Raw genomic sequence first — 72,089 nt, 5'->3', positions numbered from 1 at the left:
CCAATATATTTTCCGAAAATAAAACTGTCGTGAATAAAGGAGATGCAACTAATTTTTAAATATATTTCTGATTAATGAATTGCACACAGAATACACACAAATATAATTTAGGTTTATTAAAAATAATAGAAACAGCATTGTTATCATGAGTTTTTTCTCTATTGTAGATACCTAAATGACAACGACTAAGTCTTTTACGTATAAGTTGTTACGAAATTAATTTGTAAACTTCTTATGAAATACGTGGTAACGTTAAGTACCCAATATAATCTCCAATTTTATGTCCTGTCCTTTAAAAATACATTTATCGAAAGAACTAAGAAAGCAACTAATAAGTTATTTATTCCTCAAATTCTTATCAATCTCTGTAAACGACTAATTTTTCCAACTCTCAAATTTCAAGAGGCCGAATTTCAAGAGGTCGAATTTCAAGATTCCAACTCTCAATTTTCAAATTTCATTCGTTAACCCTTACTTCATTGTGCATTGCTCGTTGGTTTAAAATTTGAATGAGAGAAAAAGCTACTGGAACGGTCTTTTACCTAGTTTTGTTAATAATTAATTCAGTATTTTCAAATAAAATGCGGACTATTTGTGGAATTGAAATTATTCTGCATGAACCCATTCGACTCACAGAGACAGAGTCTACAGAAAGATCAATGTTTTTTGTCAACCACAACAGTGTTCATGAAGGTGAGAAACTAATAGTGAAGTGGTAGGTATTCAACATAATATACGAGCTAAAAAGCTAATGGAACGTGAAAAGTGATGTGTGTATCGATTATTACATTTGAGATACGGGTTCGTTCCATGATATTTCACAAGTGTTGCGTACTTCTGTCTCATTTATATCTTTCTAAAAACAGGAAAAGAAATGGTCCTACATAAAGAGTTCCGAATAGACCTTAAAACAATTGTAAAACTTATTAATTTATTTTTTAAAAAATCATTAAATGAATATTTCCAAAAGGGGAACTTCTGTCTATCGTCTAACTAAATAAATACTTTTCCTAATTCTTATCGAGCTAAATTTCAACATGATATGGATTGGCTCACAAAACGAAACTGTTATTCGAAATTTTAATCAACTAATTACGTTGTTTAACGAGGTACGGTTCAATCAAAGCAAGTAAATCATCCATAGAAAGAAGCACTGTCGAAGCCTTCCTAAATCAGAAAACTGCCGAAATGAGAAAATTTCAGCATAAAAATAATTTTCGTCAATTTAGGCTGTAAAAGATAAATTATTAAAAACTTTATTTTCAGTGTAGAAGGCAGTTTTCTTTTTATCCCTTCCTGGTATAAATTAAATTAAGTTTGGGCGTCAGAGAAAAAATTAAAGGAAAAAGAATTATTTCTTAGATCGCTAAAGGATGCTTGATGATAAACATAATTTTGCGTTGGATGATAAAAATTTTGCAGTTAATCACATCCTATATAAAAAAATGTGGAATATGTTCAAAATATCCATTAAAATTCTTCTTGCGAACGGCTCAAAATCGCCTTAACACTACGTTACAGGCAAACAAAGAAAAAGAGTCTGTCTTGGCAACAAACTCGGAAAAACATTAGCTCCCAAAGGTTCAAAGGACATGTCAAGAATGGCGAATGGCAAATTATGAAAGAAATCCCGGATAAGTGAGGAATTATCAGGATTTTAGAAACTCAAAACAATATTCACAACGTAAGGATTTGCCATGATCAGGCGTGATAGATAATTGCATAGACTGCGGCGAGAAAATTGAAGGAATATTAAAAAAAGACCCCTTGTAACGTAACTTAGTTTGTATAAATAACACACCTCGAAACCACCCCAAATAAGACCACAAAAATATACATATGATACTATCCATTTTTAGATTAATTACATTATATGTTAATTTGTATTAATAAAAAAGGAAAAACGAATAAGCAAAGGACTTAAGCATTTAATACACAGTATGTACTTCGAGAATACTTATTTATAAATGGCTTTGATAAAATAAATCAAACACATCTGTTTTAGAAAAACACTTCTGGTTTGTTTATCCTTCGGTACCAAACAATATTGGAGTGTGGAGTATATCTGCAACACCTGAACGCTTTAAGATAATCCTGCTGCTGGAAATCTGTCAGGTTCCGGTCTAGGTAAACAGAACAGAGATGAATTCGCGGATGTTACCAAAACAGCTATTATTTGTCTGTCTGGTGGGATTACCGCATCCATAAAAATCAGAAAACTAGAATTGACCCTTGTTTCGCCTTTCCTCCTCCAGTTTATAAATCGAACTCGGTGAAGCAGGTGTGCAACCAAAATTGAAAGACTGAGGCATTAAAAAGAACCAAATGTGATATGATCTCTTTCCAAAATGTTCCAGCAGGGTGCTTTTTACTTTAGCACCAAAATAAAGTGGCACGTGGGGAAGGGGAGACGAAGAATTGATGTCTCGTGTAGGAAGCTGCATTGGAAAATGCTGAAAAATCATATAGAAGTATTTGGTATGTGGCAGTTGGTGTGCTTGTTATTTCTTTTGCAAGTTCTTTCAACGAATATATCCATCAACAGCATCACTTAGATCACGCAGAAGTGGTTTATTTTTTATCAGAAAAATATAACACCATTCCTTTAATTTACGTTTTTATGCAGGAAACCAAGCAAGGCAAACATCGACGTTTCAAAAGCAGTTGCGAGGGCATTAGCTGTCAACTTCATCCTGCTAGACAATGACCCAGGGTCAAGTTTCCTGTGCTGCTTCTTTCCTCAAATATTTAATTAAATATTTTCTTACACAAAAATATTTCGAAAGTATTATGAAAACTTTGGTAATCCCACGGTTGTTTGTGATGTTTATAATCCATAGTATTAATTTCATTATCAGCCTGCATAACGTCACCATACCTATTTTTTTCTGAAGTTAGGGGTTTACCATAGTCGAAAATGTGATTGCCAAACAGTATGTTGAGAGACTATAAAATTCATTTCGATGGCAATCTCCCTTTAGGCTAATAAAGTGTCTTTTGATACAAAGCGTCAATCTAATGACAAAAGTTAGAGAACTATTTCACTACAGAAAGAGGGGAAGAAAAGGCAGTGTCAGGACATCTATCCAGAAATGTTACTGCTCTGTACACCACTCAACCTCATCGAAATATATTATTGATCTCTGTATCACATTTCTTTTCTCCTATAGGTTTACTACAGTAAGGTCTGTGACCGCTAGATCTACTCTATCTTATCCTTAAACTTAAAACATTTTCGACACCTACATCCTCCCTATGATCGAAGTGTATCTACGTAGTATATCAATAATAATTCCTTGCTTCAATACATTATCGAGGTTTTATTTTCTTTTTTCGTACCTTTAAAAATTGAAGAGTATTGCATAATCATTAAATTCGATCACGTTGTTTTCAAATTGCTATTAGTTTAAAAATTACTCTAATAAGGCCAAAAATATCGGAACAGGAATAAGCGTTTATTTCTACAGCCTTCTATATGACATCCAAGCGGTGCTACGATAAATCATCCTCCCGTATCTCGAGGGAACAACGCAGTCTACGACCTCACATCTGCAATTGCTTGTAGCGTCTTTCCTTTTGATGTGATCATCAAGAATATCAAGTTGAGTTACCCATGCGATTGCCCTGACTCTGTCATTGCAGAAGAATCTAAATTTATCTAAAAAATGACCCATCCGGATATATATTTCTTTTGATAAAGTCACCTCTGGCATATCTTTTTTTTTCCGGGTTTCTTTCAGTGAATAGAAAATAGATACGGCGATACAATGCGACAAGTACCCATAGTTTAAATTTACTACCATTGCAAGTTTGTATTTACATAATCTGTGTCATCCCAAAGGAGCTAAATTTATTCCAACTTTTGCTACTCTCATTAAAGAAAGTTCTTATTCTCAACTACGTATACATTGCAGACTAAAAGCAGGTATTCAAATTTCATGGAATGATATAGTTCTTGGTGGAAATGTCTCTAGTACCAGATACCAACTTAAATAAAATATTGCGCTTCCTGTGAAAACTTGGTAGATATTTGAACAGAATTCTAAGCAAAAATTTCCCTCAGGAATTGTTTCTATGATCGCCTGACCTCAACTTTTTACCTATTCGCTGTGGGGCTACCTAGAGGAACGTGCACGAACGTAGATATTTTCGCAACGATCGACTTCGTGAAACAGAGAAGGGAATGTAGCAGAATAGTACGTGGTGATTGTTGGAAGATTTTGTTGCTATGAAACTGGTGTGGAGGAAGAATAATCTTATTTTCTTTAGCGGCTTTCAGTTATGGCATCTTAAAGAGATTTGTAGTTTTCTGGGGTTTTTTATGTAGTATTTTACACGTTTCAATGTAGTATTTTACACGTTTCAAGTGCTTCCACGAAGCACTTAAGTTTTTACATTTAAACTTCTGGAATGTCATATCGCTTCGTACAACGTTACATAATTTGGCAATAAAATGTATGTATTATTTTGTTGAAAGTTATTTATTTATTTAAATGCAAAAAAAAAAAGATATTCACCATCTTTTTTCTTCTTCGGATGTTTTTATGTTGTACGCGGCGCTCTTCGGAATCGAGCTTTGTCTTTTACACTTTTCATGGTACAGTGGTTGGCCAACTAAGCCGCTACACCTGGCTCCAGGAGTGTCTAATCCTCTTTTCCGATACGACTTTTAGAAAGTTTAAACATTTTTACAGATAAAAACGTATTTATAAATGTTCACAAACTGAACCGATTGTTTCAGCTTACAAGGAAGTTTACTTCAAATAATGCACGTTGTAGAACTGACTGCGTATTTTATAGTTTTTCACAAATATTTCAGATGAATTATATTTCAGAAATAGGGGTTGATGGCAGAATTATTATTATTGTGGATTAATGTCGCTAAGAAACGTGAAAAAAATACTGAACAACAAAAGTAAGTAAGGAAATACACTGAAAGGACAGAATTCATGGGATACCTGGTTCCTGGGTAACGCGACGTTGTCACCCCTCCGCTAGTGGACGAACCCACCGCTTGGCAGGTATATAGGTACACTGCATTCACGTAGACGGAAATTTGATGTCAGTATGGATAAACGTTTTGAGTTAACCGACTTGGAAAGATGGATGTTAGTGGGTGCCCGACGCATGGGTCACTCTATTGCGGAGGTGATACAGAAATTGCACTATCTCCGTTCGAGAGTATCAAGAGTGTATCGGGAAACACCATTTCCGGAATAACATCTAATCGTGGACACTGCTGTGGGCGGAGAAAGATGGTGGATGAACGTGGCCGTCGACGTCTGTCTCGCATTGTTTCAGCCAACCGGAGAGCGACAGTGGCACAAATCACTGACAACTTCAACGAGGGTTGTGCCAGAAACGCCTCCGCCAAGACCATCAGGCGACCATTAGTAGCAATAGTTATGGAAGACCTACTAGAGTCCCATTGCTAACACCACGACACAGGACTCTATGCCTTAACTGGGTTAAAGAACATCGGCACTGGACCTTGGATGATTGCGATGGGTCTCTTGGTCCTATGAGCCCCGTTTACAGTTATTTCGAGCGGCGGACGTACGGGAGGGTGTGTACCTGGCGGAAACCGCACGAAGCTATGTACCCGCCAAATCATTCAGGCAGATGGACGGTCGGTAATGGTCTAGGACGTGTTCAAGTCGCACACGTTGGGACCTCTGGTACATCTAAACGCATCTCTGATGGACTCTTCCTGCAGGACAAGGCGCATCCGCACAGGGTAATGTACTCTTACTGCAGTACAAAGGGCATCCATACAGAGCCGTGGTGACTAGAACATGGTTCAAAGAGCATTCCCTAGATTTTACCACCATGGAATGGTCTCCCCGTTATTTTATTCAGAATTTTCATTAATTCTCGTAAACCACGATGTCGATCGGTGTCATTTTTGCACGGCCATTTCATACTTCTCCTCACCTTAACTATATATGCGCATATGCGCTTAGTCATACCTTAAGATGGTGCCTGTAGAAGAACGTGGAGCAGTGATGTGTAATAAAATTTTTAATGAAAAAAACGTTTGAAATTGGATATTACGTAGATCTGCAGACAATCGTAATAATAGTTATGGTTGACTTTCGTGGCAACGTAATCGACATGATACATCGCTGTCTGTCACTCGTTTAGAGAGATCTAGTTCGATTCCCTTCGACGACTGGAGGAATTTCTAAAAGTGCAGTTCCATCGATGGAGGTTGTAGTCAGCTGTATCAGGCGGTGGAAGGAGGGTTATTCTGGAGAGAAAGAGCAGATTAATCCAGATTTTTCACTCCGAAAAATATGCAAATGGCCCTATGAATATGCAAATTTAAACAGATAAAAAGAAATCACTAATATGAGGGACAGTCTTCGGTGGCGTTAAAAAATAATAATTTTAGAAGAAAATATTAGCACAATCCAAATGATTGGTGTACTGCATTCAATAACTATTGTAGAACAGTGAGAAATATCCCTCCATCCTGCACGTGAACATTCAAAAAAGCTGAATTTATTCTGGAAAATCGCCGTACTTCCATGGATGAAATCTTACAAGAAACGGACACTACTACTGGTAATAATAGGGCTGAGGAAACTCGTCGAAAATATAAATTAAAAACATCAACGCTCGGCCCCATACAACTGCCACTAAGACAATCCGGCATTCGGCACTCTGGATTAGAAGATCCTGGACCAGCCCCCTTACAATTCAGTCATGCCTCTTGAAGGTTTCTGGCTCTTCAGTCTATTGATGAGTGCTATATAGCACGTATATTGACGCTCGAACCCACTCTCTCTCTTTACAAGAGTCCATGAGTATATTGAATATATTGAGATGATTACATGATTAATCCCAATCTGACGTACAGTCAGATTTTTGCCCTTGAATTCAAACCAATATTTTTTTTCCTTCAGGCTGGGCAGCAGTTTTTATCAGTATAAACTATGACATTGAACCCTCCTACACTGAACTAGTTAAACAGTTCAAGGAAATTCTTAATACATACGCAGTAAGCCTGAGAAAAACGAGACACAGTAAACTGAACAATATATACTAACAGAGAGCTACTCTGCCAAAGATAAACTCAAAAAATTGGATTCGTAAAAACACATACGATTCGATAAACGCAAATTCGATTCGTAAACACTGCACATCTCTAGATCAAAATCAAATAAATTATCGCAGACACTGACTTATATCACTTAAATATTTATCAGCGAAGCAGTGGAAGGGATACTCAAATTGTTAAATTAAATATTCAGTTTAAACAGATGAATCAAATTGAGATTTCTCTAAATAAATGTGTAAATAGATTCTGCCGGCGACTTTGGTATTCTGAAAATAAAACTGACAATTGTATTGAATGCCTTACATTTCGCATTACTTGCGACACCAATGAATCGATTTCAGTAGGTTCTTTTGATGTAGCACTCAATGCAATCGGTGTTTACTCTGGATGAATTATTCCAACCTGTCCTGTAGAATTGACAACTCCTAAAATGCACGACGGATAATCACTCGTGTTTCAGTATTTCCTAATCACACTACTCTCCGCCTGTTTAGGGAAAGAAAGTTTTGAAACTATCAAAAACGTGTTGGAGTGACATTAAGGATTTGTAACCTTAGAGAATCTCAGGAGATAACAATGAAATTGTCCTTGGTGGAGAACAGTTTTCACAGAAAGTTTTCTTAGATGACTTTCGGAGTTCGAGATTAACAAGGTATAAAACACGCTACAGTTATTCGATAAAATATTCATAACATGGACGGAAAACCTGTCGAGGCCTCACTTCAACGATTGCTTCCAAACAACATAAGATTAATTTTGCCGTGTGGTAATTGTAGCAGCAATCTACAGTTCTTGTTAAAAATATTAAAACACCCCTGGCAAGTCAAGAATATTCTTAACTCCGTAGGGAATGTTTTTCATTACAATTACATAAATCGTGGTATGCGATAGAAATTTCTTTTGGATTATTTTACAGCTTTTTCCCCTTGATATCTCTTCCCTACTGTCGATGTCCGTATCTGAATGAGCAACTTTTAAATATCACCCATTTTCTAAAAACTGATTTCAAATGAATGTTATATGTAGCTTTCTGTGAATTTTCATTCAGGAAAATAAAGTTTCTAAAATAGTAATCAAAGAAAAACACCTCGAAATTCCTCGAGAGGGTGTTAAAGCTAAAGTTTAAACACTCGGACAAATTCAGAGAATTACAAAACTGAAAGTGGGCCTAGCTTTAGTATTCCGAGAAAAGTAATTCAATACATATGAAATCAATGTCTTATCTCTCTCTCTCTCTCTCTCTCTCTCTGTATATTTTTTCTCCTTAATGAGTAAATATCATAATAAATAATTACATCAATATTAATATTATATTAACACGAAATTAATATTATATTATATTAATATTATTATAATAAACAGTGATATTATAATAACTATCAGCCTATGTGTGTGATTGTGCTTAAAACAGCATATACGCATCAAGTAGAAAATACATTATATTAATAAAATTGGTTCTTAAGTAATTATAATTAATACTATTTCTGATATTTAGTATTTTCATATGACGTCATATAGAAGCTATGAAAAAGTTTTTAAGCAAAAATTTAAGACTAATTTTGTCGGTCCACAATATGAAAAAGACTGAACGGTATGTGATACTGTTCGTTCTATTCATAATGAATAGAAAGAATGGTTACGAACGAATTACTTAGAAATTCCCCTTAAGATGTGAGCATTTCAGCACACCTTTCATTATGAAACTAAAATTATTTTTTGAAATAAATTAACTTTACTAATTTAATAAAAAAAACTATTAAAAATTAAATCAATGAAAAAATTCCTAACAAACAGACTGTAGTAATCGAAAATGAAATGAGATGAGAGGTAGATTGTCTGATTCGTTTGTTTTTGTGCCAAATTAAGTAATGAGGTGGTTTTTCTATCTTGTTGGATGAAAAATTCGAATTTCTGGAGGGGGAGAAATAGTGTAGCCCTCTCTCTTTCCAGATCGGCAAAATCAGCGTGGAGAAAAGCCCATAAAAATTCTTCCTGTCTTTGACTACACTCAAAACCGAACAGCGATCGTTACTACTACTTCAAGTTTAAAATTTTTAAAAATTATATTCTCAAATAAACAAAATGACAATTTCGACTATTTAACCATCATATCACGCTGGGTTGTCAAAGTGATATTAGCGAGGTTACTAATTTGGTGGATTAAAATTAACTCGTGTGCGTGTAGCATGCTATTTCTTAGCATTTTGTATTGATTCTTTTACAAACTGGGATGAGGCTTCACTGCAGCCCGCTGAAGTAGCATAGTAAAGCTACTGTACTATTTAACATATAAACGAAAACCGCAGATGTCACTTCACTACAATTCACTGAAGTAGCATACTTTATTATTTAACATTTAAACAAAACCGGAGATGACGCTTCACCGCAATACAATCAAGTAGCACAGAAAAGCTACTGTTCTATTTAACATATAAACAAAGGATAATGAAATGAAGGAGGGACTCTAATTTCGGAATTGTGCGCTAATAAATATTAAAATAGTACTTCAGTCTCCACGTTCTCTGTTGCTCGCGAGTGTACTATCACATATGAAGCATAATTTCAGTCACCAGCCGCAGCCGCATGGCTGCTTGGGCAACTTTGCACTGATAGTCTCCATCTCTCGAAGCTTATGGACTCAAAGATCAAAGGCATTTCAATTGCAACTCTTACACGGAATCCTTATCTGAGAACTGTATTTGGCAAAACGGTGACCTTTCTTAGGTCTCTCCTAGTTGAGATACATAGCTGGCAATTTGTGTTTGACTCCAGCACGAACAATTGCTTGCAATTAGTGCATGATATTCCATACTTCTGCCTTAGGGAAGTCTAAAGCGTTCACGATTATTCGTATATATAATCTGCAATAAAGCATCCCATTATCCATTACCCTTAGAAATTATTGATCTCTACTGCCCATGATATCATAATTACAAATTGAGAAATCTGCCGAGATAGCTCTGTGCTCTATAGATGCCCCCACAATGACACTATCGGAATAGAGATGGTTAGTTTAATGCATCCGGAGAGGATCTTACAACACATTTTCTGACGTCATGTATAATACACTAGCCGTTTAATTGCCACTCATGTTATGATGTTCACAGAGAGTTTACATTTTAATTAATGGCATATCTGAAAGTCATATAATATGGGGACCCTATAAAACCACAGGTGTATCCATATATATCATCCTTTAAAGATCCTCTTCCGCAAGGATTATAGTAGAGTTTAAATAGCCATAAATTGATTTTAACAGCATAAAAGTGCTATTCAACTGGGGAAAAAGCTAACAAAGACATTTCTTTCAACCAAAAATAGTGTGGATCAGTAAAATCAGTGCAGATACATTCTTTGGACAACTGCTTCAAATAAGTATTCATAATCAATGGTTCATGAAGAATAATAATAAGAGGGGTTGATCAATAAATTTGTAAACTAAATAAGAAAAATATATTAATTTATGGCAAATTAATTAAAAGTTAAATTGTCATATGTGAATATTCGGCTATAGGAAGATCTTTTTAAATATTTTCCTGAAAAAGGTGAGCCAAGTGACTTGAGAAAGTGGAGAAGTTTACGCGTCGGGTAATCATTAAATATAATTCCGAAGGCAATCAATGGTAATGCGATTAAAACATAATTTTTAACAACACAACATAAAGTCTATTGCCTCCTACTCTTATATTTACTTAATTAATTCTCTACACTTTTCTTCTTTTGAAAATGTCTTCTTGAAAATACACGCAATTTAGAATAATTAAAGAAAAAGTTCTTTTTATTGTTCAAAACAGCGGCTCTATCTCACATTTCTTGAAAATAGCTTATAGAATAAGACGTACCACCGAATCTTAATAAATACCCAACAACACAAAAGATAAAATGAATTAACTTAAAACTTTCCTGAAAGTTTAAACCTATTCTCAGGAGAGATTAAAGCCTACTTTTTTACGAGGGAGCAGAGTTTTAAAAAAAAGCCCTGTATTCAACCAGAAGTAGTTCTGATAGAAAGATGACTTTTTTGTTTTATTTGATGCCTTGAAATCTCTACAGACATCGCATAAATTTTGGTTTCGATCTGACAATTTATTGTTTTTTTCGTTGCAGCGCAGCACTGAATGCTTTGAAGTGTCACAATGGATAAAGTGGAATACAGATCAGTGATTCAGTTCCTCTTTCTGCAAAGGAAAATGCCCAAAAACAATCCACGAAGAATTGGTCGCTGGAGAGGACTGCCCAGATTACAGTGTTTATTGCACATTGGTATAACCAATTCAAATGTAGAAGAACCTCAGTGCACGAAGAAGAAGAAATCTCAGGATGCCCAACTGCTGCACCAGAAGGCAGTTTTGCAAAAATCGAGGCATTAATCCTGAAAGATCGCTGTATTGGCGTCAAAGAACTAGCTGCATAGCTGAGCTCCTGTAGGGTCTGTGGAGTACATCATCCTTAAATATTTGCATATGAGTAAAGTTTCGGCTAGACTTCTGACCAATTATCATAAGAAGGAAAGGGCACAGTGTGCATACGAAATGTTGTCGATGTGCCAGGAAAAATCTCAAATATTGCCATATCCTGCTTATTCCCCGACCTTCAACCCACGGATTTTTTCCTCTTTCCTGCCCTTCATGGAAAAACTTTGCTGCTGATGACGAGGCGATTTTTAATGCCGAATCGCGGATTGTAGGACAGTCAGATCAATTTTATAAAATTGTCCTGCAGAAGTGTATTGAGGGGCGGTAAATTTGTCATTTTGTTGGATGACTATGTTGAAAAAGTGTAATACATGGTGTTTATTTAAATATGTTAACACAACTACTACTAGGTGAACACAAATCTTTTTTGAACCCCCTCGTAGAAGAAAAAAATATTGATATTCAATGGAGACATGGAATTGACTCCCAATTCTCTTGTTGCTGCAGTTACTGTAAATGAAATATAGCACCTATTAGGGACGACTGCATTGTCCACAGAGAAATTAATATTGATAATTAAAATATGAAATGGAATTAAGTTGACTTTTATGTTATGGTCAGAGTTCTATTAGCGAAGTTGTTAAAATTCAACAAATGATCGGATTATCTGGTATTCTATCAAATAATCAATTCGGTTAAATCACTGGAAATAGAAATTACTTCCCTAGTAGCATACCTATAAATACGTTGGAGAGTTTTTTAAAAAAATCTAATCCAGGATTTATTCACCTCCAAAGATTGATACATATTCAAAATAAGTTAATAATTACTTAATGCTCAAAATTTTATGACATTTTTTTCGCACAACGTTACATCGTCATGTAACGTTCGAGTTCAGTCGATGATTAGAGGCATTTTTAAAAGGCCTCTTTAACCCAGACATAGTTAACTGATCTCAGGAAAAGGGAAATAAGGTTTTTCTTTTTGAGATATTTGGGATTTTTCAGCACGCGCAACATGAAGAAGAAGAATGTCTTATGTTAGTGTATTGGTCCCCAACACACTAACATAAGACATAATACACACAATTGATCAAATATAGTCTAAGTTGATGCGCCTAAAAACAACACATGAGTTTTATCCATAGAACAAGCAAACCACCATAAAATACAGGAAATTTGAAGGCACAGTACCCAGATGCATAGCCTAATTGTCCCAGCGAAAATTCTAAACCAAACAAAATTAGTTTTTGGGGACAGGGAAAGTAACTCTCCCATCACAGATAATTAATTTAAATCTGTATTTCGTCCATCTCAGTTAAATTTGACGCTCTTTCTAGAGAAAGTCTTCATTACGATGGAATTTGTGGACAACTGGCATGAAAAGGACAGCACTGAAATCTGAATTTCGCATATATGAAATGTTTGAAGTTCTTTCGAATAAAACTTGGTCGATTAAGCCATTTATATTTTATGCGAAAATGAAATTGTTACAAAAGAAGATCCTGATTAGATGATTAAGATAAGCTCCTCTCTTCTTTCTCAAACAATAAACATTCAATAAAAACAATAAAAGTGTATTTAAAATTATATATTAAAACACGTCCTTCTAATTAAACTATTTACATTTTGAGTAGCGAGAACAGTACCGCAGAAATATAAAATTTTGTTATGTGCATTTTTATGCACCCAGAAATATGCAAAGTTCTGAATGGAAAAACACTGGGCGGATGGATTAACGCCCTGCTAAGCCGGTGACGGTTGCCAAATAGCAAATTCCGGAAAGTTAGATATATGATTTATACATCATATATAAGGAACGCAAAAGAACACCCACACACACACATACTTTAGTATTAATGGTCCCCAAGATTGAGCTCATAGCCATGAGTGTATTTTGTCTCGAAATTTATGTTTATGTGATATCGCAAGCGTATTTGCATGTTGTGCGGGATAAAAAAAAGTGGAATAGTTCACGTGGGAAACCCTACCGAGATCTCCTGATCTTCGAAATACAACGCCAAACGAAGAGGACTTTAGGAATTCTTTCCATCCGTCGATGAAATTGGAACCAGACCTCTACAAACGAGTGGCAGACGTTTAAAACAACAGAGTAACAAAAATAATTTCAAATAACTTTCTCTAAGAAACATGGTGAAAATTCTGAAACATTCAGATAACGTCTGGGATTCCTCGAAGTTTCCATACGAGGTTTTCTGGAGACTGGTCAATAAAATTCTGGAGCACTTAGCGAACGGACACACGTATCACTCAATCTTTTAATAGCCTATACCATAGGTCATCTTACCTGTTTGCTGAACGAAAAACCAGTGGATTCGTGATATAAAATCCATGCTGCTCTCGTCGTAAAGCACCTAACTCGCTATGCTGTGAAAAATGTCGATAATGGTTTCTCTTGTCGAAACGAGATGTAAACATAGACATTTTTATAAAATGGTTTAGAGAGTACTATTTGAATTCAATAAATATTAGATCAGCGGTAGTATTGGTGCTAATTGTATTAGTGATTTGAAATAAGATAATAATGAAAGAATTAATTATTATAAACTAATTTAATCATCAAGTAATAATCATTAAGTTTTATTGTCTACAATTTGGTCACACTAAATGTTGCAGGCAGAAGAACTCGGTTGCTCTTACAACAAACTCACAGGCTGAAAATCCTAGCCTTTCATCCCACCTTTCATACATCTAATAGAATTTAAGTTGTCGAGTTCTTTGAGCAGAATGAAGTTTCTTTCGGCTACAAACAAACAGCTGCCTTGACACCACAGAGGCTTAGACCATGCTGTGGGGATACAAATATGCCTCACCAGTGAGATTTCAAAATCCCTAGTATGGGAATTTACATATCACAGAAGGGCAGTCGAACCGCGTTTCTTCCACATACATTTTTTTTTTTTGTGGAACTCCCCAGGAACAAGTAAAGGAATTCTACTCCGGTGGGAAGAGGCGTCTCACTCGACTTTCTTTACGTTTGTTCACACCTGGGTAGTTTTTCTAGCAACCGGACACTGTTAATGTAATTCTTTTCTTCTGAGGAGTACACCAAGGTTTCAAAGGACCCACCAAGGTGAAGGTGTAAGCAGATTTGATTAGCTTGAACTGACCACTCTTACGAAACTATTCAAACAGAGTTTCATGCTCTTGCTTAACTTGAATATCGGCTGCACTGCACGATTCCAAGACTGTCTCTCCAAATGCATATCCGCAACTCCTGTTTTCTTCTTTTTATTCTTTCTACAGGGCTCTGTAATGTTTTATTAATAAGACTAGGCTGATTTTAGAATTCCTGAATTTTCTCTCAAAGTCCTTGTACTGCGCTGGTTCTGTATATTTAGCAATAAAAACAAAAACTAGGTTTCTGGTATTCTGGTTTCGAAAATGAAATATATTCCTTTGTATAAGCAATGTAGTTATATACTTTGTTCAGAAAAATATGTTCCTTGGGTCCTTAAAGCAACATTCCTTTAAAGCAGTAGTCTCTATCTTTTCTATTGATGGCCATATTGGCAATTACCCGAGGTTTGTCAGCTGCTTATTATTTTATCGTTTTTTTTTTTAAATACTTACTTGCATATTGTGACCTTTATTAGGAAGCTTGTACTTGTATTTGAACCTATTCACTAATATGAGGGAAACTGAGACAGCAAAAACAATTTGCATTTTAAATACTGATAACATGGCAAAACGTACTCGTATGGAAGCCAAGCGTACTAAATAATGACACAAATTTAAATACATGGTGTTTGTGAAGGGGGCTCCACCGGTGGTTCCCACAACTGCGCCATAGGTACTCTTGTGATGTATGTAGTACTCTATAAAAGCCAGGAATAATGTTTTGTGGTATGTGTATAGTATCATGTTGGTTGTGTTGTTGTATTCTGAATTTTGGCCGCAAAGCCCTGATGGAAGCCCACGTTTCTCGCGCACACCGCTAGGAGATAAGTTAGGCTTTCCATTATCTCTGACTGGTCTCCGCCAAGGTTGCCAGAGCTTACTGGACGAAGACCAAGTTAAAAAAAAAAAAAGGAGAGCGCGTGGTGTTCTCGAAGGGGGGATGAAAGAAAATGAGGGGATGTAGATGAAGCATTCCTCCTAGTTTTCAATGGAACATTGGCTCCACCAGATGATGGGGGAGAAGAGGATAACCCCAGGGAGAGAGAAGAAAAGCCACCTAAAGAGGGTTCTGGGTGTGGTCGCCTATTGGCATCGATAATAATAATAATTTATTTATCCATATTTTATGTTACACTTTTTTGAGAGATAACAGCAAAAAGGGAGGGAGAACACATAAGCCAATGGCTTTTTACGGGGTGCTCCCTTAAAAAATGATGAATATACAAATATACAATTGAAAAATGTACAGTTCTGAAATTGTACAGGTAATGTTCAACAGGAAAGACATAAATAAATTGGAGTTTTTTGTACATTTCTTTACAGAAGACTTCGAAAAGCATCACTACTTATAACATCATTGTGAACATTTTTACAATTAAATGAGTAGAGAAAAGAAAAATGATGAGATGAGATACATGCACAGAAATTTACAAAATGTTTGCCAACTGCTTCCTTTAACATTTGTGCATTATTTCCATGTTAGTGTTTTTAAAATCCAGGAGTTGAGTGGAAGGGAATTTGAATCAGACATCCCTGGTGATGTGTTCGATTAGTAGTTTCTTGAATTGATTTAGTGAAGTGACATTTTTGGTTTTTGCAGGAAGTTTGTTCCAGGTCTTAGCACCTCTGTATTTTATGCTTTTCTTTTAAGGCTTTCCTGAAAAGTGGAATCTTCAGGTTTGCTTCATTTCTTAGATTGTATGATATTTCTTCTTCATCTGTGGTTATGAAAAAGGATCTGAAGAGAGGGGGAAAGTCTGCTGTCTTCATAGCATTGTAAACAAGGATCGCCTCGGCTTTCTGCAATAGTTGGTAGATGCTTAGGAATCTCACTTCCTTGTATCTCGAACTAACCGATGCAATCCAGGGAAGGCCCAAAATTGAACGAACGCATCGATTAAGAATGGAGTTGATTCTCGCAAGGTTTTCTTGGCTGGTGGTATCCCATGAGATGAGATGGTTTCATATGTGAGGAGCGGCTGAATTGATGTAACCTTAAACCACTGAATCAACTTTAAATATAACAAAGGGTTGCAGCAAGTAGTGTGTCGCTTGAAGCTCACTCCCTGAGATTCACAGATGAAAATTAGCTGAATACGAGAAAAAATGGATTAGTTTTGAAACTTGCGGCCACCTCGCAAGTTCCAAAAAATAGAAAAAGTGTGGTCGACGAAGAAGTCGAACGCACGCTTTCATGTACTAGCACCTGTTGACATGAAATAAGTATATATTTTATATTGAACGTTGCCATTTATTTCAAGGCGTATCATTTTCCCAATCTTTCGAGAGCAAATAAAAGGACATCGCGAGCCTTGTGTGGCCTTCAGCACGTAGTTAGAAAAAATAAATATATTTGGAAACATTGCTGCGAATGGATAAGTGGTTTTCCCAATCTGTGTTACGAAACGTATGCACTTAGCAACAACTTTCGTTTTACTAGTATCAATATCTTTATCCCGGGAGACTTCCTTCAATACTGAATTAAATTATACTGTAATGCAGCAATTCCCGAATGGGGCACCCTCGTGAGTAGCTCAGATTCACGGAAACCCGAATGAGGTGCTGCGTATATAGCGCTTTAACCCCAACGGCACATCGAGTAACAAAACTTGGAGACCCGCTATTCGCTTTGTGTGTGATGTTGACAATGAAAATATTTTCGTTTTCATTTAATCTTGCAATCTGAGCACGTTTTAGGTCTACATGCAAGCGAAGAGGAGTTGCAAGAATTTCTTGATCGAAATCCAATTTTAAAACCACTCTAATGTACTGATTATCTCGCAGTTTACTGAGTAACATATTTAGGGAATTGCCCATAAAATTAATGGAAGAAGCAGTTCCCCATTTTGACATTTCATTTTCTCTGCTGTGCTGTTTTCATGCTAATCTCCTTTGGAATCACGTTGAAAAGATAACAACGGCAATATTCCAAGTAATTACTCCCTGTACAGAAACATCAATAAATGTAACTGTCTCTTCTATTTAGTTTAATGGCAACAACATTTAACCGCATAAATGCTGTCCATAATGAATATTTAAATACCACGAATAAATTGGATAAAAAATTCACACCTATTTAAAAATCTGATTAAATCGCCATACCTAATTTCAACAAAAACGAATTTCCAGCCAAACTATCAGAGAAAATCGATGAAATGAATTTATATGAAGTATCAGTAAGTCTGCAAATTCTATTTACTTTTGTTTCCTACATAATTTGGTGAGTAATTATATCAAGTAGCTACGTATTACCGTAATGTGACATGTTTCGGTTACTCACAGTAATAATATTAATTCGCTAAACTAGCAAAAATATTTTATTACTGATAAAGAAATAATAATTTCATTTCCAGTGGTTTCAAGCAAGTCCATCTCAATTCCAGGGGGGAGAGGGATTGGGGCAATGAATTTATGTTTTATTCGATTTATCACCTATATTCTCGCAATGTTGATTGAAGCCGAGATGAATATGAAGTATAACCCATAAATTCCCCGTATGTAGTAGTTATAGGGTTGCCTCGAATATATAAATCGGTTTCGGTTAGTTTTGTCTACATTGATGTAGTGATCTACGTTTTGTAGACTGGGCTCACTCTCAAAGAATTTGATTCTTGGACACGGTGTGCATTCTTTTCAAGATTTTTAAAAGCACGTGATGTATTTCAGAGGAACAGCTTTAATATTGTTGGGAAATTTCTATTGGAAGGAATCCATTCTCCTTGTGGTGCTCCAGTGGAGGTTATCTCCAACAGATTTGTTTTTGTGATGGACAAAGATTAACGCTTTTCTTCTTCTGGAACTATACTGTAGGTAGGTGATTGTTTCCCTGATCTTCAAATAGTCTTAAACCTGTGTTAATATTAAAATTGCCACATATTGCAAGGGTGTTGAAATATATTAGATTTCCTTCAGTTTGAAGAATTTTTTTTGAATGGTTAATCTGACATCATTGTAGCGGGAATTATTCGTATACCCGTGGTTTTCTTATAGTAATAATTAAATATTACATGAAATTGGCGCTATCTTTAGTAGGTTGCAGATACAGGGTCGCTGAAAGCCAGCATGCTTCTCAGTGACCCTGTATCTGCCGCACAGAGCCCGCCTTTTCTTTTTAATTCATCTCTTCTATAGCTTATGTTAGTGATCTAGATTCTCTGCATGATGTCTGAACCAAAGCAGCTGATCCACCTCCCTGCCCACGCCCCTTTGACTTCCCTGTTGAGATGCCGCCACTTTTCGTTGCTATGTCGTGAAATGAGGACGTGCGCCAACATTTCCTCCAGGATCTCGTTAAGGATCAAATTTATCAGAAAGTATTGCCAGAAATATGACACAAATTGAAAAACATAACTGGAGTTGTTACTAATTGGTAGTGCCTGACATGTGACAGCACGACCAGACATCAACTTTTTTTATGGTATATGCAAAAAGAATGGTGGTACGCATATTGTGTGTTATAGTCACTAATAAAAGCTTTAAATCTGTGGTTTCCATTCATTGCTTGGTATGTTCCAATACACAAAGTTATAAAAATTTGTAAATCTACTTTGGATTTACCTGTATTTAGAAATTTTACGATTGTTAGTATTGTAATAGTAATTATGCACTGTCCAGTCAAAACATTATGACCATCTACTAATAGTGAGTATGTCCTCTTTTTGCCGCTACCACACGACGAGGCATGAACTCTACAAGGCTTCTAAATGTTGCAAGAGATATATTAATAATAAATGTCACACTAGGAATTATTCGAAATATTAATCCGGATTATTAATTCAGCTACCCAAGTGTATTGTTTCGTGAATTGCGTGTGTGCTCTGGTCTATTTGCCTGTTTTTCTGGACAATAACCCGAGTTTCGGGGAGGAAAAATTTTGCTATCTACTTCTGAGACCGATTAACTTAGCCACGAAATGAAAACCGGGCATTTTCCACCCGGTGTGAGAAGCAACGCGACGATGCCACTGTACTACCGCAGGTATATTGTACAATTTCGACTGTATTAAGTTCGAAGCGATGGTCTGTGGCGAGTCCATGTTTGTATCCTTCGCTACGGACATCGCTATGGATCCTATAGATCACATGTGGAATTATGTGGATCGACAGATCCACATAATTCCAGATATATTCTATGGGATTCATATCCGGCGAATTCGGCAGCCAAGGTAACACATGGAAGTTGGAAGTCACTTTCATGTTCTGCAAACCACGCTCGAAGAATACGAGCAATGAGACAGGATGCATTCTCTTTCTGGAATACACCTGTGCCAACCGGGAAGGCGGTCACCGTGAACAGGTGTACCTAATTAGCCACAATGGATAGGTAGGTTTTTAGCATTCAGAATGTGGTCTAGGGGTTGAGGGCTCCCAGGAAACATCCCCATACCAAAATGGTACAGCCACCTGGCCGTTTCAGTCGGACTAGAACATTGGAGTTATTCACTCCGCAGTTTGTTGCTTATCTTCCATCTACTGTCTACACGACATAGCAGGAAATGTGATTCATTTGATATGCAACTTTTTTTCAGTCATGAATACTGCAATCATGCCATTGAGATGCAAGCTGTACGCGTTATAGCCTGAAAACAGGCTAGTTGCCCTCTGGGTTAAAGTCCATGGCCATTCTTTTAAACCGGTTTCCCTCTTTCGGCTCGCACAAGACGAAACAGCTTACTTTCACTAAGACCATCGATGAGGTGTAGAGGCCTGCTGTTGTCTACTCTTGTAACACCTTAACTACAGCACTCTACGAACAAGCAACATGGTTATCAGTTTCCTTATTACTCCCACCGTTTAACAGGTACCTGAAAATCATCCCTTTTTTGACGTCCATCGGATCATGTCCTCTGCCAATATCGATAAGTACTTCGTATAGACCGCATGACACGAACCTACAGTATCACATACACCGGTTCTTACCGCGACACTTGAGCCCATTCGAAGAGGAACGACCAATTGCTAAAACACGGAGTAGTCATAATGTTTTAACTGAATAGTGAAAGGTCTTAGAGTTAAAAACTTTTCACTGTTCAAACTTAAAACAAATGTAATTTTTAATTATTAAAAATTACATTTGTTGTTGTTATAATAACGTTTTAGGAGCATCAGCGACTAAGGCCATATTGCTCCGTGTATATTGTTTCTAAATTGGGTATTCTGGGGTCGATTTTCTTTTTGCTGGACGAAAAATCCGAGTTTCCAGGAGAACAAGCCATGCCACCCTCGCCTAAGATCGACTAACTCAACCACGTTGTGAAAAAGGCCTGTCATCGACAGGAATCAGGTCTTTTCCACCTATGTGAGCAGTGGGAAGAACGGCGATCCTACCAACTGTGCTAACCCCGAGGGCGGCATATCAAGGTGGTTTCTGTATTTAAAATAATAATCTAAGCATAAACTGTATATAATAATACAAAAATTTTATTTCATATTGAACTATACTGTATAATGTAACCTATTCACTCATAGCTGAACAAAGAAGTTTCTCTTCAGAAATACAATCGAATAATAATATCGTATTACAAGTACGAACCCCAGGCTGTATTAAAGACCAGAACCTGCAAGCTGTTCTGGGATCACGCTATAATAACGGACAAAACGATCCTGCCCAACAGACCAGACATAACCCTTGTGGAAAAAAAGAAAAAGTCTACCTATCTGATAGATATTGCGGTGCCAAATGCTGGCAACCTCCGGAAAACCTAGGAGATAAAGATTAGGAAGTACACAGACTTAAGGCAGGAAGTTAAAGAGATGTGGCTTTTGGAACAAGTACCGACCATCTCCATCACAGTAGCACAGTGCTAAAGAGCCTACACAAGACCCTGGCAGCAATCGGCCTTGCATGGAGCCCCTACAAGCAACTCCAGACAGTACCAATCCGCAATACCTGTAGAATATCCAGAGATATTCTACCAATAACAATAATAGCCGGATAAACGGATAATAACAACCACCCCATTCACTTAATACCCGTACCTGTCACGGGATGAGGAAAAGAAAACCACCAGGAGAAATAATACTTATAATAATATTCGATGCATAATGTCTATATAGTATAACATTTTACTGGAGATTTGGCATTTGTCAGAATTAAGCCTTTTTCTCTACTGCGGATCCGAGTAGTACAATCATGGAACTCTCTCTCTCTCTCTCTCTCTCTTCTGATTTCTTTTGATATCTGACTTTATTGAAACATACGGGTCCCGGTAGCCATGTTAACGTTGTTTCTCTGGTCATTTAGCCGCTGGGACCCTAATGGGACCCAACGAGTGTGGACAACGTTGGGTCCCATTAGAGGCCCAGCGGCTAAATGACCAGAGGAACAACGGTACACGACACTACACATCTAAGCAGATATATCAAGGGTTCTATACAATATCCACACATCTTTAAGCCTCCGCATTGACAGTGTTCTGTTTCACACCCACAATGTATACTACGCGGAGATGGGGGAAACGCCTGGTGCCGTTTGACACTAAACACACTCTACCCTCTAGCTATGTTAGCAATAGCGCAAAGCTGTACTGAGTGGCGTGTTCTGGGTTCGAGACCAGCTGTTGGTACTCGTGAATTTTCTCCTCAGTATTGAGGAGAAAATTCACGAGTACCAATTGAATTAGTCAGTCTCAAGGCTGAGTGCTATTAACAAGTCAAGTCCAAGGATCCTGACTAGAAATGCATTAGAAATAAATAAATTGAAACGAAACGCTGTAGTTTCTTCTTATAATGATGTATTAACCCATGTGTCAGAAGATATTACACTGGTGAATGAAAAGCGGCATTTTAAAAGTCATTAACTCTCAGAAATCATTATTAATGTGTTTTAGATATTTAAAGAATTACTGAATGTTTGTATGCTCAATTTAATAGAATCAAGTTGAAGAAAATAATATGAAAATAACAGCAAATTTTGAAACTGTAACATCTCAAACAGCTTAGAATACAGAAGTTTTATATGGGGATTAAATTAAGTTAGTATTCTGCATGCATGTTATTTTGATTGTCATCTCAACCATCTTATTTTACAGAGGGATGCCTACATTCTAGCCTGGCTGTTACTACTTCAAAGGCGCCTCCGTAGCCAGGTGGGAAGGAGCAGCAGTGTGTAGCACACGCTTCTTGATTAGACCCGGGTTCGAGCCCATCACCATCAAATAGGGAGGATGTGGAAAGGAGCAGCAGTGCGTAGCACACGCTTCTTGATTAGACCCGGGTTCGAGCCCATCACCATCAAATAGGGAGGATGTGGAAAGGTCAGGGAATGACCATTACACCGGAGCAATATGGCCTTAGTTGCTAATGCTCCTAAAAATCAAATAACAACAACAACTACTTCAAAACACGCCCTGTATATAAATATACACAAACAGTGCTATTATTTTATGCTGAAAATCGAAAAATGAAGACAATATCACAAAAGAAACTAATAAACAAAAGTTAATTTAATAATTATTCAAAGGATAAGTTAAGAGTGCATGGCCTACATATTTATTTCGAAAAACGACTTTGGTCCGTCTAAGCAGATATTTCAAGGGTTCTTAAGTCACGAAAGGACGCCACTGTTCTTTAAGTATCTCTAACAACAAATTAAGTATTTGAATCATCCAATTCTGAATACGAAATAAAGCGCTGCATACATTCTGCTCCGTTCTTCAAAGCGCCTCTAATTAATACTGCCTCTACAAGAGGGCACACGGCAGCTTTATGAATTAGCCTGGGACGGCCATCTTCATCCCGCTATTCACGCTCCATCATGTAGGTAACAACTCAGTCAGTCGACACAACCAGAGTTTTGAGGTGTTGGCGAAGCAATAAGCCAGTGGTGTTTGATAGCTGTAATTCATAAGCGTGTTTTGTTTAATGAAGCTGATTGAGAAATCGGAGTACTGTAATATCTCGAGCACGTGTCCACAATATACAGGAAGTGCGATATACTCCCTGTGGACACATCGCCCAAGTTGTTTCGACGTTGAAATGTACAGCGAGAGTCAGTTGTCGTGAAACTAATTTCCTCTCTTTTATCACTTAATATCCTTCCGCGTCTTTCCACGCATAATGCATTTCCTGCGCTCATTATTATAGGATAGCGATGTGGGAAGATTTACTGCTGTACCCACCAGGATGTAGACAACAGACAGAGAGGTCGTTTCCCAAGAAAACAAAGCTGTTTTCATGAACTACGATTTTTAAAACTGCACCGATACCAAAAATAAAAGGGTTCATATTTTAATACGCAGTACACACTGTATAATACAATAGGTAAGCTATATATAAGTATATATAAAAGAGAAGTGTTAGAAATGGCACGACCACACACCACTCGTATCTAAACCATCTTGCTGTTCAGCATATTGTCTAGGGAAGAAATATAAATGCCGCAATTTGGCAGCCCCAACTGGAAGCGCGCTTCATCGATCGTCGGAATGCTGATTCTTTTCGGGCGTAAACACTTACATTCGTCATTCCGGCGAGCATCTACTTTACTACAGAGATATTACAAAACAAGCGAGGCAATCATGAGGGCCGTGTCACTTGAAGTTTTAGATTTATGACGGTGCTATCGTAAAGGTATTACAAACAGCGCACTAGCAAAGAGTGCTGTCTGCAGGAGGTATTCGTTCTTTGCTCGGGGTCGTGGCTGCACGGTCTGAACCGAGGTCATGTTAAAATTAGCAAACGTGAACGAGAAATGCATTTAGTGCCTTCTGCCCATCTAATTGTGAACATTAACGCTACCAAAATCGATTCTTCGAATTGTGTGGGTATTCAAAGTAAAATAAGATATAGAAGACATTCTCAGGCTGGTTCGAGTCCGTATCAGGACAAAAATTAAGTAGCTATTACGTTGATAAGCTTGAAATGTGGGTCGTGACAAAACATGAAATTTTTTGTCGTGACCTGCACTTCAATATTACTGACGAGCAGACCGGTTGCGTTGTTTCGAATAACCTATGATGAGTTGTATTGTTTTAGGCGCATCAGCAACTTAGGTCATTTTGCGTCGTGTATATAATATGTCAGTAAATTGCGTGTGTTTTGCGTATGATTTTCTGTATGCTGGAATAAAAACCCAAAGTTTTCGGGAGGAAAAACCATGCTACCCTGGTGTGAGACTAACTAACTGAGCTACATTGCGAATAAAACTTATAAAAATTGTTCGCGTCATTGATTATAGAAACGGTGTTTATAGAAAGTCTGCTGCCCATCAGGGCTTTTGAATAATCTATGATAAGTGGTTTGTCATCGAGTTTCCAGTTAGGTGGAATAAAAATTGCTAAATTTGAGAGATCGAGTAAACCAGGAAATAATCGGAAAGCCCCTTTAGAAGTTCCTGTCGTCAAGGATGGGAAAGTATTTGCTCCGGTCTGGCAACTGGAAATTATGGGCAGTTAAGCTCATAAGTCGTCGGGGTATTATGTGTGAAAATAACGTGTACTCTGCGTTTTATTTGCCTATTAGCAGAAGCAGAACTCGATTTTCCAGTATGTGCAACCCTCGCCTGACTAACTCGGCCACGATGGATATAAAGCCCGCAAAGTTGGAAATTGAATTCAGGCCATTTTATTCCAGTGTGGATGAATAGCAGTCGCAGATGACACTTAAGCTAAACGAATGAGTTTGGAGAAACAATGAATTTTCATGCAATGTAAAACAGACCACTAATTAGGCACATGGTGTTCTATCTGTAACTTTTAGGACCTTTGCTAGTACGAAGAAGAACGATGATTATACCACATTTGGAATATTGTATTCAGGTCTATAAAAACTGCACTTGGAAAAAAAAATCAGAACTCCTAGAGAAAACCAGAACTTTGTTTTCCCTCGTAGGCGAGACAGAAACCAGAGGATGCAAATATGAAATTTCAGGAAATAACAGAAGACCGGATCTCATGAAGTTCACTTATGGTCAACGGATTAGCAACACTAGAATAAGTTGCTTCCCTACCTGGTAGAGGCAGTGAGACTGGCCCAATTCAAAGCAAGATTTTGATGGTTGCCTTCTGGGAATGGGAACAGTATAAAAATTATATTTATCTTATTTTGTAGCATTATTTTTTATTGTATTTTATTATTTTTTATTAGCTGATGCAAAAGTGTGATTGATTCAGTTGGCCTTACTATTTAGGCCACCCGAATAATTAAATTCATCTGCTGTGCTGTGTGTCCTATGTCTGTTAATTGCTTGTGTTCTATGGTCGATTTGTCTGTTTTGCTGGACGAAAAACCCCAGTTTCTGGGGGAAACCTTGCTATCTACGCCTGAGACCGACTAACTCAGCCACGGAGTGAAAAAAGTCCATTAAAGTTCCTCGCGTCAGTGACGGGATTCGAACTCGAGCCTTTTCCACCCTTTGTGGGGAGGACGGTGATGATACCACTGTGCTACCGCGCAGACATACTGCTTGCATAGTATCGAGACGGCATTACGTGGCACATTAAGTGCCACCTCCGCTTGCGCCTGCCCGGCTTCACGTCGTCCAACGGCCCGCCATCTCAAAGAATCATCTAAAGGACGATGACTTGCAATCCTGAGTACTGGAGATGTGGCTATTCCACTTAGGAAGCCTATAAACTTGAATCAAGTGATGTGGTCGCAACCCGTGTTTTTATAGGCATGAATAATTTGCATAATATGCAGCTCTGTAAGGTAGTAGATCCTGCTTTTTTTTTTCTTTCGATACTCGGAATTTGCATGCCAGGATGTCTATTATATCAAATATTCGCCTTCAGCGACACTGTTCACAATAAAATAATAATGAAAAACATTTTGTTCTGTTAATTTTGTCGAGCAGTGTAGAATATTTATAATTCGAACTGAGTACGACCTGTTTCGACAAAGAATGTTACGAAAACTGTTACGAAAGACTTGTACAATTACGTTTATGGAGGTGTAACGGAATACGTCTAAAATTATAAAAGTTAAAACTAAAACACGCACCAATGACTTTTTGTCAGAAAACAAAACCATGGCGCCCATGACAAGGGTGATTCAAAAATGAATGAGTAAAGATTTATTTTTTTAATATAAAACTATTTTGGCACAAACTATTAATAATACATACATTGTACTTTTAAATGTACTCTCCTTTTTTCGAAAAATCTTTGTGATTGTTATCGGAACTAGAATTTTCATCCCTCTGTTTCTGAATACTGTAATCCGTTAATAAAGAGATATTCATATTTGAACCACTATTGTAAGATGAAATTACAGTTTCCACACTTTACCCGATAACCTTGGCAAACAAAGAAATTCTTGCGAATAATGAAAAGTCCCCTTTATGAAAAATTAGATAATAAAATTAGAATTTATGGAAAAATTTAAAAATTTGTTTTTTATATACCATTATTTCCTGGCAGGGCAGCCTATTTCTTAGTAGGACGCACACATCCTTGGAGAAATATAAGCGAACTACTTCGTATTAATAAAACTATTCCGCTTCCCGGAAAACGAGGTTAAAGCGACTGCATGATGGTGTGTGATATTCTACGACCCGTATTTCATGCCCAAGAATGCGCATTTAAGAACATGAAGCTAAACATAACGATTCGCTTTTAATATAAGGACAGCTTCAAGCTCACTAAAGGTATCGATTCGTATGGAGTCTCTGGGGGATAAAACACGTGTTCTAACTAACTCAGTACCTCATTAAACTTTATGGCAGCTAATACCTAGTTGTGTATCCCTCCTTATTTAATTAATTTTGGCATCGCCACTACGGCTGGAACTCTGCTGTGTATTCCAGATGGCGGAAACTCGTTATCTACACATGCCAAGTATCGTATTTCTTGTCAGAAAATGCATTAATATTGAAACGGGACAAATGAAGATGTGTGAGCTCATTGATGAATACAATAAGAAGCCTATCTAATTACGTGTCATTCCTTTATTCTCAAAGTCTAGAACAAAGTTATTATATATTGTTCACAAGCCTTTTGATAAACGTTCCTTTAAGCTTTTTGTTTTAATATATGAGAAAATGCATTAATAATATGGCAATCAAAATAATAATTATTTGTTACTTTTTTTTCTGTACACTTCTCTGCACGAATTTTAATACGTAGAGAACCTTCTTGCGTCGTAGAATCATATAATGTTAAATGAGTAAAAAAATCTTCTCTATTTGAAACAACAACCTCCAACTGTTTTGCCAATGTAACGAAATCCTCACTGATGAGTCATCTAGTATAACGCTCCTTTTACTTGTTCTGCTTTATTCTTACTGGGCCAGCTCTTCAATGTTTTGGTGCCAAAACGGAAAGCACTTACACAGCTGGACTACGGGCAAGTTACGTGTTCCGATGAGTCCTCAGTTATATTTTTCACCACCAATGGACGGTGTCCTACGAAGGAGACATTGGAACTATCATGTGCTGTACAGACAGTAAAAACTACTGAAGGAAGTGTAATGGTACGAAACGAGAAAGAGTGCATACATTCGCCCTATAAATCCAATCCTTGATTCTCAATCCCATTGAATATCTGTGGGATGAACTTGAAAGACATGTTCGTGTGCACAATCCCCTACTCACGTCACTCTAGAATTTGAAGACAGTTTTCTTACGTGAATGGTCCATTTTCTTACTGACATATAATTTCAGATTTATGGAATTGCAGATTTCAAATTTATAACGTATAAATATAATTCCCAGCAGATCGCTTTAAATGTGATAGTGTAATGAAAACAGAAAAATGTACGAGGAACTTCTTTTTCTATCACAGAGCCGTGGCAGTTTTTTAAGTTTGTATAACGATGCATTTAGCCATTCATGAAATCTTCCATTCACTTATTTTCTTCCTAAATAAATATGATATTTTTGTTGCGTCTAATTAGCTTTATTTATTCTAAAACTAATTTCGAATGTTTTTGTTCTTCCGATATACACAATGCTGCTGGAAATGGGAGCCACTTTTGTTTTTACAGACAAGAACCACGTTGCAGGCGTTTCTCCTTGTGTGATTTATATGAAGTAATCAATTTACTGTAACATCTAATAAATCACCTGTGGCTGATCTTTTTAAAGAAGTCTAGAATATCCTCTATATAAATTGCCGCTATTTTTTGGTCCAGAAATGCGTTGGCGCCTATTATCTTTCATTGCGTCTATCTATCCACTCCTCTACCTATTATTCTAAGTAGAATAGAGTTTCTCTGAAATGTGGTCCTTGATAATATTCATCGATGATATTAAATTCTGGTGCTCATTAGAAAATTTGAAACAACAGCCTTTGCATACGCTAATGTAAGTTTGTTGCCTACACGTAACCACCTTAACAATCAAATGATTCATGTTTAACAAACACTAGACTGGAATGGCCAAAATGACCATGGAACTAAAAGCTGCATTCGAAAAAGATGCCAATAACCGCTCAGTGAGATTATCACATTGAACTGGTTTTAGGCTGCATGGTGCACTCTTTTATTTTTTTTTATTATAACTTGTCTAAAATGACAATACGTTTCAAATTAATGTTCGGGTATAGAAATGGATATGTACATATTTATGATGCATAGCGAATTTTATTAACTCATCTTCATTGGTCCTAGTTGCAGATCACTCTTAAACGTAGTCATCAGTCTGGAGAAGAGTGGAGAAGAGTAGAATCGGTGTCTTGGCAAAAGGCGTAATAGTCAGTTGCCTGTTTTTGACTAGGATGAGGGTATGAAATGTTTGGCCTTCCTGCAAGATAAAAAATCAGCTGGGTATGGCTTTCGAGACCATTTTAATAAGATGAGATATGAAAACAGTTCCTTAAGTGTTTTCACCAAACTGACAGACTTCTCTTCGGAAGCATAAAAACGTTACCTCAAATGTTATTCGCTGAATTTTAATACAGCCAACAGGTGTCAATTCGTTCGTCCTTGTCATATCAGCAGCAGTCATTCAAAATAGTGTCTACACTGAATATATTCGTGAAGTTCAGGATATTATTCGTGTGAGCTAAAGATTCATTTCTAACAAAAATTCATAAAGTACTTGTGCCTGAGTAGGGGTAGGGGTAGAATGTGGTGAATGTCAAACATTTGCAGAAATGGTATCGGCTCTTTCAAAATGGGCTATGAAATGCACGGTACACTCTGCAGGCCAAATCATGATCTTCGGATAAATAGAATTCGGAGGGTCTTACCAAGAGAGGGAATAGCAGTGTACAGCCTATGGGCTCTGAGACTTCCACCTGTTCAGCGGGTTAAAGAAACATCTTTGAGGCCAGCGGTTTCAATCCATTGAGGATGATCAAAAATCAATAAAAGCCTCGCTTCGGCAGGTAAGGAGTAACTTTCTATCGTAATGGTATTCTATACTCAGAAATCATGTCCAAGACTCTAAAGCTAAATATGAACTGGCTATTTTTATAGACTTCGAGGGCGCCTTTGACTCCCTCTGGTGGGAGACCGTTCTTGATAGTCTCCGCTGTGCCAACTGCTCATCCCAGCTATACTAAGTAGTTTGTGACTACTTCAGACATAGATATATACAGGTCCTAACAAAGAACCACAGCATCACCCGATCCATTTCAAGAGGGTGCCCCCAAAGCTCTGTACTGGGACCACTCTTCTGGAAAATCGTACTGAACTCCTGGCTGTCCAAAAAACTTGAGTATACGTATAGCATAGGCGGATTATTTGGTCCTCATATTTCCTGGGAACTCAAGATCCCAGTTTGAAGTAAGAGCTTCTTTAGTACTTGGAAACTTGATGGAATGGGCAACCAACGATAAGTTAAAAATATCAACTACCAAAACGAAAATGATGACCTTTAAGGGACAATTCGATCTACAGCGTTCCCCCACTCTTGAAAATTTACGGAAAATAAATTCCCTATGTCAGGAACACTAAATACCTGGGCCTGATGTTAGACGACAAGATGAACTTCATGCTCCACATAACCCACCTAAAAGAGAAAATTAAAAAGCTCACCATAGCCATCATTAGAATTACAAAAACTGACTGGGGACTAGGGCGACAAACCCTTATGCTCTACTATAAGGCAGTCTTTATCCCCACAGCAACCTTACGCTGCCTCAGTGTGGTACGACAGAACCAAAAATACTAAAATTCAATCGAAAATCCTCTCGCTTCAACGAATGAAGATCCTAACCGTGCTTATATCCTGTAGAACTGTCTCAACAGATGCCCTACAAGCCATCGCAGGCGTCATGCTTCTAGACCTCCATCTAGCATTCTGTGCTTTTTGCTATTCTATCAAGCATGCCAAACCCATGACTTTCAGGGGAATAACAATTAACACTCTTGCAGATATAAAATATGAGTCTGGACAGAATTGATGAAACAATGGCAAACACGCTGGAACTTATCAGCCAAAGGCAGAACGACTTTCAACTTCATCCCAGAAGTCTCTTTCTCTGTAAACCAAAGAACATTCTCCTGGTTCACTCCTAACATATACACGTCATTTCTCCTCACTGGCCATGGATCAATGAACTCAAAACTGTATCAGTTTAGATTAACTAACACTGATTCCTGCATATGCCAAAAAACAGAAGATTGGATCCACATCCTATACCACTGCCAGCTTTACATGGACATTAGAAACATCCTGAAGACACAAATTCCCAGCCTTTCTCCAGGGAACTAGACACTCTTAGTAGAACCCATCACCAATTGCAAAGCCTTCCAGCAGTTCTGAACTGAGCTATTTTCTAGAAGAAAACGACTTTTGGCAAACCAACCAGTCACAAATTCAAATCAAGATGCCTAGAATAACACAGACCCTTTTTTATCACTGTTTACTATGAAGAACCTAAATTATGGAAATTTAAGAATCTTCTGTCTTCAATTCCTAGGGGATATCATGTCTCTAAAACACGAGGATAATCAGTCTTCCATTTTCTCACCTCACTTTTCATATTTTTTCAAGCATATATATATATTTATTATTCTTCTTATTATTAATTATTTGTATTTATTTATTTATTTTTATTTTATTTATTTATTTGCTGGTACCCACAGCTGCACCCACTACCCCTCCAGTGGGTGCGGGACTTCGCCCTTCCTAGGGCAGACAAAGATTGCAATGATCAAACTCCATGGGACTAGGGATATACACAGTTGTGGCCCACCTCATAGTGTAGACGAGCACCGGGTAGGCTCTCCAGGAGATCCTGGCCTTCCCGGTGGCAAAGTGGTTAGAAACAACTAAACAACGTAACACACAGACTACACAAACACAACACTACACACGTTTCTTGCCATGTACGGAGTCTTGTATCTTCACAGAGCACAATGGCTGCTGTACAGAAGATGCATGTGCAACGAAAAGAAACTAATTAAAGTAGGAGATTACGTGGAAAAGTAATTGATACGTCTAATAATCTCTGCACATTGTATTTTGTTCGATATAACAATAATAATAATATAAAATAATATAAGTTTTCAGTAAAAGGTAGAGAACAGTTTCTATATATTACACCTTCGTATTTTTCTATTTAATGCATACGTTCTGGGAAAATATTCCTATTGGGAAAAAAAAAAAAAAAACATTAGCATTTCCAACAAAAATAAGAAAGAAGCCATGTTATTTAACTGGTGAATGTCATTATGATGTTTCTAGATTGATATTCTCGTATTAACTATAAACATTTTATTGTAATTACCTTTTTCTCTCCTTAAGATTTATAATTATAATAAAAAGCTATACGAATAAAATTCACTTTGTAAGCGCCCAAATCCTTGAACTAAGCTTCAGTATCAAAAACGGTGTTGTTATTTTGCTATTGGATTGCAATACAATGCTGTAATTTTTGTAATACAATGCTCTAATGTTCATAATACAATGTTATTAGCTTGTTCCACAATATTATAAGTTTTCAATGTTAATTTCTATGTCATCGAAGGAAGGCCAGTCACTTATTTTCGGAGAATTAGGTCAAACAATGAGGATTTCAGTAGCAAGATAAACCATCAAACAACGATGGGACTCCAAGTAAAATAAAATAGCTATTTTAACGGTATTCCAATGATATGACCACAAACATCGAAACAACACTGAAGGGACAGCATTTTTAATAAACAGTAATACATTTTGCACCATGGAAGTTCTACTTATATAGTACTGCAGCGATACATCAACCCAAAGGTTAACCATGACCTGAAGCTGAACCTTGCAGAATTTGCTCTTTTCATTCTGGCTGAAAATTCAGCTAAAATCGAGAAGAAAGCTACAAAAACTTCCTTTCTTTTACTGATTTTGAAAATCGTGGTAGTTCTCACTTCTATTAGCTAAATATGTTTTTATTGTGCAGGAATCACAGCTTATTTTAAAGCAAAATACAGAAACGATCAGTCCGAAATGCACCGCCATTAAAAATAAGCATGCCCAACAACCGCTGCTATGGATGAGCTAACTATTGCCACCGACACAGGTGTAGCTGCTCTGGAAGTGACGCGCCGCATCAATGCGAAGGCAATCGATTTTAAAGAACACAACTTTAAGATAAAGGATGTTTATCGGACCAAAACAAGAAACAGAGGCGAAGAGAAACCAATATCTGCGAAGCCCTACAGTAAAGAGGATCTATACAAGTAGAGACCGCGTGGTAAAGACAAGGGGGGACTGTAACAACAAAATAAAGTCCGATTAGTCAACCTTCGAATTATTCTATCAGCTCCATGAGGGAGAAAAGAAACAGAAGGAAAAACACTAATCAAACGATTCTAATAACGAACTAGTTCTGAACATACTTCGTTCAAAATAACGCGTAATTTTTGTAAACTTGAACATAGAAGAAGATTCAAACAGAAATGATTTTTAAATACAGATTATAGAGTAATTATCTTTGCGAAACCAAATTAGCTTTACAACACGCATTTTCAACAATAAAAACCACATAATATGAATTTATAAATAACCTTACAAACAAAAATCAGAACTTATTTTATTTGGAATACAAAAATTTTTACTTTTTCAATAAAGGAAGACAGAGGTTATTTACACTGAAAAAAATAAACATTACCTCGTTAAGCGATGGTAGAAATACTGATAATAAGTAGGTTAAAGTGTTCCATAAAAAACATTATATATTTTTTTTTAATTGCGAGGTAATTCCGCTAGAATTGAGGACTCCTGAGCACGAGGCTGAGTTAATCCTTTGTCAGGATATTTGTGCACTTGCCCACGATGACGTCACAGATAAGATATATATATTTTAGTTATAGTTCACGCCTATTTCCTTTCTATCACATTTTATAACAGTTGTGAGTGGAGCTGCATGAAATAAAGGGATAGATCCCATAATGTAGTGCTTTTTCTTGCGCTGTAAATTCTTCGCAGAATGAAGTTTATTGATATTATCGTAGTGCATTATCTAAATTAAACTCGAAATGTAACCTGTTTAAGAATATCTATACCGACAGAGGTTAAATTGAAAATCACTGAGCCTTAATCAATGCTGCTTATAAAAGAAACGTTAATGACAATGCGTGTATACAAATTCGTATTTACACAGCAAGCTTCGATTGCAACGTCTTCAGTTCTTGATGAATCCTTTCGGCCAGAAAAGTAATATGCTAGACAATAAATATCTCGAGGTATGCATTAAAAAGTACCCTTAATAAAGTAAATCGACATTAAGTCATCTAATTATAAGAAAAATAAGCAGAGAAAGGATTAAAAATGTATTTTTCTAAACTTTTAAATATAAAATTATAAGGAGGACACAGCAGATACGTAAATTTCGATAATATAATATACAGTTGCAAAGATTGTTTCATCACAAAGAAATAAGCCAAGGATTAAATACAACGAAATCACAGGAACGCAAACAACGTCAACGTTTCCTATTAATAATGAAATTCTGGTTGTTAATAATGTAAGAGAATGTGAAGAAACTGGAAGACAAAGCGAATAATATCTCTTTCAAATTTATAGTTTTATCACATAATTGCTAATGAACATTCGCGTATCAGCGTTTTATAAGAGTTCTGTATAACACTCGGGATTAAAATGATAAATGTAAGTAGTTGGAATGAAGTTATACTACAGTTCCTGCCTGACAAAAATGAATTTTTGATGAATCAGCTAATTTATTCATGATGCAATGCTGACTTATCTGTTCAAATGTACTCATTCTTCTCTTCTTATTCAACACTTTACTTCTATTTGCCAGTAAAGAGAACATAATACCTATTTCAACAAAATATGTTTACCGAATTTATTATACAAGACAAAAAAATAAATAAAAAAAAACAGCGAACATCACCATTCATATTCGTATTGTCTTTAGCTGAATAGTCAAAGATTTTATGCATACCACGATATATGACCAACTACTACAATTATAAAGACATTTGAACATACTGTACGTACTTAATGTAGTTGAAATAAAAGGGCGGTTAATTCGTAAAGTTAACATACAGTAGTGCCACCTTTGGACTATATATTGCAACTTCAATCCCCCTAGGCATTCTTTCTAATAATTTCCGTTAGGTGTCTGTAGAAATTCTCCTCCATTCCTCCTACAGTAGTAACAGAGCAGATTTAGAAGGCCATTTTTGCCGCAGTCTAATCCAACACTTCAGTTCGTTCCACGGATGATAAGTAGAGGTGGGTTCCGCGCTCTGACCTTGCCAAAAGAACCCTTTCGACTTTATTGTCCACAAAATAATACTGTATGGCTTTCTCTGTATTGACATGGAGAGTTGCCATGCGCCATGCTAACACTAACATAGGATATAGGCTAATACGCATATGTATATTATCCTATGTAGGACAGCTCCAGAATATTACTCTGTCACCACGGCGGAATTCAATTCCGCCGTGGTGTTTGCGTTATGTTTATGTAGTATAGGTGTTATTATGTTGTTTAATTATTTCTGGCTGCTTTGCCACCAGGAAAGCGATCACCTGGAAAGCCTGCCCAGTCCCCGTCTACAGCATAAGGAGATGGACCACTAGCAGGACCCATATGCATAGAACTGTCACAGTGTAAATAGCATATAATTGTTCAAAACGTCAAATTAAATCAAGGTTTCAAAGTACTATCGCCAGTGTACCAAGCCCAAACTCATCCACCGAAACAAAACAATATATAATAAGAGATGTCATCCCATAGCTCCTTCTGCCACTGTTGTATAGTCCATGAACGTCGGAATGACATCACTCCAAACAGAGTTTGGAGTTATGTCATTCCACTAGTCATCGTGATTTTGGGCTATTCTCTACCATTAAATCTGAGACTAAGCAACGTTCAACGGATAGATGGATCCGTACCATGATGTTTTTCACAGACAATATGACAACATGCGTGAGACAAGAAGTACCGTCTTTCTGGTTCGTCGGACACGTTCCATGAGTTTCTGCGGTCCTCGAAACATTTTCCCCATTTAGGTGTCACCTAAAGTCTTCCATCTTTGAATAACATCCAGAAGTTGCGCGTGCGCAGAAAAGTTACTGATGTGGCATCAAAACACCATTTCACTTTGAAATTTTAGTTTCGAACTGGGATCAATACTAACTTCTAGCGTATTTCACAGGTAAATCCACATGAATTATATTGGTATCTGATGAGGAAAACTTCCTCATCAAAAAAGGAAAACTTCTGGCACAATACACAATGGCGGAGTGACTTCTTTTATCACTGGCATTAATACATACACTGTATGCATACGATTAATGACCAATAAACTGCATATGACACCAACAAAACTATTCACGATTACTCCCCTAAAAAATTTTTAAAATGAATTAAATATTAAAATATTTGAAAAACATTTAATCTTCAACCAAATTCGTCAGTAACTTTTTTTTCATTTGGAAAAGTAATAGTTCTGTGTAAAAACATAATAAAATAAAACAAAAAAGAAATAAATCTATTTATTTCACTTAAATGTTTATTAATTAAGTTTAATGTTTATTAATTAAGTTAATGCTGCGTATAATTCAAAAAAATAACATGTCAAATATACTCAAACAGAACACGTTTCCTACTAACTTATATTGCTTTTTAATGGTAAATTAGTCTGAATAACTGTGGTCCTCGCACAAAGGTTTATAATTATGAAACCGATCAGAAAAATTCACTGAAAGTGTGGGTTTGATTACTTCTAATGATGAGCTATGAATAAGAATATTGTAAACAAATAAAAACCATTTGATTCTTGAAATTTAACGATTTCATTTAAATAACTGCAAAACACATTTTGAGAATTTGTATGCGAGGGGAAAATACAACAGCGATAATGATGCAATATCCACTAAAATACTGACAAAGTTTCTCAGAAATTAATTTCTCTCTGCTTGAATTCTCACACCAAATTGATGTCATATCAGCTGACTGCTTAACTCCGTTTTTGCGTAGTCTAACGAGCAGTGCCTTCCCTGCTGAATTCAGGTATGGTTGATAATTACAAACTAACTGCAAATAAAATAGAATGCACTTCACCGAAGAAACTTTTATTTAAGGCATGTGTACGCAGCACAAATAATTATAACGAGAAATCCTTGAAGATTAATAATCCACATATTTGAGATCGTTATATAATTCGTATTAACGTATACAATAATAACAAACAAACAAAATCTAATGATTTTGGATGTGTCAAAATCATTGGACTCTCTCAGTGGTGTGCACAAGCGAATAAAACAAATTAAATATATTATATCAGCACAAAAGTTTAAAACGTGAATGTTAGGGGGGGCCACTTCGGTAATCTCAATTCATTCACACGTTCCTGGAATTACTTCTGTACAATTCTGCCTATGTGACATAGAACGCTATTCCAGTGGAACAAGTGATTCGTAGATATGTGCACGACAGTTATGCAGGAATGCACCTTGTCGAAAAAATATAACTTAACACGTGGCATCCAAATGTTTCTCCCCTGATACCAAGGTGTCCCAATGTGACCCACAAAAACACTGCCACTACCAGCCTGCACCGTTGCCTTCTGCATGAAGGATTCACGGACCCATGCTGTTTTTGCCATATTCTCATTCTTCTATCTGCATGAAACCGCAGAAACCGGGTTTCGGCAGACCAGGCAACGTTTCTGGAATCTTCTATTGTCCCATGTTTGTGTTCCTGACCCCATAACTGTACTTTCTTGTTTTTTCTGATAGTATTAAAACTGGATTCAGTTGTCGGCTGCAATATCCTATTTGTATCCTAAGGTAACAAGAGTTGTAGCCCTCGTGAGCAGCGCGTTGGTATATTCACTGTTCTCAACACGCAGGGTGGAAAAGACCTGAGTTCGAATCCTGTAAATGATGTGAAAAATTGTATGGGTCCCTTTCGCAAAGTGGCTGAGTTAGTTAGTCACAGACCAGGCAGGGCATTGTGTGATTTATTCCATTAGAAACTTGGGGTTTTTCGTCCAGCAAACAGAAAATCGTCAGTTAACATTGGTTTCTGTGAAACAGAAGATTTATGTGAAAGAGTTGGTAGTTATCTCATTGTGTTTGTCAGCAGGTTTAAATGTTCAAGCGGACAGACGACTACACAGTGCTGTTAATTGAATGTGGAGGTGGTCTCTGTAGAGGTAGAGGTTTATGGTTTCCTTGTGGAGTACTTATGTAGTTAAAATTCGTCCACTGTATGTAATCTAATTATATATTGGTTTTCCTGGTTGTCAGGAATTCTGAGACTCTGAGCATATTTAGAATATTTAGTATATTTAGAAGAAGTGATGTATATATCTGATTTATGTAATAATTAGTTTCTCGGTGGTACTGAAGATAATTTGTGGAGGTTTCTCCACTTGACGTCAAGATCGCTGGCACCCTCCGGTATTGCACTGCAGAACAGAATAACGCCAGAACAGAATAACGAGGTGGAGATGGGCTTTTGCCTAGGAGCCACCCTCGATTATGGGATACACGTGTGCAAAGCAACAGTAAAGGTCACATATAATATATTATCTTATATATGTTTAATGAGAATGTTAATGTATATAAAATTGTATATATATATATATATCTTATTTGTAAGTTTAGTATATTATTTGTAATTGTGTACAAATAAATGTAAAAAAATGGAATGCAGGACACCTGCAATTTACAGACATATTACATATGGTGCAATATGGCCTAAGTTATTGATGCGCCTAAAATCCTACACCCAACAACGATTCTGTAACTCGGCACAAATTATATCAGCCTTCGTTGGCCTCGCATATCAACGAGATTTTTTCAACCAGAGATGGCCAGTGGCTGGATATTATTTGGTTACTGTACTAACCTCGATACACTGGGACAAAATCGTACATGAAAATCCTGGTTGATTTGTAGTTTCGCAAATCCTCATACCGGTGCGTTTGGTCAACTACCATGCCATGTTCAAAATTATTTAAATCTTTTTTCTGGCTCATTCTCATATTGAATTGAAGATATACTTAATCTGTACATATTTTGTCATCCTTGACAGTATAGTGTTTTCGCTACTTGTCAATTGTTTGGAGAGATCTGAATTTGATTCCAGTCGACAACTGGGAGAATTTCTGAAGTCTTCTTCAATTGATGCTGTGGTTAGCGATCTCAGGCAGGGAGAATGGGGTTTTCCCCATCAGTTATTCCGGGGTTTTCAGCCCCGTACCACATGCAAATCGACCCTTGTCTATACAGACATCTATACAGACACAATATGCACACACGAATTTGGGTAAGGCCCAAATCCGTGTGTGTATATGTATAACGATCCGGGGAACGTTAAAATAATAGTAATTATTATTAATATATAAAATTAAATTCCTACGTATTTTCATCAGATCCTAAATCAGGCATCATTGTCTTGAATAAAACTTTCAATGTCACTGTAGTCATAGGTCTCTGTAAACAATTGGCTCAGTGGACTATCGCGGACGAATTCATTTTAACTCACAGTCTTTGCATCTACAATATGCTCAACCTAACACACCACCTATACAGCAGTATAATTGGCTTTGGCTTGTCAAATATAGCTTTATCCCCAACAACAAATAATATTCCTCAAAAAAATATTATCTTGAAATATTTTCACAAACTGGACCACACGTGACCACAGATAAACTTCCTGCTCAGTTCTTCTACTGAACAGCAATAGATTTTGAGTGAATCACATCAAGTTAAAAATATTTGTCTCTCCTAAATTGAAAATGTTTTTCTGAGTGGATTACTGGACTGAAATCACTTTCTGTCCTGGTTTCCTTGCTCAGTCCCACTTATTACCGCTGATGAACGTGGGTTTGTGAACAAGAAAACGTTACAAACCTTTCAGGAGACTTCGCAAAATCTGTTTTTACAAGGAAAATATTCTCGCTACAAATATTAACGGTACTAAAACTCATTTTAACCACAATCTCCAGTTCTTGTTGTAATTCAAACAACCATCACTACCTGTCCTTCTTGATTCTTCTCATCGAGATTAGACCTAGAAACTTTGCTACCTATATAATTTCAGTTTAGTTAGTACCAACTATCTAACTTCCCTGACAACTATATGATGGCTAGAAATCATTCCCCGATTACTAACTGCGTGGCTCTTTTCAGACCTCCATAACGGAGGTTTGAAAACAGTCGACCTAACGAACATTATAGAGAGGCTCTAACGAACTTCTTTAAGCAACTTGATTGAACTTAGGGTTTCAGACAGCTGGACTGTTGCAATTCATGACCTCCCGTATTACATTACTTAAATTAGTCTCCCGGATATTTTAAAACGACTACTGGAATTCGTCTCCCGGACATGACTGACCACTTGGTTTGTGGATACAACCTCTTGGACAGGAAAATTGGACATGGCTGAGAGACGAATTCCAGTACAGAATTCCAGACGAATTCCAAGACAGTCAACTTAATCAAGGATGCAGGCCTGCCGCTTTACTGGCTACTGCCCTCTACTATTTCCGTTACTATGCCCTCTTTCCTTTGAACCCCCCCCCCCCCTCCCCTCTCTCTCTCTCTCTCTCTCTCTCTCTCTGATGAGAGAGAGAGAGAGAGAGAGGAGGGGGGTTCAAAGGGGGGTTCATCTCTTTTAGATGGTCCCTTGAAGGCCGGGAATTTGCTGGCCTTTAGAGTCGCTTGTAGAAGCGGGATTAGCTTGCTGCTCCCACTGGCTGGACCACAATGGTATGGGACGTTATTCTGGCCTCCTCACTCTTGCGAGGTGGTGGCATTCTTTGCTAGTCCTATTGACTGTGCCATAATGGTACAGGATTACATGCATTACTACCTGCAGGTGTGGAATTTAGTCCGCTAATGACAGTACGTGAACAGTTGTGGCCAGCTTCCTCGTGGTGTGGATTGGTACCGGGAAGCAATCTTCTTGGTAATCGCTGCTTCCTGGTAACAAAGTGACCTAAAACAACTAAATAACATATCACACATGGAAAAAATATAGCATTACACTCATTTCTAGTCAATTTATGGAGTTCGAGTTCTTTATCAACATGGCGAAGATCAACTAACATAAGACAAACCACATGTTCACATCCTTACGTATTCCCCTAACTGCTTTATATCGCAAGATATGAATACTTAATTCTGCTGAAGGAGCGCTCCATTTCATGAAAAGGATAAGTGAGTATACCTAATAAAGTGACTACTCAGTGTACAATAAAATGTAGTTGCTAAACACTAGTGCCTGCCTGCACTTGCATGTTACAAAAATAAAAAGTATAAATTGGCATATTTTAAGATTGCAGTGTTTTAATTTTGAAAGCAATGTTCATTTAAGAAGTTTATATTCAAAAATCTAATAAGAATCAATGGCACACGAATTTATTTCTAGAGATATACATATTGCATTGAGAGAGAGAGAGCACAATGTTTAACAACATGCCGCGCAATGCCTTGAATCTCACGTCAATTTCGTATAAGGGCATCTGATCTTCGCCAGTTCCAGTAGTAGTCCCTTTTTTATGAAAGAAAATCTTTAAACTAGTTGGAAATGTGAATCACCTGGATAACTTCTGGTTCATTTGAAGTAGCTTTTAATGTAAGCCATCTGGATAACTTCTGGTTATCTTGCCCTCAAGTCAAAGTTGATCAACCTTCCATTCCCAAAACCGAATGTCTTGTCGTACGTTGTAGACTAAGCGAGACTTGGATGAATGGATCGATGTTCCAGAATGGATAGCACTTTAAGGATCACATGATGCGCAATCTCCGTTAGTAATTTACTGACACGTATTGCAAATAAAGCAACGCAGTATTCCAAACAAATATGATTTAGTACAGGAATACACCAACACTGAAATGATGAAGGGATGATCAACGCTTTTATAAGAACAATAATCTTGAGTCTATTTTAACTTGTACTGAAGTTTGTTTGCATTCTCACTTTTTCATAAATACGAATTCATATAAAATACGTAATATAAGATTTTTTTCTCCTCGCAAAAGTGCATTACTGACGATAAGCTTTCTTTGAATTTTTTTTTCCCTTTACAAATATCCGAATGGTGTCTGAGTCAAGCATGAAATTTTTTCCTCTTTCTTCCCTAGTTTTAGTGTTCCGTGGAGCCTAACCTGTTTAAAGGGAGCTACACGCAAGGAAACGTTGAAATTTCAGTGGTATTTCAAGCGCAGGAATACAGAGCTAGTAAAAGCAAAAACGTTTTGCGTCACAAACTGAAGACTGCATACAGAAATAAAATTATATAAAGAAACGCGCCAGTAAAGGCTTTAAAGGAGGTCACAGGCAACGGTGCAGTCAAGATGGAATAGTGTATTCTTACTCGCTTTATTCACAACGATACTGGGAGTAAAGCAAATCACAGTGGGAAGTTTCGCCTAAAAATTGGCTCTTTCAGAAGTGATTGTTAGAATAAAATAACTTTGTTGTAGGTTGAAAACTGGGATGGTTTACGCTGTAAGGAGTGTTTTCTATTGGGAAAATAGTTGTAATAATTCTTTTGTGTTACGTCTTAAGGTAATGCAGTATCAAGGAAACGTAATCTAAGGCGCATTTAGTTTTTAATTAAACAAGAAGATAACTACAGTTTTTAAATGTACACTGCAGTTATCTTCTTCTTTTAATCAGAAAATAAATGCAATCATAAAACTATTGTCATTCAGATAATAAATGCTTTCTAAAGGGAAATTTATGAATTTCACATTTTTGAAAAATAATTCGACCAAAGTTCCAATTCTTTTATGTTTCTGAAACTCTCACTCATATTGTTGGTAGTTTTTTAAATTGCGTCGAAGTAATTCAGGATATGAAACGCCAGTATATGATGTCTATAAATTATTCTGCATTCTATTTGTCTGTTTAAAGGCAGAAATAAATCGGGGTAAAAAAACATATGGTTTCTCTGTTGTGACAGAATTATAATCCAGGCCTTTTCATATACTCATAATAATAGTGTAGAAGGGCAGCAGTCATGTCCAGCGTGTGTCAGCCACGAGGGGCTCAGACGTATGCAAATTATCTCACTTATTTTCAGTAAATCGAGTGCTTACTTTCAATATTAGTAAGCCAATCACAGAAAGTCATAACAGTGGATATACGTACAATAATGAAGAGAGGATTCTCTTGGTCAGTTAGATGGGACCTTCAGAGCCCTGTGACTATGTTTAAATAGCCGTAACCATTACCAGATTGGCTTCCTGAAAGCTCGGTTTTTATTTCATTAAACAACACTGAAAGAAATACATTAGATTATAACTTTGTACCCTGATATGCCAATCCTAACTCTTTCATATTCCACTAGTGGTTCAAACAGCTATCACTGTACCAGAGTGAACATTATACAAAATTTGCTTAATGTAATTGACCAATTCCACGCTCTCTGAATGCGAACACCAGTAACTGAGAGGCATGCGGAATTGAAATGTCATATAAATTAGATATAATTACTAAAATAATTACACTTAGAGGAGAGTACTGCTGCTCAGAGGCCATTTCGAACACTTTATCTGATATAGACCTAAATAAACTTTCTCGTCGGTCACCTAGAGTGCGCATTATTTTAATAAAAAAGAATTAGCTTCACAGGAGTCCTTACCTTCACTTTTCAATAAAAAGAAAACGGGCTATAACTCAGAAACGAAAAAGATTTTTGACAAAGTCGACATAAGACTTTTTACATCTCTATGAATAGCAGAACATGCCTCAAAATTTGATCAGCCATTTCTAAAATTCACTGTATAGCGGCAGAGAAAGATAATTTTAGGTAAAAAATATTCACAGATATACGTACAATAATCAAGAGAGGATTCTCTTGATTATTGTACGTATAATAATTTAATAATACGTATAATAATAATTTCAGTGGCAAAAGAGAAATATATCTCGTAGTTTCGTCACCAGTTCTCTTGTCATGTGGCACAACGGTGAAGCTGAAATTATTTATCAACTTCACTGAGATGGCTGACTCATACAGCACTGAGTTAACAACAGACAGCACATATTTTTATTATTTTTTGTTGCACCGGGCAGATTATAACAAATACTGTCACATGGTGTTAGTTTAAAAGTTTCAACTCTAAAGATTCAAAGATTTGTTTAAATTAATCGAAAGAACATTCTCTTTCACTGGAACTGAAAATCTCTTTTGGTTAATTTAAGACAATTTAAGTGTAAATTAATACTGATTAATTTGGCTCCAAATATTCGTGTTACATTGATTGAACAATAAATTAAAATGTGGTCTAGTTATAATAACCCGAAAGCTATCGTTAATACAAAGTCATAAACAACATCAAGTTAAGTCTGGCATATATAAATGCAACGAATTAAGACTTCTTATAAAAGATTTATTATTATTAATTACTGTGCTTGTCAAATTCTTTCATTTTTCAAGCTCTTTTGCTCATTAGTTGCTACTTTTTCTTGATACATAGGCTTAACAAAACGACAAATAATTATTCGCTGTTGGTGCAGTAAAACAGTTACGTCTTTTGAAGTTCCGTGCAAATTCCACACTAACTGAAAGGAAGTTTTCCTGCCGTCTTGCTTTACTGCTGTTCATTATATTTCCTTCCTGTTAGTTCTCTGAATTCTTGGACAATATCTGATGTCGGCTAGTTACTTTTGAGATTTTAGGGCCTAAGGCTTCCCGACCAATGCAATCCGATTCCTTGCGAAAGAGGACTGAGTGGTTCTGTTAAATGTTCATAGCCAGTTTTCCACTAAAGCCCTCAGGGGACGTCGAGTTCTATCGTGGCTCGTATTATGATTAATAGAAAGATGTACTTACTCAGGAAGCTTAACTTCAATGTCTGATCTATGACGAACCGCTGTAGGGCATACGCGTGAAGCTGACTGTCAGAGAACAGTTAAATTCATCTATAAGTATAGATTTGATATCGGTATTTGCATTTTATATTTTAGTTATTGGTGATCTTTGCAGAACGTAAGTTTACGAGGATTGGTTTTGGATTCACCCCGCTCCTTTCAAAATGCCTTTGCAGGGAAAGAATGAATTAAGAAAAGCTGATTTTATGCACGAAGATTCTAGATCTTAAATAATGCGCATGCATTATTTAAATCTGAATTCCAACCGAATCGCCACAGGTATGTAATTTTTTGTGCTTTTTTTCCCACTCACCAAATTTTATTTTAATATGAAAAAAAAAAAAACTAGTTCTTACCAAATACAATTTAAAAAAAAATCTCTTTTATTTAAGTGCCAATTATTTCGGTGTGTGCAAATAAACAATTATATTTTTGGATATCTCTGCATAAAGCTAATTTATATTTAATTTTCAAATATCCATATAGCTGTACATGTCATAATACATAAATAACTAACTCCATCGACCAGACGTCTCCAACCTGCAGAAAATCTGGTTGCAGTAAAGGAACCAAATATTGGAAAATTATGCACCTCTTTCTGCCATAATAAATAAAGCACCTCTATGGGATATATTTCATAAAGGCAGCCTGGATTAGTTTTCCATCTACAATAGATGGAAGTATTACGGGGAGGGGGCAGCAGTTTTGAAGCTGCTTTGCATAGAACTCTCAGGGTTTGCAAAAAAAAAAAATATCCCTATAAATAACAGACTTCGTCCATTTGGATTCATCATAATTAGTTTTGTTATATTTTTATTATACTCTGTGCCATAGTCTGTTCCTCTTAGTAAGTCTGCATTATAGACGGAAGGATGTTGTTTAAACTGCTTCAGATGTTCGGAAAAGTATAAGTGCCATACACAAAAACTTATTCCCTCCATAAATTAAAAAATAATAATCTTTTCATATAATATTGTCAAAAGTTAAGTTTGTCTTTAGCCTGCCTTTTTATTGTCAAATTTCAAAGATGGATTTCAATCAATTTAGTTAAATAAATGATTGAAGAGTTTATTAGACAAAGAAATAAACGAAAAAAATCTGGGAAGCGTCTTACAACAATATTACAGTAGTAAAATATGTACATATTTATTTAGTTTATCTTTGTTATATTATTTTATAACAGAGATAAACACTTCGTTACTAAGTGTTTACTAAATTTTGTAAAATTAACTAAATTCATTTTACAGAATGATTGCATTCCTCTTAAAAGCCATGAACGACTATGAGAGTAGCCCCCTCAAACACAGTTCAAAACACAAAAACTGAATGCTAGTCTCATCACGTGACAAGGTATTGTTATATAACCGATTTTGTTAATCATCCACTTACTGAAAACTTTCAAAAGGCTGGATGCAAAGTTCATTTCCGAGACTGGATAATATTTTGAAAGCAAAGCTATTAATTCGCTCATATAATAAACTATAGGCTTAAGGTTGGTATCAAATCAATGATTGGATCTGTCTGATTATAAATGACACCTGTTCGCTATCAAATACCACAGCGTAGATTACTAATTAGAGCCGCACTAATATTAGTGCTGAAATTACAGTGTAAGAATCCCCTAACTCCCGCAGAGTCCTTAGATCACGAAGAACTCTTATAATCTTCCCGTATCACGAGGAGCATTAAGCATCTAATGACACACCCCGGAGGCCAAATTTATACTTAATGGATGCTTGATTTATTATCAAACTATAACAGCGATAATTAAAAATCGTTTTTCTTTCTTTCATAGGCTCGTAACTGACTGTCAGAAGAAAGTGCCAAATATGTGCTCCAGAATAAGCACATCACAGCGCCAGCACTTCATGTACATAACACCACACTTTTCGATTAACTGATTGTCGAGTTCTCGCGATGATAAAACGCGTGGCGTGTTTCTCGCTCAAAGTACCCTTTTATGAGCTTAAATGTACATGTAATGACTGCTGGAAGGGTAATTATGCATGAAACCAAAAGAAATCTTTAAACCTTGCTATATAAACTTCGTTCTACTAACATGTTTGTCAGCTCTGGGAAACTGCACATTGATCCTGTAGCTGGCGAGTTGTTGGAAAGCTTAATTACAGACTTGGCTATTATGCCGTTTTACTGCTGTTTCGTTTACACTATCATTAAAACAAATTGGAGGATTAAGTAGGACAGGAGCCAGCTTACAATGATAAACGCCACGGATTTCTTATGGAGCCAAAATTGTATAAAACAAGTTGTTTAAATATCTTTCCGAATGAAATTCACTGAGAATTTTTTTTTTACCACTTTATGAGTTTATTCCTTGTAAAAAGTGGAAAAGTCGCTTTCAAAAGGTAAATTTGTAATGTTTTTCTGTTTATTTTCAAAGAAGAAATTTCTAGTGTGCTCTGCTTTGATGGACATTGCGTGTTCTCTTAATTAGAATGAACACTGTTATTAGAGTTCTTTCTAATTTAGAAATGAAAAAACTCTAATCAAGAGAGAAACGAAATGTAAGTCGTTAGGCGCTATTTAAGTCGTGTAAATTGAAGTTTAGCTTTTTACAGACGCGTGGCCAAAGTGTATTCATTTTCCTTCCCATGAAATCCATTTGTACAAATAATTGCTTACAAAACTGTGAAATATGGAGATTTTTTTCCCCGTCCGGTGCTTCCTTCTGCGCCACTGTCATGCAGCAGAGAAGTATTGAAATGTTGTATATTCTGGAGTATACGCTGACCTCTATTGACTTGAAAAATCATCTTAAATCATATATTTGCAGTGTAAGTCGATTTCTTTGATTCATTTTTTAGGGTCCGTAGTCTAACGAAGGACCCTTATAATGTCATTCGGTTGTCTGTCTGTTCGTCCGTCTGTCACAGCATTGCATCTCTGGAACCACCTCAACCAATTGGCTGTAAATTTTGCATGGGCCAACATAATGCCATATTGATTGTTATTGACAAAAATTTGTGAGAAATGGGGGACGTAAATGTAGGGGGGGGGAATGTTATCGACAACCTATAGCTTATTATACACCGTTGGAAAGAGCTCAACGTGTAGGTTTAAAATATATATTTTTAAATATTTTTGAAATTAAAAATGACGGCGCCAGACAGGAAAATGTAAGTAATTTTCTTGTTCCGCCCTCTGTTTCCATCGCTAATGGGGCTAAAAATTTAAAAATCACATTAGCTATGCGTTATTCGATGCTTATCAAGGTAAAACTATTCCGATTGAAATCAATCATTTCCTTTTTGTGTTAAAATTTAAAAAAACCAATTTTTTACTGCACTTCGATAGCGCGCTTCTTTGTACTAAAATATTATTATTCCAAAACTTTACATCGTCAATGTGCAAAGAAACACTGAATTAATCAATCAATTGAATTAAGTTTATAATTTATTACGCAGTTCGTCCATTTTCGTCCATTGGGGAAACGCATACTGATAGAATTTTAACTCCATCAGAATTAATACTGATTATTGCTCGCCTCTTGGTAGTGGTTTGAGTTCCCAGTACAAAACAATTATTACAGCAAAACCTTTTTCCTTGGAAGATGAACGGCAATTCAATGTTTGGCAGTGCCTTACAGATACCCGGATGGTAATAATCCCTATTGATCGACCAGACGGCATTGCCATGAATTATGATCTTGTCTTATTGTATTGACCTAGGGAGAGCGAAGCCATTCATTTTCTAGCATACAAAGGTAAATGGACGTTAGCTAGCGTGCTAATATCCGTAAATTGCAAATCCTGCCACTCGCTTCGATACCGGTATGAATCACAGAACTCCTACGTAACTATTAATCATGCATATACATATCTAGATATATAAAGTTTTCGTAGTTATAAGACATCACTGTATAGTTTAATACTCTTAGCGATTCTAAGCAGGTTGGCCAGTTCATTCTCTTACCCTAAATCCAGTCTTATATGGTATTAAAGCAAAATGTTATAATTTTATTGATAATTACCAACAAATATCGGTGTATGTTTGACCGGGATACTGCACTGCTCGACAAAATTAACAGAACACATAGAAAACGTGGTGTAACTCGTGCAACTTGCGATGAAGCAGGGTACTATATGTGATGGTGGTGTACCATAGGATAACGATGAGATGAGGAGAGAGCGAGAAACTTCGGACAAGTATAAGGGACATTTTTAGGGGTTGTATAAGAATTGCCGAAGAGGTCACATTACAGAAGTCGATACAAGATGCTCGAAAATATGGTCACATGACATCAGTACGTCGTATGATCTCCTCCAACGGCTAAACAGGCCTAACAGCGATGCACCATGCTCTATATAAAGTTGTCTATAAGATTCCGTGGCAACAAATCCCATTCTTCCACTAGTGCAGACCATATCTCACCAAGTGACCGAGGAGTTGGCTGTAGGTGTGCAGTGCTCCATTTGGAGCTCTGCAGCAAATTCACTAATTTGGAGCTCTGCAGCTAGTTCTTTCACGGTAAAATGGCGATCTTCCAGGACTAATGCCTGAATTTTTGCAACACTCTCTCCTATTACAGAAGTTGCAGGGGGTCCTGGGATTTCTTCATCATGCACTAAGGTTCTTCCACATTTGGATTATTTATACCAATTGCAACGACTGTAACCTGGACAGTTTCTTCGTATATTGTTTTGAGTTTTCCCTTGCAGAACGAGGAACCGAATCGCTGATCTGTATTCCACTTTATCCATTGTAACACTTCACTTCATGGAGCACTTAAAAAATATATTTTCAAATCTAAACCAATATTTTTGAGTTTGCTATAGAGAATTCAAGTATCAAATAAAAAAAATTATCTTTCTTTCACACCTACTTCTAAGTGAATAAAAATATTTTAACCCCCCCCCTCACTCGTATGTATTAAGCCTGTAGAAGCGTGTGTTTGTACGCTGATTTACATGTTTTGCGACCTAGAAAATCTTGAATAGCTCATTGGGAAACACCACTTTCCCTTTCGGATATCGTTGATAAGAATTCAATTCTGACTTCTATAAACCAGTGACCCACGACGATATATCGTGCCGACCTTAATTTCACTTTGTAGAAAGACAAGCCCTGTGTGTGTGTGTGTGTGTGTGTGTGTGTGTGTGTGTGTGTGTGTGTGTGTGTGTGTGTGTGTTTTATATTCTAAATGGTGATGTGTGTTAAGGCTCCGTTCTCATGTTGCCCTGGCCGAAAAATCTTGAATAACTAATGAAGTTTTTTACCCCGAGCACAGGAAGAGGAAGTAGGAAACCGTACTCCCTCTGCCTGAGATCAGTTTACTACAGCCTCGACTGAAGAAATCTTTAGCACATCCTCCAGTTATCGACGAGAATCGAATTCTGACATCTCCAAGTACTGAAACCTGGACAGTCTTCTCCACAAACAGCGACCATTTCTTCGTGGATCGATGTATCGTGCCAAACAAAATGCTGCGGAAGACAGGAAATATTAGTGACCAGTTACCAAATCGTTTTTCCAGGAGAACGCTTGTATAATTTAAAAAATGAATAGATGTTTGTAGAGTTTAACTATATGATATAAATTGCAAAATGCTCTTATCCAACTGATCTTGTTACTGTAATAATATTTATTTTATTTTATTGCATATAACTTAATATTATAAAACTCCGAATAAAACTTATCTCCATAATTTCTTCGTATAAAACTTTGAAGAATTTTGTGAGACTGATAAATTCTCAGCTCACGACGATCGGATAAATCTAATTCTTTGTTCAATAAATAAAACCGATATTTAGGATATTAGGGCGAAATTATCGAAAAACAGTTTTCAATTAGAATTCGTAATATTCAAGTTAGGGAAAGCCAAACCGAAAGTATTGAAGAGAAGATGTGAGTGAGCCAATGAGAAGGCAAGAGCCCATGACTAACACAAACTTACTTTCGCTCTGAACAGGGGATCGTAACGGGGGTAGAAAGAGTCAGCGAGAACTTCGGCCCCGCGCTAACGATAATAAACAAAAAGCAAGGTTTAGGTTGATAGCGAAACCAGGCTCACACCTGCCTATGACGCAGACTTGGACAACTAAAAGAACAGGACTCTGTCATATTTACGACTTTCCCCACTGTCATTGGGAGGGAGCGAAGAATTCCTCATTGTTGAGTAATCAACGAAGAAAAAAGTAAAAGAGGGAAAGTAGCGCCCAAGTCCGAGATATTTACGACTTTCCCCACTGTCATTGGGAGGGAGCGAAGAATTCCTCATTGTTGAGTAATCAGCGAAGAAAAAAGTTAAAGAGGGAAAGTAGCGCCCAAGTCCGAGATATATACAGAAGGACTGAGTCAGAGGGGAGAAGAGACTCGGACGGAGACAGAGACGGAGAGAGGACACAGAGGAGAGGAGAGTTGGCTCTTCGCAGACGAACATCTAGTCGAAAGATCGCCAGAGCAGCGAGAGACAAAGGCTGAGAAGGAGCAGAGCGGCCACCAGAAAAAGTCGCCCGGAAAACCAGTAGAGGACCCCGCCCAGATTTCGCTGGAGAGAAGGAGGCCGTATCACTGAATTCTAGGAGCGAGCGAATTAACTGGTAAGCAATTATATTATTCGTGTGAATGTAACAATCCAAAACCGAAACTAAAATGATAACCTGTTCAATGCTTCTTTCCTAACCACAAATAAATTGCATGTTAATACAATGTAGGTTGAACGACTAGAATGCTCCATAGACCGAAAATCCCCATCCTGATGTCCATAAGAAAAGTGCAGTATAATCGCGCGTGATCAAGCGCTAAGCTCCGAATGATGATGTACTGAGAGTTAACAAGCCAGGAGACTTAAACACACCCACCCGCGTTTAGCCTCAAAATATGAGGAGTACCAAAAAGGGTCTATGAGTATTCTGGACGATTAAACTAGAATAATCTAGTACACTACAAAAAGGTAAGAATTGTGAAGAGTAACGTCGCAAGATAAAATACAGGATTTCTATGAAGAGCTGAATGTACTAGCTTAATACGGATCCACACATTTGACATCATGAAATGTAACTAATGCCTGAATGCCACTATTTAAACTGATCACTTAAGTAGAGTGCAAGTGTTGTATATTTAGTTTGTTTTGTGTTAATAAATATTGTTATGTGTTTCATTAAGTCTCATCCTCTCTGCCCATATCCAATCACATCAGCACAGGTAAGAACCAGCTAAAATAAGTTATTTGCGGGAGATCGGGTCGACGCACTGCGATTGTCCCATCCTTTAACACAGAGCTAATCCTTTGCTGCAGTCACAGGGGTTATATAATTTCTGGAGACCGAGGGCGGGGATTTTGTCCTAAAAGATAGTGAGTTGAGTGACTAGACGGAAAGTGGGCGTCGCCCCACAGAAACGAGAGGAAACAAGATGGCGCCTTGAAGCGAGCAAGAGAACCAACCCAAACAAGAAGTGCCACGTAACCAAAGAAGACAGGGCCATCCACAAGATGATGGCGACGCTCTACAAGTTTAATAAAGCTGACACCAAAACTATATTCTTAAAATGTCATTTAAAAAAGATGGCTGGGTTGTTTATAATTGTGCAGGAATAACTAAGTCCATGTGGTGTCTTTATTTTGAGTGTATCCTCTGGTCGGTTTGGGTTTTTGAGGAATAGATTATCTGAGTATGTTGAAGACAAAGCGAAACAATCCTCGCCCGAGAATGGCTAATTCGGGGGTACGTTAAGAAAACAAAGCCCGTAAAAATTGCTGCTGTTTTAACGAATTCAAACCCAGGACCTTTCCATACGATCTGGAAGAAGAGCAATTCGGGATTTTTTTTAATAATAATAATAATTGTAGCTGTTGTGCTAGCGGAAGGAACTCGCATGTGTGTGTGTGTGTGTGTGTGTGTGTGTGTGTGTGTGTGTAATTAAATGAATAGATTTCCATCTTATCTGTGACTTCCGGTGAAAATCAGGTAATTAAAAATAATTCTGGCTTAATTTTCTCTAAAATTATGTACTCACTTTGCTCATCAAGAAGATACCTACTGTGGACTCTGCTGGCAATAAAAATAATTAACAATCAGATAATAAAGATAATTACCATCTCATTAGAAGCGCAGTCAGTGTTCATGCTTCAAAATTAAGGAAGTATTAATCACAGCAACGGAAAGTTGTTGCAGTACGCTAGTTGGAATTTTGCAAGCAAGTGTTTTATATTTTTGTATATTGTATGATAGTTATTTTCATTAAATATATTCCAGAACCAGTCATAGAATGCATACAATTTACAGATTCAATACAATAACCCCTCGTAGCCTTAGCTGCTCCAGAGAGAAAAAAAAGCAAGCGAAATATTGTATATACCAAAGCAAAGTTTGCTTGACCTCCAATTACAAATCCTGGTTTAGAGAAATAAGTTGTAAGAATATTAAACTGGGTGCGTAACTCCAGCAGCACGCAAAGCATGCTTTATGACTGAAAAACTTGAGCATAAACGAGGTAATCCCGTTGAATGCAGTTTTCGTCGAATATCGTTGGGTAGACTAGCAAAAGGTCATTCTCGCAAGCTATCTTGCTGGTTTTGGCGTAAAATCTTCAACACTCTCAGATTTCCTCTATCTGCAGCATTCCTTTAGAAAATGAAAATTGAATTTCTAAAAATATCTAGAGAAGTTGCAATAGTCAACATCTGAGGTGAGCCACTACAAGTAGCGTGAGGGAAAGTTTAATAAATTCCAAACTTTGAATCCAAATAGGAGTTTACTTTTCAATGGTTTCAGTAATCCTCTTGGTGATATGAAATCTGTTTTTTTTTTTTTATTACTACTTTATCCTTCAAACGCACATCTGTCATTACATATGAAGAAGTTTCAATTTTGGATAAGTTTCGGATTTTTTTTGGCACCTCAACTTGCTGTCAATTCATATAGCTAAGCTAAAAAAATTCTTTTGTTATGTCCAAAAAACTAATATTATTATTATAAAGGCATTGGAGCATATCGATCATGTTCGTACGATCTTATCTGTCTAAAGATATTTGCTCAAAGGTTGATTTTCATGATCTACGGACTGGAAACCTCAGAATAAGAAACCCCATGGGAAACCATACTCCCTCCGTTTCAGATCGTTTGCCTATAGCCACGTTTGAACAAAACTTTAAAATTTGTCCGGTCATCAACGAAGAGAATAGAGCCGAGACCACTTCAACCGAGTGGCAAACAGCACTTTCTGGTCCTACTAAGCTATCACAGAGGACGATGTGTTATATTCATATAAGGATGTGTTCATGGGCCCCATTTCAATGTTATTTGAAATGAATAAACCTGAAATAAATCACAGAGAAAATCCTATTCTTCCCTCCTGAAATCAGCTAATTACAAACAGATAGAAGAGAGTTAAGAATTCCTTCAGTTTCCGAAGGGATGTTAGCCTAGCGCTCTCCAGAAGAGCGACAAGTGGTGAAATCACTGTACTCTCATGGAGGGTGATGGATGAGAAAAGTACATATGCATTTTTACTGTTCAACATTTAAATGAAAGAAAAATATGGACGAGAAAGGAAAATACCTAGGTTCAAATGGTAGACGAAAAATAATTGAGTTCCAGTTCCATCTCGATGGAAGGAACTTTTATGGTATATTTTTTTCTTCATACCACGACTGAGTTCGTCAGTGTTGGGTGAGGATTACTTGTTTTATCTCATGGAAGTGCGAATTTTTCATCCAGAAAAACAGTTACACTTACAGACACGATATATATAGTGACACTTCATTGCCTCGATTTCCTCTACTTTTATTCTAAAACACCTTACTAAATCATAAAATCAAGCACATAGGAAGGCACCCAGTAGAAGAAAAGGTCCACCCCAAAGTTATGAAACGTTTATGGATTAGACGCCGGAATACACTCGACCATGCGCTCTTGATTTTCATTTGTCGCAACAAATGAAAATAAACAGCGGATCTTGTGATTCTTTTATATTTTTATTTGCATGTCCATCATTTAGTGATTTAAAAAAATGTTTTTTGATTATTTAAAAGAACCACGGTAAATACTGTAATAGTCTACAGCCCACTTATTCATAATGCCAAGACTGGATGGACGTTTGTTCGTTGCATGAATTAGCTTTTTGCATTTTTCTTGCATTTTTCAGAATAAGCAGTTCGAAAAGCAACACATTCTTTCAATTAGCAAACGAGAAAATTGCGTAATCAGATTTAGTTGATAACCATAGCAACGAGTGCTCATTTACAATTAGCCAATAGAAATAACTGTAGGATTGAAACAAAAAGGCTTTAAAGAGAACTCTCTAGAACCTCAAATATTAATTATCATAATTTTTCGTACCGTTAATGATATTTAAGAATTATTTTGCTTGTATATTTTAATTAGTGCTTTGCGACAACTCTTACTTGAAGTTCGGAAACAAACAATTTTTACTAGAGAATACTAGAAGAAAAAATCTGAAATAGCTTTATAACAGACAACTGTGTGGGTATAAAATGAATAGAATTATAATTATTCCAAGAATTAATTAAATTACTATTTCAGGAAGAGATAGAACAAATAAAAGTTAAAAATCTGTATATACTATAAAAATATATGAGAACTTGAAAAAAAGCAACCAACCAGCCAACAAATTATGAAATCTTTATATAACTTCTGGAATTAACCTCATTTTCAGCTCCGAGATATTATAAGGAAACTGGAGGACTGAACCTGTCCAACTGTAGTCTACTGCTACTGTTATATTCTCTGTGGCTGAATCGAATTGCTAATTTGCAAACAGTGTGTACGGAGTGATATGGCCATAGTCGCTGATGCTCCTAAAATCCTATTACAACAACAACAAAGTTGCTGTAGAATGTCAGTGTGGCGAGAGATCCTCGGGCCACATTTAAGGAGATAATTGACTGTAAAGTTGCCGATGCTGCTATATAAGAAAACAATCTCGTGAGAATTCTGATTCTGTCATTAATCTATTGTTCTTCGACAGCTCAGCAACCTACTTCCTGTGTACAAGTGGATGCCAATTATCGCAGCAGCACGCAGGAAGTTCAAGTTTTGTTTATACTCTAGCACGACCACTGGCTCAAAGGAGTTTACAATTAATCATTTTGATAACGAATACAATCATTAATCGTACTTAGCAGTCACGCGAGCTTGACCCACTGTCCAATCAAACTTGTATGCTTTTGTACTCTTTTGTGCTATCAGTCAGCTGGTTTCTCTAGCAAAAAAGTACCCAATCTTCCGTGAATAAAAAAAAAAAAAATGCATAGAACAATAAGTGAAATAACAAACTCCAAGTGGCGGTGGTTTCTTGTAAATACATCAACAAAGAGTTCCTGAAGGTTATGAGAACTTTCAAATGTAAGGATATAAAGGAGTGATGTAATAATTTGTGGAGAAGATCAAGATTGGAAAAGTGGTTAATGGCCACAACAAGTAGCGCTCCTTAAGAACGATGTGGATGAGCCTCAAGAGTGATCAGAAACGTGGCAACTATGTTTTAATGCTGCAACATTTTATGCACATCGGAAATAACAAACTCAAAATCATTTATACATCATGAGGAGTTCATTTAAAGACAGTGGGAGTAGACAGAGTTTCTAGAACATTAAACAATAATGTTTAATATTTTAGAAATTAATACAGATTGAAAAACTTATCCTTGGTACATAAATCGGTTGCTTTTTAAAACGAGCCAATAAGGTGGAAGCATTTAGATCATGGTTATTAATTAAGCTAGATACTGTATCTGGAAACTAAATTTATGAAACCCATTTTAAATCGAGGAAAGACAAATGTAAAACGAATTGTAACATTCGTTCTGATTAATTTCAATCAATTTGCACAAATATATTTTTAATATAAAAATATATTTGTGCAAATTTATTTAAACAGTAAGTATTTCCTGGATATTTTGAAAATAAACAAATCGTTATAGAGATCCTTTTGGTTTTGGAGACAGTAGCTTGTCATACTTAGCCCAAGATAACATCTATGGAAATAACTTCGATTTCTGGAGCAGACAGAAGATCGTGCCAGTGTTCGTTGTCAAGTTGCACTTCGTTGTCAAGTTGCACACGGCGCATGTTCAAACAATAGCGATACGGATACTTTGTACTATTGAGATTCTGTTGTAACCATATCGGAATTTTAACGTGAAATGTATAAATTTATTTTATGTATTTTAATTAGTTTGAATGATTTCAATTTTCTGAAGAATACATTTTTGGTTAGAGCAGCAGTAGGATACACCCCCATAACCCAATAGTGCAATGGAATAATTAAGTGATCGAAGAGTTAAATAAATCGGTCAAATACTGAGTGTCGGGCACTCAGGATGAAGGGTCCGTAGTCACGAATGGTCGTTAGTGTACTATCTCAAATAGAGAGCTTTATGGTAACTGAAAAAACGTTTCTAGTACCCCGGCTTGGCCTAAAACTGAGGAACTAACGAAGACGTTGTCTATTTGAGTCTTTCCAGTTGTTGTGAATGACAAGGGTGGGAAAAGCGATTAAAGTCTTGGGGAAGAAGCGACTGGCAGGTGCGGGCCATGCAAGATTCGACGCAGGCGCCTTCCCACCACCGCTGCCTCAACACTGGCTCTCTGAGTACCTCCTTGCCGGGACAACTCCAGCTTTGAAAATTGTTAAAAATACTTCTCGTGGCAAAATTTGTAAATGACCTTTATAGAATTATAAACTAACTATTTAGCAACCTTTTTGTTGCTAAATAGAGGGGGGGGGAACACAAAACTTCACATTTTCCTGTCTGGCGCCACCATTTTTAATTTTAAAATTAAATTTTAAACCTATTCGTTGAGCTATTTCCAACGGCGTATAATAAAGCTATAAGTTGTCGACAGCACTTTTGTCCCCTCACATTTTACTCCCCATTTCTCAGACAAATTTTTGTCAACAACAATCGATATGCTGGCCCACATGATGCACAAACCCATGCAAAATTTCAAATCAATAGGTTGAGTGGTTCCAGAGACACAATGCTGTGACAGACAGTGGACAGACAGACAACCGAGTGACATTATAAGGGTCCTTCGTTAGACTACGGACCCAAAAATCGTCATCAGACAGTAGTTTACTGAACCTTTGGATCATGCCTAAAATTTTAAGGCACAGAAGATCAGGGGAAACTGGTCAGAAAGATCAGAAGATCAGGGGAAACTGGTGATTGACCTACGCGCAAGACAAATGTTTAGTTTGCATGTGGTCCTTGGTAAACTATTTGATGGATTTTGAAGGACGAAAGTAGGGGATTACGAATAGAAGCGAATGCTGTTTTTAGCTAACCTTAATCGATGTGCAATACACGAAACTCGCATACTCCAGACATAATCTGCGGGATTCTCTAAAGTTATTCGCAGAACGGAACACAGTTTATTCCGATTGCTTTCATTTATTGCCAAAGCAGGGAGTATTCATTTATCTGGAAGGCCTTGTATTTCTCAAAGTAAGACGACTTCTGTAGATAAACTTTTATACTTCTTGAAAAGTAATTTGACACAATAGCCGTAATATGTCTTGGAATCTAGCGCGTATTTCCTTCTGATTTCCTCTGCCTTCGTGTCTTTGTGTCGTTCACGCTGCTTCGTTATGCCTCTGACCTGCACGTAATGTTGACTGCAGTGTATTACAACGCAAACCACTTTTCATATATCTCCGTGCCGTCGCACATCTGTCGCAGATGAGTTTTTCTTCTAATTTTTCTCGGCGAGAAAAGTTTTTACTGCCTTTCCTTCTAATCAGAGTTCTTTGACGTGTTTCATTCTTCCCAGCACGTAAACAAAAATCAATGATTATTTTTGCTGATATATTTAAAATGCATTCTTTATCACGCGCACGAAGTATTTCGCTCAGCTTCTGTAAATAACCACTCCAAATGCCAGCTGTGGACGATGCATTTTAATTATATTAAACAAGCCACCGTATTTCGGTGTCGCGGCAGTTTTCTATTTCGTACTTCTATTTTTGGTAGATAAATCGTATTTATTTTATAAAATATCTCTTTATTAAATTAATAATAGAATAAAAATATTATTAAGATCTACCGTGTGGTCCGTTAGACACATCTTCATTTTGGACAAATGTTGAGGGAAAAATCTTTTGTTGCAGTTATTTGTCAATCATCTATTACTAATATGGGCTGAAAATGCGATTCTTCAGCGTGTAAGATCCTCAATGCTATCAAAAGCATTTCTGATTCCAAATTTTTGGTCTCTTCTTTCCTTTTGTCCATCCTTTCAATAAATGAAATAAATGGCGAGCGCATTCTTTATTGTACCTGTTCTCCAAATTTCTCTTCAGTACGAACCTTAGAACTCGTTCCAGAGCCCTCTACATAGGGATACTTTAATTTTAGCAACCCTGTATATATATATGAAGCCGCAAAAATCTGCGGCTTCTTGTACTAATGTCTAATACAAAAACAGCATAAAGTACATAGCGCTGTGATTGAGCTGAGAAGTCAGTGTGAACTTCGTATTTTGAAAAAGAGTCAAGCCTCAGATTTCTAAAACTAGTATTGGCATCTCTAGTTCCATTGAAAAGCTGCTGTATTCGGATGAAAAGGACGCCGAAATTATAGTAGAAAAAAATCTGCAGCTGCACCAACGGCTGAATATGATTCGTACCCAACAGTACACAATGATTGGCCATTTTATTAGGTACTCCAACCCTGTTTATGAAATGGGGCGCTTCTTCATCACATGTTCGCACTACGCGATATTAAGAAAATATGTAGGGATGCTGTTTTTTTGCAAGACGAAAGATTTAACTGATTTTTAGCGTTTCACGGTAGCCGGTGCCAGATAAGCTGGTATGGGAATCTGAGAAACTGCAACTGTGTGGGAGTTTCAAGTTGTAGTAGTGGAGGCGTGTGATGCAAGAAAGCAAGCTTATGCAGCATCAGCCAAAAAAAAAAAAAAAACATTTCACACATTCATTCCCTCTAAACATTTTTCCAGTTCCTCCTTTAATTCATCGAAGCTATCAACCTCCTCAATGACAGATGGAAGCCCGTTCCAGCAATAAACTACATGCTGGCTAAAGGCAAATTTCCGCACATCTATTCTATAACTGTCTTTCCTCAATTTGAAATTATGCCCCTCAGGTCAGTAATCTGAGCAAGAGGAAGAATCTCACCAGAACTGAGCCTGCTCAACCCATTCAAGGCCTGATACACCCCAATCAGATCACCTCGCATGTACCTAGTCTCCAGACGCTGCAATTTGCAGAACTTAAGCCTTTTTTTTGGTAAGGGCACCCCCTTCGTTCCCCCTCACCTATCTTGTTGCCCTTTCTGTCCTCGCTGAAGCAACTCTATATCCTTCCTAAAATGAGGCCTCCATACCTGTACGCAGTACTCAAGGGAAGGCCTGACCATTGCCTTATGCAAAGGGATAATCACCTCCTTTTCAGTACTAACAAAATTCCTGTATATCATTGACAATACCCATAACCTTCTCTGCAGCCTATCTGCAGAGCAGACTGCGTGTCGAATGTATCGAGATTAGTTCAATAAACAAACAAACGACTAACAGCAATCCTGTGGTCGTAACCAGGGCACTGAAGCTAGAGACAAACTTTACTTCATCTTCATCGCAGCTGACTACCGAACCGAATTCCACTTCAGTCAGCATAAAACAAAAAAATACGGTAACAGTGGACTTAGAAACATCAACAGTGGAGAGTGAATGATTGGAAAAAGAATGCTTCATCTGACGGATCCTAGTTCCTGCTGTTTCGAGAAGAATATGGTGAAAACACCACGAGTACACAAACTCATCCTGCCATTTGTCAACAATGCAGGCTGGTGGCTGGTCACAGATTTTTCACACTTTTCCATCTCTCACATGTCTTTAAGTAAACAGGATGGTAACTTCTGCAGTTGGGGAATACTATTTCTGTCTCCGGGCAGTCACTTTGAATGTGATTTGTGCACCCACATTTGGGCAGATCGGGCCTACTCTGCACGCCATTTCAGAGTATACGTTTGACAAAATCATACTTTTCGTACTTGTAATATCTCAGTGGATTTCAGATTAGGAAAGTTAGATAACTTGCTTTGGCAGTAAGTGGGAACACTGAAACTAAAAATAATGTTTCTGTCCTGAGGCTCTTGAGTTATTTCTTCCTCCGTAACCTTGAGTAGATCCTATCAAGACATAACACCCTGAGAAGTTGTTGTTGTTGTTGTTATTGGGTTTTAGGAGCATTATCGACTAAGGTCGTATTACTCTGTATATATTGTTTGTAAATTGCATGTGTTCTGTGGTCGATTTTCTGTTTGTTGGACGAAAAACCATGCTACTCTCGTCTGAGACCGATAAACTGAGCCACGTTGTCAAAAAAAAAAAAGTCCTTAAAAATTCCTCATGTCATCGACGGGACTCGAATCTAGGTCTTTTCCACCCGGTGTAGGAAGGACGGCGATTCTACCAACTATGCTACACGCGAGGGCTCTCTGAGATGTATTTAGGGTTGCACGAAGAGATACGTTTACTGTAACTCTAGCAAAGTCTGAAATCTGTGAATGTTGTGAGAGTTTCTTGGAGTGCCTGCTATCCATAGTTTCCAGTAACAGGCCCTCTGATTGCAGTCATTTTCTTAACCACCTTAGGATATCACACAGTACTTTCCAGGTATTACTAAGTAAGAAAGGGAAGCATTTTAGTTATTTTTCGTCTAGGGACAGAGTGAATAATTAAGAAAGATGGGCAGGGTTGCTCAATACGGTCAGTCTTCCGAATCTTAGGATTGTCATTTCCAAGTTCATTAATTTACCCATCCATACTGAGGTTGGGCAATGATTCAAGCATTGGATAAGATTCTATATTCAGTTTGCTACTTTAGCCGTGGGGGGAAGTGGGAAAGACCTTTCAAATACATTGCCTCCCACGAAAACATAAGATAGCATTATGACAAATTGGGAATGAAGTCAAAAATACATGTTGGCAGGTGCACGTGCTAATGAATAAAGTACTAATTACGTATCTGCGCGCTCTTTTTTTCTGAAGTGGAACGTCATCATAGTTTAGCTCTTCCTAAAGTGATCGGAGCTTCTTTATCCCTTGGGTATTCTATTTAGCTTAACTCTAACTAGCTGAAGCATAGAAGAGCTGCCTAATTAATTGTTAGCACGCATCTTCAGAAGAGTGCTTTAATCGAACAGCTAAAGTAATTATTTCAGTCTACAGATTGATTCGCAAGGAAGATATATTTTCAGCCCACTAAATGTTTATGTACCAGCAAGCAGAAAATCAAACTTATAATTTATGTTCACTCAGGAACTTAATTTTAAAAATATTATTTTCTTAACAAATATCTTGAACTTATGCCGAAGAATCTGGAAGCGAAGCAGTCCCCGAGGTGACTTCAAATAATCCCAACTTCTTTGTATTATTTAGCAGAAACTGATATGGAATTTGTGAACGTCAAACTTTTACCCGATCAGAGTTAAACCGTGTTCAGCATTTTAAATTTTCGAATTACATTCTCTTAGTCGTGGAAATGCTTTTGGATCGCATTCCTTTCCACTACCGAAAATCTAAAGAAGAAAAAAATTCTAATCTAAGTGCTGTCCCTAACACCAGACTGCAAAGCTGTTCTTCTAAAGAAAGCGGCGAAACGTGTGGTGTGCACACGACGATTGCGGATAACTCTACCAGCAGGCGCGAGCAGGCAACATTGGAGTATTGAAATCAATACTTGAACATATCTGAACGCTGGCATTGGACACTGCTGATGGCGTTTTACCAATTAAAAGGTGGTCGGTAGAACACCGTATAGCTGTGAAACTATTCCCGTCGAACCTACTGCTCATATCACTGTATCCACCGAAACATTTGAATTTATCAAAGAAAATGTTTATACGACAACGTGAAGTAGCTTAAGAACGAAATAAACTCGGCACTCTCAATATATCAACAATAATAATATATATCTGAGTGAAATTATTCAGCAGTTCTATGATGTAGTTTGTTTAATTGGATTTTTCGATTTACATATTCAGATCTGGTGTACCACGTTGTCTCTAATTAAAGATATTTCACTTGGAATTATTAAACCTGCATTTGTTAATATGATCAGCACGAACTGCAACAAAGAGGACCTTTTTGTAATCAAATTCCGAGTCTTCCGTGATGCAAATCACGGAACTCTATATATGTTAAGTGATACAGTTGGTATAATTACCCTTCTCCCCTCACCAGGTGTAAAAGACCGCAGTTCGAATCTCATCAGTGAACACGAGGAATTTTTATGGGCCTTTTTCATAATGGCTGTGTTAGCAGGTCTCAATCAAGAACAGCACAGTATTTTCTCCCGGAAACTCGTGTTTTTCTTTCAGCAAACTGCAAATCGACCACAGAGCGCGCACGCACACGTTACAGACATATTATATACGGCGTAATATGGCCCAAGTAGCCGACGCGTCAAAACCCTACAATAACTAACCAACTAAGCTAAGTATATATAGAAGAGTTATTGCTGACATCACTGTTCTAGCCAAAGTTAGAACTGGAACCTACGAAGCACCTGATACCCTTAGTAAAATCAACTTCCGATGGCGCACAACACCGATGGCCGACGCGCTGAATTTAACCAGGTTTTCAGCATTAATGCACGAGAGAAGACTCATCTTCACCGTAAAAATGATTTCCGGGAGAGTCTCAGCACCCAACGTTTGGGACACCGTGTGCTGGTGGATTCCCCAACCAGGTCTCCGCTCCACTCCCAAGCTTCTTGCTCTTCCTTCGAGACTACATTTGAAAGATCGGTTCCTCCCTTATCAGAAGCTCCACCTGGTTCAATCCTTGGATGCTGACTTATTTAAAATCATAGATGATAAAAAGTATAGACGGATCATCCTAGATCTGCACGTGGTCTCCACAACTACCAACTGATCTCAGATCGGTTTGGCGGGGCAAGAGACTCTCAGAAAACTGGACTCGAGGAAAATCTTTTGTTATCACAACTTGTTATTTTTGTATTAGTTTTCCTTTCAAGTCAATGTTATCTGCTATGAGTACTTTTTTTTTTTTTTTTTATTAATTAATCTTTTAATTTTAATTAATATTTTAATTTTTTAATTTTAATTAATTTTTTAAAAATTAATCTTTATAATTCCGGCGAGGTTATCTCTGCCGTTTGTTAACCCCTGGCATGGTGCCGTGAAGGGTATTGTATGGTCGTGGTACCTGCGTGTACCGATGTACTGTACAATAAAGATCTTATTTATTCCTTATTTATTTATTTATTTATTTATTCCATGCTCCTCATAGCCAAGTCAGAAATCTTACGTTGTTTCGCCTTGACTTTTTCACCACAGACTTTGTGAATTTCAGTCTCCACTGAAGAGAATCAGCAAATGATTCTGTCCTTGACTTTTTTTTACAATTTTCCAATCGCTAATGAACTCCATCTACAAGTATGCCTGATCTCTTGAACTGCAAAGTGGCTAGGTTTTATTCAATTAATGTACTTTATTACTTTTTTAAATTTATTTATGTATTATGTGCTTTATCCGTAACGTAATACATACTGTTTTGTATATATGATTTTAACCATTTAACCTGTGTCAATCATTTATCTTACTTTTGGATTTCTTATTATTGTCGAACTCTGCTCATTGTTCCGCTCTCGGATACACTGTTAATGGTTACCTGTTGTGCATCTTGTTATTCATAAAATAAAATAAAAAATATATATACTGTCATAGAACGTGTAATTGAATATCCGACCCGGGGAATAATGCTTAATTCCAGAAATCACATGACGAGTGTATGTTAATACCTGTTAAAAACAGGACATAAAAGGCATGAGAACTGAATGACATGTAGACTGAAGCAGAATGGGACGAGAAGAGACTGATCCCATCACAGCGTGATATGTTTCCATTGATTTTGGGTGTCCCCCACTCTTTCAAAGTAGAAAGAATGGGGGCATCCAAAATCAACCATTTCAAAGACAGCACGTTAATCGAAGACAGGCGATAACAATCATTCAACCTAAGCCAGGTCCACGACAATTAGCATTAGAAATGGTAAATAATAAAAGTAAGCAAATTTCTGCAGCATCAGCCAAAAAAAAAAAAAACTTCCCATGTCACCTATCCATCCCCTCCAAAAGTTTGCATAGTTCGTCCTTGAATTTATTCAAGCTATCTACTTCCACAACAACAGAGGGAAATTTGTTCCCACAATCCCACTGGCTAATGACAAACTTCCACACATCTATTCTGCAACCAACCTTCCCTAATTTGAATTCATTCCGCCTCGGTTCTTGTCAAACGGATCCCGAAGTTTTCCTTATATCCGCAGTGATTTCAGTGCCGAAGCAAAACTGGCCATATGTGTAGTGCATTGTTTGTGAGATAATGTAACTTTATGTTTATGAGATAATGTAACTTTATGTTTGTGAGATAATGTAACTTTATTTATGATGTTTCTCATGTCACTTTTGAGCTATTGTCAACTGGAAGGTCACGTTTTAGCCTGCAAACAGATTACAGACGTTATTTCATCTGGACACAACGAGGAATGCACTACCATCCTTCCAATATCAGAGCAAGAGAGATCGTAGAACCCTATGTGCCACTTTTTACTGGTGCGGTTGGCCCAGATTTTCTTTTCATGTACGACAGCGCCACTGCACATAGAGCTCAAGCGGTGGAGAAAATACCTTGAAACTGAAGATATCCAACGACTGCCGTGACCACCACAATCAACAGACTTAAATCCGATGGAACGTGTGTGGGACGCCCTTGGGTATCGCATTACACGCCGACAGCCAACTCCTTGGTCAGTTTCAGTCTGCGATGGTTGAAGAATGGGATTTGTCTGCACATAATCTTATAGACGCCATTATTTCGAGCATGGTCCACCGCTACCAGGCCTGTTTAGCCGTTGCAAGGGATCATATGCTGTACTGATGTCATGTGGCCATATTTTCGAGAATCTTGTGTCGACTTCTGTAATACAACCTTTTTATTTAGTAATTCTTATACGATCCCTATAAATGCCACTTATACCTGTCCGAAGTTTTTCGGCGTCTCCTAATTTCATCGTTATTTCACGGTAATCCACCGTACCAAATTTTGTCCCGCTTTATCGCAAGCTGCACGAGTTACACCACATTTTCTACGTATTTTGTTAATTTTGTCGAGTAGTGTAGGGTGAATTAGCTAAATCGTTAGTGTAAAATGCATGTGTTGCGCGATTGTGTTTATCCTTAAGAAGGATAAACACAACCAAATAACCTTCGTCCCAAATGGGAGGAACTCCTATTTGGGGAAAAAGTTTAAAAAGGTTCATGTAGTAACGCAAATGGGAAATATAAGAATCCCGGACAAAGAAAGAAGCAGTTGGACTAGAAAGAAAATAACTAGTTCACGTTAATACTGGAGGGAAAAAAATCCATATTCTTTCAATTTAAATAGATGGTCATGTGCTTGGTTCTTTCAAAGGTTCTACAGAAATCTATAACCAAAAGACATTTGGATACCTTGGTATAATCTCGAACGAATATAATAGAATATTTTCTTTGCTGATTTCAGTGCGAAATATTGTCACACTTTAAAATCACGGTCGGTTCCATGAATTTATTCTTTTCAAATTGACCACAACACCGTAAACTTACTTTGACTTTAACTATACTTTCGTTTGATGAGGATTCAACCGTACTGAAATGCTGGGAAGATTCAAACTTCAAAGAATACCTCTCACCCACTATACACGCATATATACTCGTATTTATACATATACTCCATCCACAAGTTGGGTATTTTTAACCTAGTTGGGTTATTTAACTCGTAAAACCAACTTAAAATTCTTTTAGAGTAAATCATGCTCTTTGAAGGCTTCCTAAGATTTGTTCAAGTGCATTAATGTGGCTGTGGGATTCTTCCAAAAGTTGTTCTTAAAATATGACCGTTAAATGCCGTCACTGACAAAATCCTTACTGTGTAGACTGAACTTTTTGCCTTAAAGTAGTTCGATCCAAAGAAAGGCGAATGAAAAACGGCCCACCAACTCTCAAATACTGCATCTTTTTTTTTCTTTTCGGTTGATTTCGCAAATAAACTTTTGTGATGCACGGGTAAGTGCTCCGAATCTTCTTTTCTTTTCGCGCATCTTTCTTACTTAAACCTAGGGATAGGAGAAGAAGCTAGAACTTTGGGTACCTATTCACTCCATTTTAAAATTCATTTTCGAGATGAAAAAGCTTACACGGGCACTGTGGGTAGCCAAGCAATTCACCAAAAACTTACATCACAATGTATAAAACAAAACACTGTGTCATAAAAGACTGCAGTATATGGAATCCTTGATGATTGAACACAAAGCTTCCAAGTTTTAACACTACAAAATTCTACACTATAATTTTTCACGCATTTGGGTTCATCTCTGACAATGACAGAATACTTGCGAATATTTTCAACTGGTTTAATCAATAGTTGCTCTTTGGTTAGTACAACATGTAGTCTACCAAATTACAGACTAATAACATCTGAAATAGATAACAACAATCAACCCTTTTAATATGAGATAAAGAACAAAAGACTCTTTGTAGATATTTCTCGGGATTTTATATATGAAATTCGAATATCAATCCTTTCAATCAGTAAGTAAGCAATTTAAATACTGTGAATAAATCCTCAGTGAGTGAAAACTATTCATTAATAAGGAATGATTTTTTCAGAGTTCATAAAGCCCCTGAAGTAATTAATGCCAGCGATATTACATTTCCCTCATAGCTATCATAGTTTTTGCGATCACTGTTTTTGTATATCGTGTAGATAAGGTCTGACGTCGAGCCCCGTCTAAACGGAAAAAAATTATGGGACTTTTTTGTCCTGCAGCCAAATTATTCGGTCTCGGACGAGGATTATATTATTTCTTTCTAGAAAAAAATAAACAGAATCACTCGTTTTGTATGCTTCAAAATGGCAAACAGATCATATGATAGAAAAAATACATTGACGCTTCCTGTCCTTTGATTTTGGGCAGGGTAAAATCAAAGCAATAAAAACAACACGATAATAAGGGTTTTGAAAGAAAAGGAAATAAACAGCCTGTGCATTTCCCTCCTCCCGTAGGTAACCATCTAACTGACCTTTGAATTTTCCCAAACTTTCAGCCTCAACCACCAATGTAGGAAACTTATTCTGGTAATTTATAACTCGCTGGATAAAATAAAACTTCCTGCAATCCAGCCTAAACTTCTCCTTCTGTAACTTGAATTTACGGCCCGTAGCTCTAGAATCATTTATAACCGTGAAAATTTCGTCCTCATTCATTCACTTTACTTTTGTCGCTCAAAGCCTTAAATACCTCAATCAAATCTTCTCTAAGGTGTCTAGTTTCCAAGCTGTGCAACCCACATATTCGAAGTCTTTCCTCATATGGACGCTCTTTTGCCGATCTCACCAAGCGAGTTAGCCGTCTTTGGACCCTTTCAAGAAGCTCGATGTCTTTTTCGAGGTGCTGTCTCCGTATTTGAACACAGTATTCCAAGAGTGTTCTAACAATAGCCTTGTATAATGGGATATAATGTATAATGGGATTATGACGTCCTTATCCCTACTAGCAAATATTCGATAAATCATTGATAGGACATTATGGACTTTCTTTGCAACCTGTCTACAATGTTCGGAGAAGTTCATGATTAATTGTATCGTAACTCCCAAATCCCTTTCTTCAAATACAAAAAATTCAAATTATTATATTAGGACCACCCGTAATCTCTTATATATACCCAAACAAATTTTTGGATTACCAATGGGTTTGAGCCTGAGTGGCTTAATGTCAGAGATCTATCTCTCAACGATTGAGCAGATACATTTGACACCTTTTCGTCCCCGTATCACATACTATGGGAGGTATTTAGACGATGTTCTAGTTATTACCGATAGTAGTACTATCCAAGATATTTTACATTCGTTTAATAATATTCATTCTAGACTCAAATTTACATTGGAAAGGGAAGATACGGATACTAAGTCATTAAACTTTCTAAATTTCACGCTTACCCGGGACTCGAACAAAATACAATTTAGCATCTATCGAAAACCCACAAACACCGGTATGCTTCTACATTATAATAGCTACCACCCGTTCACCTACAAAAGATCGATTATCTTTAATCAATTTCTAAATGCCTATAAATATTCAACGACAGATTCTGCTTTAGACTCAGAAATACAAATATTAACTAGCAGATTCTTGAACAGGGGTTATCCCATTAACACAATAAATCGAATTAGGGTACAAGCTAAGGATAGGATACAAAATACTGCACCAATCAACAATAGTAATATCAAAAAATACTTTATTTCTGTCCCATATGTTGAACAGTGGCACAAACAGCTTAACAGATTCTTTAAAGATACCGAATTTAAAATTATAGCTAGGCCTATACGGAAGTTACACACTATACTGAACAATCGCTCGGTTCTTTCGGCGTTCGCAACACAAATTAATGATCTAGTATACAACATTTCTTGCGGTGATTGCGACTCGTCTTACCAGGGTTCGACGCTGTTTTCTCTTAATATCCGTGTAAATCAACACGAAGCCTCAGTTCGTGCTTCTCGTTCAGCAGCGTCAGAATTAGCCTTTCATGCCATTAACGAAAAACATACTTTTTTATTTAACGAGGCCAAAATACTTAACGTTCAACGTAATTATACGCGACTATTAATTGCAGAAACCGTTGAAATTAAATTACACGAGAATTCTGTTAATGTTCGGCGGCCATATTTGATCTCCGATGCGTGGACCTTTACGCGCATGCGCGAAGACACAATCACTATTTAAGTTGCAGGTTTAGCCTGATTCGGTAATTTTCATTCCTGTGATCACGACAGTCGGTCGAAAAGCATTGTCAGCTTCAAGAAGGAAAATCGTTTTGAATATTTTCGTTAGATTCTTTTAATTGCGTTAATTTGAATTTTAATTGTTTTGAATTGATTTTGAATTGTGTTAAATTGATTATTTAATTATTTATATTTTACTTTAATTATTTATATTTTACTTTAATGTACCGGTAAGTTGTCGATTTTTTCGTTTTTTCCGTTTTAATTTCTGGAGGGTATCATACGGAAGTGTTCCACGTACTATATTGAGGTAAACTCCTCTTATTAATTTACTAATACTTATATATACCCATATATGTATTATGACTGTAAATTGCGTCCGTTCTCTAGTCGATTTGCCTGTTTTGTTGGACGAAAAACCCCAGTTTTTGAGGATAAAAACCTTGCTATCTATGCCTGAGACCGACTAACTCAGCCATGGAGTGAAAAATGACCATGGCTTTTTTAAAAAGGCCCGAACCCGGGCCTTTTTCACCCGGTGTGGGGAGGACGGTGACGATAACACTGTGCTACCCGCGCAGACCTTCTTCAACTACAGACTTTAGTTCAACTCCATAAAGTTATTTTGGGATTACTGTTATCCACGGGTAAGACCTTGCATTTTGCTGAATTAAAGCATAACGCCACTTCGCTGACCATGCCTGAAGTCTATCTCGGTTACTCTGGAGAAGCCCTGCTTGGCGGTGATCATTAACTACTCTGCCGATCTTTACATCATCTGCAATTTTAGACATCACACCCTTTATCCCTTCATCGATGGCATTTAAGAAAATTAAAAACAACAGTGGTCCCAATACTGATCCTTGGGGAACACTGATCCTCATGGAGTATTTTTAATGGTATATTTGCATTCCGGGCTTCTGTGATTAATTTTTTAAAGGTATTCAACATTAACCCAATCTTAACATTAACCACTCTTAACATTAACCCAATCTGAGGAATAACCATTTATCACAACCCTCTGCTTCCTTCCCTGAAGCCATCCTGCTATCCGTCTGATTTTCCCTGTGATTCCAACCTATTCCTGCTTATAAAGTAACCGCTCATGTGGGACTGAGTCAAATGCTTTGCTGGAATACAAATAAACAATTTTGAAATTATTCCCTAAGTCCAGCTCATGAATAACCCTGTCAAAATAGCAACCATTTTTGTTAAACATGATTTCCCTTTGTAAAACCATGCTGTGTATCTTTCAAAATTACATTTCTATCTATATAAGCCTGAATTCCACCCTTGATCATTGCCTCATGATTTTCCCTACTCCTGAAGTTAGACTGACAGGCTGGTAATTTCCCACTACATCCTTTATGTATTGGCGCTTTTCCAATTTGACGGGATCTCTCCTGAGTCCAGTGATGCTCTCATAATTAGCCTAAATGGTTCAATTCACTCTCTTGCCGCCTCCCTTAAAATTATAGGGTATATGCTGTAAACCCAGGAGTCTTATTCGCCTATAGGCTCGAAAGTTTTTTCATTAAATAATCATGTTTTTTTTTTGTTTGGTAGTTGTTGGCGCATCGGCTTCTGTGGCCATAATGCACCTCCCAAGGTTTTTGCAGTACTTTGATCCAAGCCCGAGGCGGGATTCGAACCCGCGACCTTTGGGTTGCCAGGCTGGCAATTTACCCACCCGGCTAGTCCGGTCGGCAAATAATCATGTGAAATTTCATAAATATCATATTTTTCTTTCAACTTCACTCTCATAATTTTTCATTGACACAAAGCATTTTTTCCTATAAATATCGATGCAAAAGTAACTGTTGAGTTCATCTTCAACATCAGCTAGGGTATCTAATACTATTCCACGTCCATTACATAATGGTCCGATCTGATTTTCCTTTCTCTTCTTTGCATTTATATATGTGAAGAATTCCTTATCCCCACTCTTCGCTCTCTTTGCCAGCGATTTCTCATAATCTGCCTTTGCTATCCTGACCTTTTCTGTGGCACTATTACAGGTCACTTTGTAGCAGTTATAGGTTTCAATACTTTTTATTTATCTCTAACTTTTCCATGCCGTCTTTTTCTGCTCAAGTAATCTGGCAGCTTCATTATTCTTCCAACTTGGAATCCTCCTCGTGGAGTATTTTTAATGGTATATTTGCATTCGGTGCTTCTGTGATTAATGTTTTAAAGGTATTCAATTGTATTTATTCTCTATGAGATATCTACCCAGTTAACAGAGGCCATGTAGCACCTTAATTGGGCGCCTCCGTAGCCAGGTGGGAAGGAGCAGCAGTGCGTAGCACACGCTTCTTGATTAGATCGGGGTTTGAGCCCGTCACCACCAAATACGGAGGATGCGGAAAGGTCAGGGAATGACCTTTCCGCATATCCCGGAGCAATATGGCCTTAGTTGCTAATGCTCCTAAAAAAAAAAAAAAAAAAAAAAAAAAAAACAAATAACAAAGCACCTTAATCTGTCGTAATTTCCTTTTCTGAA

Source organism: Mastigoproctus giganteus, chromosome 1, assembly GCF_048544385.1.
Source record: "Mastigoproctus giganteus isolate SK-2022 chromosome 1, ASM4854438v1, whole genome shotgun sequence".
Taxonomy (NCBI): Eukaryota; Metazoa; Arthropoda; class Arachnida; order Uropygi; family Thelyphonidae; genus Mastigoproctus; species Mastigoproctus giganteus.
The sequence above is the reverse complement of the archived record's forward strand: the minus strand, read 5'-3'. Positions refer to the sequence as shown.